The sequence below is a fragment of the Macrosteles quadrilineatus genome, unplaced genomic scaffold (genome assembly GCF_028750875.1).
Source record: "Macrosteles quadrilineatus isolate MER2022 unplaced genomic scaffold, UCM_ALF_1.0 Scaffold_2__2_contigs__length_208266976, whole genome shotgun sequence".
NCBI classification, from domain to species: domain Eukaryota; kingdom Metazoa; phylum Arthropoda; class Insecta; order Hemiptera; family Cicadellidae; genus Macrosteles; species Macrosteles quadrilineatus.
In genome coordinates, this window is record NW_026542595.1 from 60,331,938 (window position 1) to 60,404,026 (window position 72,089).

The following is a 72,089-nucleotide window of genomic DNA, read 5'->3' on the forward strand; positions in this document are numbered from 1 at the left end:
TCTATTTTTCCGTTTTCTGCAATAACTGAGCCTAAATATTTAAATGTTGATACCTGTTTCAAGGGGCTATTTCCTATTGAGATTTGATGGTTGGCCTTTTTCCCACTGATGACCATGGTTTGGGTTTTGTTTGCATTTATTTTCATACCTTTTTTTGACAGCTCATCCGCCCATATTTTCATATTATGCTGCAAACTTTCCTCGTTTTTTCCCAAAACCACTATGTCGTCTGCAAAAGCTAGGCTGCAAATTTTAACAGCCCTTAATTGATAGTTTCCCACCACAAATATGAAGCATTAACCCATTTGCATCGGCTTATTTATTTACAAAAAATACCAGTATCACTGAAACAGTAAAAAAATAAAAAATATTAAACTATTTGTTTCTGATGTTTTATAGTATGTTATAGCTGAAAATAATAATAAAATGTATATTTGTACATATTTTTGTATTTTATATGCATATTTATATGTATTTAGGATAATATTATACTATTTTTTATACTTCTCAAAAAAATAAGTGCATACCTGCCTGTATTTCATAATTATCAAATCATTTAAGGAATGTAATATTTTGCTGAACAAATTTAAATATTGTTTATATATTTACATATATGTATATATATATATATATACACACACACACAATTTTTGTAAAGATCAACTTTTTGTTTGTCAAAGTTTAGATACATAAATCATTGCATAATTTTCAATAAAATACCCACAGAATTGTTAAAAAATATACACACAGTATAAAAGGTAATTGGAAGTACATAGAGACTAAAGCTGTAAGCGAGATGGCGTCAGTATGGCACAGAGTGCGGCACGGCACGGCGCTGTCGTGGTTGCAGCGTCGCGTCACCCATGCCTCACGTTACCATACTATAGCCCTCACTTACTAAATAACACTAATTGCATGGTTTGATTGAAATTTTGTTGTAAATAACAATAAATTTTAGTTCAGTTCCATTCATTTCAGGAAAATAAAAGAGTAAACTAAAATCATATGTTTTATTTTTACATTTTAGGGTAGGTCAATTATTATGAAACAATGAATACAAACTGTTCAAACTATCATTTTCAAAATGTGTGGAATGCTTTGAAATTATAAATGTCCACATCTCAGGGTAAAACACGAAGACACATTGTTCAAACTAGTAGTTTCGAAGGGTGTGATACGCTTTGAAGTGATCAATACACAAAGGTACATGACAAGTGTCACATTCATAAGTGGTTTCACGTCTGTTACCATGAATATAGCACACTTTGCATCGTTTGGCAGTCTTTGAACCTTTTTTCTCAGATGGTTGGAGCTTTTGAGGAAAGTGTCTTCCTTGTAGGCGCTGAGGGGGTGGGTTTGGAGGCGTATGTCTTTCAGGTAACGCAACTGCAAACTCATTTATAATTTCTTCTACTAATGCTTGCCGGAAAGTGGCAAATGATCGATTTGCCTTGTTACCGTTGAGGAGTTTGTGCACTATGAATGAATTCAGCGCACACATATCAATTATGTAAAAAGCGATCTTCTTGTATGATTTTGCATTCCTCCTCAATATGTTATTTTGGCTCAATATTTGATCCCCGCGGTCAACCCCACCCATACTGTTGTTATAAGCCTGAATAGCTAGAGGTTTTATTTTGCTATTTCCGGTTTTCCAACACCTTTTATTAGTTTCGCAGTAGTCCAATTTGTGCATAGTAGTAATTATGTACACGTCCTTCCTGTCAAGCCACCTTATAACCAAAATGTTTTAAAATGATCTGGCACTTGATTCGCCGACTTCCAATTTACATTTTCTCAAGTCTTTAGGCATTTTCGCACAGTAACATTGAACTGTGCCACAGGTGTTTGTACCAAGATTGAAGAGCTTGTGGATTAGTGACGGTGATGTGACCTATCTGACGACAGTCAAGATGAAGTGATAGACAAATCACTGTTAACTAAGCTTCAAAACAGTATAATATGAGGCCTATGAATTAAAGAAACACAGCATTCCTATAGAAAAATATAGAGATCTGAATCACAAATATGAAGCATTAAAGAGAAGAATGAAAAAATAGAAGAACTAAATCTTCGATACACAGCACAAAATCGTTGTACCCTGTCCTATCTGACGACAGTCAAGATGAAGTGATAAACAATTCACTGTTAACTAAGCTTCAAAACAGTATGATGAATTAAAGAAAAACAGCATTCCTATAGACAAATATAGAGATCCGAATCACAAATATGAAGCATTAAAGAGAAGAATAAAAAAATAGAAGAACTAAATCTTCGATTTCAAGAGGAAGATCTGGACAAGCTTGCAGGGTCAGAGAAGTTGTAACACCGCCAACTTCTAAAAAGGGGTTGTTCTTTCCTACTGATGATTCATCGTTCACAGATTTGTCAAAAGTAGGCCTACATATTTTCTTCCCTTTTAATGGGCAATAATGTTAAATTCAATTGGCTCGTAGGCCTATGGGAAAAGATTCTGGCACAAAAAAACTATATTATGATAACGCATAACTATACTCTTTAACTAGTCACAACCAGATGGAGCTTCTTCACAAGTGATGACAATTGTTAGGATATTGGTTTATTACAGTATCACTTTAAAATAAAAAGAAGATGTTTCTAATTTAGATATTAGCCTATAGCCACTACCGGAATTCACTATAATAGGACTGCTACAACAGTGCAAAGAGGGTCGTTTTTGACAAAAGAATCAACCAGTTAGTATATAAGTTTTAAAAATAAATTACTAGAAGCTATGGTTTCATTTACATTTACGATAACTTTTCCATTCCTTATAACCTAATTTGTTAGTTCATAGCCTAGGGGATGCTAATGGGGATGCATAACGCTGCAAGCACCAATCTCGCGTTGGCCATTACAATGTACCGACAAGACCTCTCATCGACGAAAGTTGTAACCCTGCGATCATCTGATGACTCAATGGCCATATATGTCTCCAGAACTAGAACTGAACTGATGGAGGCAATTGAAATGGACAGGAGGTGTCTCAAGATGCTCGGAGTGAACTTAAGCCCAGATAAAAGTTTCTTTTTTCCAGCAAAGTATGGAGAATATACTTCCTGGTATCAGGATGACACCTTCGTCTCGCAATACGGGGTCGAAACAGCATCCTTAAGACCACAGGGAAGTTTGCCCGAAGCCCTGAGGAAAAAGTCTACTTTCTAAGGGTCTGCAATCCCGAGAACCCGTTTGCATCAAGGGCAGAGGAAGAAGTGGCTTATTCAAAGGAGACTGGAGATTTGGTCCTCACTATTCCTGAAAACCCGTGGAATGCTTTTACTTATCTTAAGAGATCCAGTAGAACGATAACAAACATAAAGGAAAGAACCTTTGAAGCTAGAGAAAGAGCAAGCACTGAAGTGCTCAAGATTGTAAAAATGGCGGATGCAACAACACAGCTGAGAGTGCCCTCCTCAAAACACACAATTTCCGTTCATGTCAAGTCTTGTATATCACAGATGGCCGCCGAGTGTCAGCTTGAGGAGAACGAATTGGAGATGTTTAATCAAGCCCTCATGATTTTGGAACAAGGCCATCAGGGTCAGCGATCGTCGGACGAGGACGAAGATCCCGAACTCGGAGAAATGAATTGAGACGACATATAGGCTTGATTGATGGTACCAGTTATAGGTTTTTGGAAAAAATGGGATGCTTTTTCTCCAAAGTGTAAAAATCAGTCTGAAGGCATAAAGTACTGCAATGCTTGATCGGTAGACAGGAGCACGGTAAACATCTGGTAATCAGAGGGGAGTTCTGTCACTAGGTTTATCTATTTTCTTCTACCAACCTTTTGTGTTAGTACCCCAGGCTGTGAATCGCTGCCATCTAACACAAGGTTATGATTAATTTATTTTGACTTATCATTTTATAATCATGCACATTTAGTAACTTGAGTATTGTCATTTACAGGAAAAATTTGATGGAACTCAGCTTTGAAACAATCTTCATGGCAAAGGCCCATTTGAAACCTGGGAGGCTTGGCGACTCTCAGTATGCGAAGAAACTGGCCTCCATTGTGAAGTTTTGGAAACCCGTTCGGTGACGGGGAAGTAATCAAATGCTGTCAAATAAATTCCTGCCAAACCAAAGCTTTCCCCACAGAAATTTGACATTATGAAACGTAAATTATTATTTTATAAGATTTACTTCACTTGTAACCGATTTTGGATCCGACGCATGTGATGAAATTAAATTGATCGAGGAAGAGACTTTGAAGATGAAGAAACTTCTTTCGAGGGTCTAGTAGGAATTCTAAGGTAAGCCATGGTAACAAATGAAAAAGTGAATAGTAACTTGAGCTGACTCGCTAAGACTACTTCAGACTATGGAATGAGTTTGCCTGCGAAGCAAACCTCCTTTTATAGCAAAGCTCAAGTGGTGGGGAAAGCTTGTGGGTGGAGGGAAACGTCGTGTCTGTTGGTGTAAACTAAAAGAACTGTTCTCGGTTCCTAATAATATATTTAAGGAATTTTTCTAAGTACTGTACGTAGGTCAAGGCCATTTAAAAATAATTCCAAAAGGAGAGATGGAGCAAACATTTTGTTGTAGTAGGGGAATTTAGTGTTTGTTTTATTTTTGTGTGTAAGTCTTAATTAGCTAAAGACTAATGTTACAGGCTTAATGACTAATGATCAAAAGGCAGTTCTTCATGCGGTCTGTCCTTATAGTATTGATCAAAAACTCATTAGCCTAAGCCGGAGCAGTTTTTCCAACGGCCTGTACCCATGAAGATGTGTGTGTATGTCAAAGAGAACTCTAAGGTAATTTTAAAATAATACCAATTGTTGTAGTGGGGGGACTGTCGTAGTATTTCTTTTATATTTGTGTTTTTGTGTAAGTATGAATTGGCTTAAGACTAATGTTACAGGCTTATGATCAAAAGGCAGTTCTTCCAACGTTCTGTCGTTATAGTATTGATCAAAGACTCATTAGTCAAAGCCGGAGCAGTTCTTCCAACGGTCTGTCCCCATAAAGATGTGTGTGTGTGTGTGTGTGTGTGTGTGTTTGTGTATGTCAAACAGAACTTTATGTCACTTAAAACTTAGTAACATATAATGATCAACTCAAATTTAAAATAAAACTAGCAGAGCACCCGTCCTTCGTACGGGGTTAGCATATAAGCATAGATAAAACATACTCCTTGAGTTGGATGTTTTATCTATGATATAAGTATAAAATGGTTATTTACAGCTATAGGAGAGGACACGGTTTAAACAAATTTAGTCTTTTAATTTATAAGGTATCCTATAGTGTAGCACACATCTACCATCGCCCTAATGTTCTACCACTGCACCTAAACCACAGAAAAAGTAAAGTTCTCATTGCGTACCACAACTTTTTGGCCAGACAGACGTCGTCCTGTCCTAATGTGGTTTTATGTCAAATGCTCATTCATTTGAGGATAAGCTCGTTCGCATCGCTCAATCACGTCCTGGTTGGAGCTCGTTCGCTGCACTCACTTGCCTTTAGGTTTAGCTTGTTCACTACGCTAACTCGTCTACAGGTTGAAATTTGTTCGCTACACTCACTCACCTTTTGGATGCAAATTAGCTGTTTTCATAAATTAAAAAATAATAGCGCTACACCCTGAAGGTAGACCTATTAACTTTTTAATGCTATTGAACGTCACAGAATCAAATTGTTTAATTGAACTAGCTGTTAAGATTCTTTAATTCCATTTAAATATAAGTACTCATAAGGTTAACACGGGGAACTACAGAGCCACTGGGGAGACGCCCGAAAGGATTTTAGGTAAGAATATGCCTAATGTTAATCGGGAATGTTAGCTATCATCATGCCAAATTTCAGCCCAATCCGTCCAGTTGTTTGTGCGTGATTGAGCCACACACAAATACACGAACTTTCAGATTTACAGGGACTTTATTATTTGGTTACCTGAAATGAAACATCACATAGTTAAGAAATATAACACCCTTACCTAATATACAATTCACTAAATACGCAAAACACCCTCTAAACTACAAGCCAAAAATACTACAACCAACATGCTTCTAATATAAGTACTAGGTGGCAGGGTAACTTACCAACTCTAACTTAATTGAAAGATTGTTGTATGAGGATGTAAAATAAACTTATGTTTTCATCCCCATATTCACCTCAATCTAATGGAGTAGACATTTAAAATTATGTTGTCTAAATTTTTTCTTTGTCAAAGAAGTCGTAATCTGCCACCAGAACAAATGTTACTAGATTGTCTATACGCTTATAGTTCCACTCCATCCTCTGTAACGAGTAAATCTCCTATGGCAATGCTCCTTACTTTTGTACCTAAAACGCCTTTGTCTTCTTTAAAAAGAAATGTAAGTTTCAACTTTGTATCGAATCAGTCGAAACGAAAGAATCTGTCTAAAGGTAAGGACAAGCAAAAGAAAAGAATTCCAAACTACCATCCTTATCAATTTGTATGGGTAAATTTGAATAAAAAAAACAAATGTTGGTGTACAGTTTGTGGTAGGTCAAGTGACCAAGAAAATTAGTCAGACTGTTTATTTGAAAAGAGTGTTATCTGACAAAGGTATTCGCAAAGTCCATGTAAACCAGCTTAGAGAATATTATATTCCAAAACCTCATTCACCTAATCCTGATAAACTCTACACAAAAACACCATCACCTAGACATGTGTCTAGTCCTAGTCCACCCAGAACATTTCCTGTTAACAATTGTACCAATCCACGTCCATCTCCACCCGTTCCCCAACCTTCACCTACAAGCCCCCCTCAGCAGATTAGTAGTAGAGAAAGAGTTATCACGCCGACTAAATGATTTACATTTTCTGAATTTTATTGATTATGTTGAACTGTATTTTTTGTCTTAGAAGTTGTTTACTGTTTTGTTGTGTGTTTTTTAAGAATTGTAAAAAAGGGTTTTATCTAATACATCATGACACTTGAATTTGCTGTAGTTTTAATTATTGTATCAACTTAAACATGGTAAGGTAAAGACGTATCATAGGTAACCCATACCCCACCAGGTAACCGATAGTAGAACTCAGTTAAGTTAGCCATTCCAGTCTAAGCAGTCTCAATGTTAACAATGCATGACTCTGGCGTCACTTAATAAAGTTTGTTGGTGCATTTACAAAATGTGAGTTTAATTACACTGAACCTATATAACAGTCTACCTCCAAGAACACATCATCCCCCTTTAACCTCGCAACGCGTTCGGGGGTAGGACGGGAACACCAAGGCCTACCACAAGTGTGAGGAAAGTGAATCCATCCAATATGTTGATGTGTGTTCCTTGTATCCCTACGTTTGCAAGAGAGGACGCTATCCGCCAGGACATCCGACTGTACATGTAGGGGGACAGAGCCTGCCGAGAGCTAGGACTGGATGTAAATGGTATTTTAAAGTGTAAATTCCTGCCACCACTGAAACTATATCACCCTGTACTACGTGCTAGGATTAGCCATAAGCTGATGTTTGTTCTGAGTAGAACGTGTGGTGGGCAGTTGAACCAAAAAGATTGTCACCATAGTAGTTAAGAAAGAACCCTGACCGGTACCTGGACCATGGATGAGATAAGGAAAGCCGTGGACAAGCGATATGTGATTCCAGACATGTATGAGATGTGGGAATACAAGATGGCTACTTATGAAAAGGAGGGCTCTTTACTGAATTCATAGATAAATTTCTAAAGATTAAACAAGAGGCATCAGGGTACCCTCCGTGGTGTGAGACCCCTGAAGACAAAGAGAAGTACGTCAAGAACTACAAAGACCATTAAGGAGTCTGTCTGGATCCCACCAAGATTAAAAAGAATAGCGGGTTGCGAAGATTTGTCATCATATTCTGGTGACCAATCTTCTAACCTGGAATCAATGATTAACACAATGGATAATCCATTTACTATCGCAGACCTAGAGTTTATGTAGTATGTGCTAGGCGTATTTAACGAACTGTTTGTTTCAAAGTGAGTTCCCTCTTCTCCATAAACTAAAACACGAAGTAGAGAAGCCATTGAAAGATCTGTGCTTAAATTACATGGACATCAGATGCATAAAGGTTACACCTATACTGAAAGCGGAACATGCAAATCCTAGGTATTTTCTTCAGCTTGATAAGATATATTTGGGCATTCAGGCTTCTGAAACCACGGAGTCTCTGAAAACAAATCCAAATGTGCAGGCAAACTCACTAGAAGATGTCGAATAAGACCTGTTACATTTTTATACGGAAGCAGTTAGGCAAACAAACAAAAGTTTTTTTTTCATCCACTCTATGACATCCTGTCGGTTGTCGAACCCAAAGTTGCTCAAGAATTTTCAAACAAATCTTTGGCCCTTGTTATTTCAAGGTTCCCGATTGTTAAAGATTTTGTAAAAACATGCGTTTTTAATCTGTAACGGGTATTCCAAGTTGAGACTAAAATAAAATTTATTAAAAACGATACAAGCTTTCAGCTGTCAAAACATTGCATCTAAAGATTGATATTGAACATAGCCTTCGTAATAAATGGTCGGGGAGGTCAAAATCTGTTTAAATCATATGTTAGACTAAATTAAAATAGGCCTATTGTGGAAAAATAACGTAAAGAATAACTTGAATATCTAAAAAACTACTCGTTCTATCGAGCTCAAAGTGTTACCAAATAAAATCATATGAAATTCCCTAACTTGTGTTAAAAAATCAAAATGATCGGACAAATTTGAGAAATTAAGTAAAAATTTAAATAAACAATATTAATTTACAATGGGCGCGTTCAGGGAACATGTACCGGTGCACCGGTGCAGATTAACCGGTGACTTATTCACCGGTACCGCCCCGGGGCAAGAGTCTTGGTCTCCCAGAACGGTTATTCACCGGTTTACGGTACACATCTGATTATAATTTACACATTCACCTATTATTTACTTTATAATATTTAAACCAAACAAACTTGTCCTCACAGAATAAATTATTTGAAAATTATTCACTTAATACGCAATTTAACCCCCTCATAGAATAAATTATTCACTCATTACGCAACATAACCTATAAAACTGATGAACATTATTCGATGGACCCGCCATCTTGCCGTAGCTGCATGCTGTTGTCCAAGAAACAGACCAATCAGAGGCCGCCGGTGTATTATGCACCGTACAATTTCTCCGGTGCATAAATCTTGCACCGGTGGAGGAAAAAGAGGAAATAGCTGTCTGCTAGGTTAACTCACCGGTCTCCCAGAACGACACATTTTTTGCACCGGGGCACCACCGGTGCACCGGTGCATGTTCCCAGAACGCGCTCAATGTCTGAGCCAACCGCCATGACGTTGCGCGGAGCAAAATTGACCAGGAAAATAGTCCGAGACTAAAATGCAATTAACTCGAAAATTACAAGTTTAATAAAAAAAAGTTCAGATAAAATCAATCAATAATAATAATAATAATCAGATGAAAGTGATTAAATATGTTTCTGAAGACGATTGTATGGATTTCATAAAGAATAAATAAAACTATAAACAAGTGTAGGAATGGTTTTTAATTTGGCGGTGATGGCGCGAAAAAGATGCAAGAAGGGGGAAATAGTTGAAGTTACTAAAGCAAATATCTCGAGAATTACAGGTCCGATAAAAGCCAAATTAAAAAAGAATGACTTTTAGAATTTTCTCTAGCTATGTTGCAAAATTTGTAACAACAACTTAAAGAAAAAGTAACGTGCGTTCTTAGAAAAAACGGTTCGAGTTGCAACGGCAGTCGGACATTGCTGAAGTAACCTTTCATAAGTGAAGACCGGAGCTGGTATCTTGGTCTCTACGAGTAATTGAGGCGGTCAACGTAAAAGGGGCGTATGGGTCCATACGCCCTTTTTACGCAGATCGCTTTATTTGATCCGCCATTTCGTGTAGAATTCAGTGGTGCAAGGTTCATCGCAATATCTTGAAAATTGTAGTTGGTACACCTGTTTTTGTGAGGTGATGTCAGCTGGTTTTCACAGCCAGGTACTCTTGTTTTGTGGTTATGTTATGATTTGATAGTCCTGTGTGATGCTGCTTATTTATATTATTAATAGTTAAAATGAGTGACTCTAATGAAAGTGATGAAAGTGAAATAGTTCAAGTTAAGAAGAAAAGAACAAGAAAAATAATAAACAAACAGAAAAATAAATTTCATGAGGAAGTGAAACGTAAACGTGCTCTTGGCCTAGGCTATACAACTAGTAAAGGTAAAAGTGTTGATTCTAAAGTTCATTCTGTCATTGAAAACTGTTGTAGTAGTAAATGCTATCAAAATGTTTCATTTGAAAACCAGGTTGAAGTATTCGATGCTTTTTATTGCGGTCAATCAAAAAGCCTTCAAGATGCTTATTTGGCTCGGTGTATGGAAAAGTCGGAAGGCCCTAAAAAAAAGACTGTAAACCTAAAAAGACCAAGAGAAAATTTATGGAACTATGTACTTTATGTCGGTGGAAGTAAGCTATCCGTTTGTAGAAAGTTTATACTAAATTTATTTCAAATTTCAGAGAAACGATTGCGTATTGTACAGGGCAAACTTCTGTCCAATGATTCTTTCGAAGAAAAGCGAGGTACTCATGATAATAGACCACGTAATACTCCTGATGATGTTATTTCGCTAATGGGTGATCATCTTAAATCGATTCCACATGATGAAAGTCATTATTGTAAAGCTAAAACAAACTTGTTATACTTTGACAACTGTATGCTCAACATTAAAACATTATATGAAATGTTCAAGGACTACTACAAAAATCAAACTAATAAGGATCTAAAAATGTCGTATAAGACCTACTATGAATATTTTAAAACTAAATTTTCCTATGCTGTGCGAAAACCAAAAACTGATGTTTGCGATTTTTGTGAAGAATGCAAAAACAAGTTAAAAAGTAACCCAAATGATCCTTGCCAACCCATGTATGAACTACATAGAAGGAAGGCATTAAAGAGGAAGGAAATCCGTAATGATTACATTGCTAAAAGCCAGCAAGAAAACTCAACAACACTCACTCTTGAGTTTGATTACTCCCAGAACCATCCAATCCCAAAGTTGAACGTTAACAACCAGTTCTATAAAAGGATGTTCTGGCTTTATTGCTTCAATATTCATGTGTTTAATGATGATTCAAGCTATTGTTACGCATTTACTGAATGTGATGGTGTTAAAAATCCTAATTCAGTTATTTGTTTCTTGTATGACTGTTTAAAAAAGCAAATTGAAAAGTTCCCTGATATTTCTACAGTTGTTTTACTTTCTGATGCCACAGGTGGCCAAAATAGAAATTTTCTAATGTGTAAGTTCACTTCTTGGTTTGCAAGGACATTTAAAAAAAATGTAATACAACTTTTCCCTGTTAGAGGACACAGTTTCTCGCAATGCGATAGAAACTTTGGTTTGATCAGGAACAAAATAAAAAATAATGAAGTGATTGGAAATCCGAAGCCTTATTTAACAGCAATGTCAGAGTGCAGAACAAACCCTTCACCCTTTGAAGTCCTTATGGATCCAGAACTTCTGCAAGACTGGGAACCTTTTTTAAATAATTTATTTCTGAAGAAACCTGTCTCAAGAAATAAAATCAAATTTACTCTCATGAAATATGTCATAATCAAATCATTACAAAATGGTGCTCTGCTGTGTTCAAAAACTTTTTCTGGACAGTTTGAAGTGTTCAGTTATTGGCGGCCTATTCATCAGATTGGAGATTTTCGCACCGTTACGACTCAAAGGTGTCCTTACCCAGAAGTAAACCAACTTAAAGTTAATGATGTTAAATGTTTATTCCGTTTTCTACAGGAAGAGGATGTGGACTTTATTGAAACAATGATTTCTCAAAATGGATAAAGTAAGAAAGCATAATGACAAAGAAACGAACTGAGTTAACGTAGAATTAACTGTTTTCTTTGATTTATTCTTGAAAGATATGAACAATTTTCCAACTTTTAAATTTTTCCCTTTTTTATATGTCAATTTTTATTATTGTAACAAATAAATATGGTTTGATCTCTTTACTATGCCTTTTTTACTAACCTTTTTATATAAAAAAGGTGTTCTGGCTAAAAAGGGCGTATAACATGGCATACATTTTTTATTTATAAAAAAAAAACACATTCGTTTGATTTGTTTTAAACTCATTGACTGTGTTTTAATATAGATCTAGTAACTATATTAAATTTAAGTTACAGGAACAATGATTACTATGACAACAGGAGAAAGCAATGAAAATTCTTTTTGTGTTTTCTCAAAACATCATTTTTGCTTATACGCCCGTTTTACGTAGACCGCCTCAATTGTGAATCTAAGTTAGCATTACACTTCGTACATACAAATACAAGATGCGTTAAAGTATAGTTGTTCAAGTGAAATTAAATCAGGTTGAACTTGTAGGGCTAGCTTAGGCTAATATACCGTGTGCCATATAGACGCCGTAGATCTTCAACACCACAAAAACGGATAAGTGATTTGAGCACCTAGTGATTTAACATCTTCAATATAGCAAATCCTAGAGTCATTATGCATAAGTTAAACATTTTCTATTATTAAATACTGTTACCAGGGCTCAGCTCAGTAATAGATGGTACTGAAAATCAATAATTTAAAACTAACTTACAAGCCTAGGCCAAGGACAAATTAAGTAATATTACTATCTTGATGATGCTAGGGTGTAGGCCTAAGGGTATTTTATAGTGGACATTATCTTTCATGTATGAATGTAAGTAGTTTTCATATAAAATAAAATAATTTTTGTAAACAAGTGTTTTCATTGACTCTGCCTAGGTTCACTAGCTTCACACGAACCCATAAGTCTTTACATCTTTGAAATTAAAGATGGGACTTCCCTGATAAAAAGAAACTCATACAACTACCCTAGCTCAAAAAGGTATTATGTAAATTTTAAAGTAGGCCTAAGTTAAGAAAAAAAATAAAGGTGAAGGTTACAAATTGGCGCCTAACGTGGGGCTAGTGAGATGGACGGTGTGAATGAAAATTAGTTTAAGTAGGATGTTATTAAATTAAGTCAAAGTGAATAGGCTAGGCCTATTAGGCCACAAATTATTTTCAAGAATGTTTCAAGAATGTTGTCAAGAATGATTGACAGGCAATTTAAATGATCTTGAAACCGACAAGGTTGTTGATCAATCTTCAGTAGGCCTAAATGAAATAGATAGGCTAGACCTAGAATCTAATGATGAAGTGAATTTGTTGTCCGAAAATAATATCATGGATAATTCATCAGTGTCGAGTGGAGAGTTTCATGGTTGGGATGATAATAAAAAAGAACAGATAGGGCCTAATTTAAGTTTAAGTAAAGAAATGTCTCAAAACCAGATGGGGTATCTAATGCAAATGCTAAATGAAATAAATAAGAACTTGAAAGCAATGAGTAATGATATCAAAATAAGTAATGATAGTTTTAATGCTAAGCTTCAAATGGTAGCAAAAGAAATAAATGAGAATGTAAACAAAAGGTTTGAGGATTTTGAGGCAAAAATAGATAATAATACCCCCGCCGCAGCAAACCTGCAGACTAAGCGAATTTCCATTTGCCTGATTGGATTTACACTAAAATGTCTCCTTAAAAATATCACATTTATCCCTATTTAAATAGAACCAGTTTAACACATACTTAGGTTTGCTGCAACAGGGAGGGTAAAAGTGTTTTTGTATGTAAAATGTTAATAGTTAGTAATAAATAAAAACATTTTCCAAATTTGGGCAAAATATGTTAATAAACAAGGAAACTACAACAGTTTACTTATTCTCCATAAGAATAACATGGGAATTTTAAATTTACTATTTATTTAATTTATTTATTTGTTGGAATTTTCTCCATAACCATTAGGCGCATAATAACGCTTCAATATACTAAATTATTTGTTTTTTTAAGCTCTACAAAATAGTTTAGAAATAAATTGAAAAATTTCATGTTTTTTGGGTCAAAAATGGGAAAAACTCATTTTTACCCCATAAAACCCCCCATAAACCCCCGTTCCCATGGTCCGATCATGCTGGTTCGCGAACTCGTTCGAATAAACGTAGGTTTACACGTTTGTCCCAAATTTCATCAAAATCGGATCATTTTTGCTCGAGTTATCGCGCTAACGGACACACACACACATATATATATATATATATATATGAATTTGAACGGATGGTGTTTTTGGCCTCTAAAAACGAAAAAAAATCGGTCCCTGGTCCAGGTCTTACCATGAGTACTACGGTAATAGCTTATTCCCTATATGGGAAATTCGCTAAAATCCAAAAAGTGGAACAGAGATGTGATGGTCTAGATTTAAATGTTGAAAGCTTAAACATAAAAGTAAATCAAAACACAGATGCATTAAACAATATTGAAACAAGATTAGATGATAAATGTAAAGACATAAATGACAGATTGACACCAGCTTAGAGAAAACTAATGATAGGGCTGAACGTGTAGATCTGAGAGTAAATGAAGTAAGTAGTTCACTAAATGAAGTAAAAGAGAATACTGTAGCTTTAGAAAGTATGGTAGTAAAAATGAAACAGCAGAGTGAAACTTGTGAGTTAGAATGTAAAAGTAAAGTCATTAATTGTATAACCAAGCAAAACCAGTTTGAGGAGAGATATGCAAATGAGGCTATTGTAATTTTTAATAAATTAGAATCGCTAGCACAAGATAAGCCTATCTTTTAAATGCAAATCGAGAGCTTAACTAAAAAAATTGAAAAAATAGGTCTAGTTATCATGGGAGTAGTAGGTTATGAAGCCAAGTCTCGAAGCACCATAAGTGCTAATGCAGAATTATTTTTGGTAAAGTTTGGTAATGATCAATCTGGGGTTCACCCGATGACATTTTTGAAATGTGCGGATAAGTTTGTTTTGGTATCTGGTTACAACTGGGAAATCCAGTTGCTAAATATTATCAAATATTTAACGGGGGAGCCAGAAAGTTGGGCGAGACAGCAATTAGACAAATTTAAAGACTTTGAAAGTTTCAAAAAGAAGTATTGGAGATCAATAAGACAACGTCAGTTTGAACACGAGCTGATGGGTCATGGTGATTTTAATAATAGTCGGCTAGATTTGGCGACCTATGTGTTGAGATATTATGAGATAAATAAGATGCTTGTTAAACCAATGCCTATTGGAATGTTCCTTGATTATATATGTAAGCATTTACCTTAGAGTTGGAGAGTGTCGATTCAATCAGTGATAACAATAAAAGAGATCACAAATGAGCAGGAGTTGGAAGTTATGTGCAGGAATATGGTAAGAGAAAGAGAAAGCTTGCCAAAAGGGTATACAAATTATAATAATAAGGTGAGGTACTCAGACAATAGAAATAGGGACAATGACAGACATGGACAAAACGTATTGAGGGCAGAGGTAAATAATAGTGGGCGAAACGTAGAAGTTAAAAGTAACGCGGCTGAAATCATTGATAGAGAGCGGGAAAGAGTAGGAGATTAAGGGGGTAATGACGGATATAGTCAAAGATATAGGTCCTATGGCAATAACAGAGGTAGTTACAGAGGTAACAACAAGGAAAATTTTAGAGGTAATGGCTATATAGAACTGGGGGAAGATAGGCAAAATTGACTAGGAATCCCACATATTAACTGCGTACAAGTAGATCTAGTAAGTAAACCGATGTACGATGGCTATGAACTTTTAGGAGATTCTCAATTCGTGAGGTTCTGAAAGCAATGTTTGGGTTTTAAATCTAAGTTACCTAATATGTGGAAAATGGACAGCAGGACTTTGTAGAGAGGGCAGACAATATCAGAATTAAATGAATTGGTTGAACAAAGTATTGCCAAGGTAAATGATAAAGTCTTATTAATGATAGGGAGAAATGATTTTTTGCAGCGTAGGTAACCTGATCAAATAATTAGTGATTATATGACTATGAATAAGTATTGATTGAGACTCTATTTAAGGCAAAAAAAAGGATATCCTGGTTTTGACAGTTTTACCTATACCTAAGTTAGCATTAAATGATATGGATCATTTTAAGAATTTGGAAAGAGTGAATAGCTTTATACATAGCATAGCTTATATTCAAGGAATAAAGGTGATAGATGTTACAACCAAATTTATTAACAGTAATGATAAATCTTTGTGTAGGCTAAGCCTGTATATAAAAAAGGATATATTTCTGGGTCAGAAAAAGGTACAGGATTTGATACACCTAAACAGAGGTGGCTTCCTGGAGCTTAAGAAAATAATAGAGGAGAGTGTATTAAGAGAAGTGGGGGGTGATCAGGTCTTAAATAGTTTAATAGGCTTGAAAAAAGTAAATGACATTTTTTGCCATGATGATCTCAGTAATGAACTTTTAGATGTGAATAATTTCAAAGCCTAATGAGACAGTTAGTAACTTTTTACCGATGATTGAAGTTTACATAGGAGACATAAAAAGTAAATGTATTGTGGATTCTGGATCACAGGCCACAATAATGTCAGAACAGTTCTATGATAAAGTCAAACAAAGTGTTAACTATAGAATACCTGAATTACCAGTTACTAACACTAGCATTGTAGGTGTTACCGGAAATCGTAGTAAACGAATAGATAAACAAGTATAATTTGACATGTGTTGATCAACTGACCATAACTGTTGAATGTTTAGTAGTATCCATATTGATTTTCTGCTAGGTTGTGATTTTCTGACAAAATACCATGCTGTAATTGGTTTTAAAGAAAGAAAACTTAACCTAGTACATCTGAATAAATATTATAGGCTGCCGTTAAATCAAAATGATAACACTAACGTTGTAGGCAGTATAAGGGTCATTCAGGAAAACTACATAGATAATTTGATTTATGAGGGAGATACTGAGCCGTGACTAATTCCACCGGCGAATGTCACGACTCATATTCAACGGTCCAAGTGTTTTTTGTATTGTAGGTTAGTTTTGTGTTTCGATTTGTTACTACCCACGACCCTCAACAAGGCTGTGCCTTGTTCTTCTTACTCCCACCACCAAGTGTCAGAGGCTCCGTGATTGTCATTTTGTCTGCATCGGCATAAATTTTTCATCGAATTACATCTTAATTTTGTGGCATGTTTGCAATGAATTGTTTGCCCTATTTCATCTTGGTGAAGATTTTGTCTGTTATGGAGTAAAATAAGAGCGCCCAGCAAGCCTTTTGGGTAAGTTTTGTTCATTTTTCTGAAACTTAGGTTAGAGCACATGTTGCACTAGGTTTGGAACCTATTTTAGGGTCGTGGAACTTCTTTTGTAGTCTCAGTTCCTCTTTTCTCTGTTGTTTTGTAGAATTCAGGGCTTTCCCCGAGATGCTAGGCCTAGAATTTGACTGAGAAAAGTTTGTTGGAAGGCCGCTATTTGAGAGAGACTGCCAAAGCAGCTTTTTTGTCTTTCTGACTGTTTGTGGTAGGCCTAGGCCTACAATTTTGCTCATTAAATGTAAATGTCTTAGGCTACTACCTTTGGTAGCTTTCGTTTTTGTGTCCCGTAACAACTTTTAGTGTTGTTTTGTCTTGTAAAATGTTCAGTTTGTGTTACCCAGTCAAGTACTGTTAAAGTCTTTTAATTTGCTTTGTTCTTGCCAAACTAGTTAAATTAAGTTGAATTAACTGCTCTTAAAGGTCCCCAGAAAGTTTGAGTCATTTTAATCATGTTATAAGAAAGTTACAGTAGTTTTTAGTTTGGCAATTCTCCATTCAGGTTTGAACTGGGTAACCTGAAAGCCCACTGGCTTTAGCCTTTGAGTTAAGGTTTGGAATGGTCTGGAAAAGTTGCTGGAACATTTCCCCCAGCTTTTAAGACCATTCCGAACAAATTCTGACCACAACTTTTGGAGAAATTAACAAAAATACATGAGTCGTAGCGTTTGGTCTAAATTTTTTATATGGAACGTTTTTTGTTGATTTGAATTTGTTGACAATCTCACTGGAAAAAACCAAGATGGCGGACAACCAACACAGTCTGTGAAAGTGCTCCACCAGTTTAGTGCCGTTTAAGTGGGTTTAATCAACAAAAGGTCCATTAAATGTGCTAGAAAATCTCAAAAACTTATGTAAGTTAAATTTATACGTTTTTGACATATATATCTCAATGAAACTAAGAAAAATCAACACAATAAGCAACTCACCTATTGATGACCTACCAACTTCTAATGGAATTATAAAGGAATTATTTATAAGAATACCAAGCATGTTCAAATCACTCTTTTAAAGGAAAAGAAAATATAAAAAGTCTAGTTTTGGTACTGGAATTCAAGATATACCATCTCATAATTGTAAACTCAATAAACTACCAGTCAGGGAATACTAGGCTTCAACATAATTCCAACTCATCACTATACGTCACAGCCAAACTAGGTGACGCAGACTGAGGCAATAACTGCTGACAACACAATCTGACGACACAGCTGGCAGACGTCAACACTGCTGACTCTGTAACTGACGTCACAGCTAGCAGAGAAACAGTTATAGTACACAGCCTCTACTCTAGCTAATAGAGTAATACATCTAATATTCTTCTTCTACAAACTGACAAAGGAAATAAATTCTCTTTACTTATTTGAACAATTATAACTACCTCACCACACATAGACTTAGTGAATCAGCCAAACACTTAATAAAAAACTGTCCATTTTAAATGTCTCAGGCGTAGTGAACCAGCCAAACACTTAATAAAAAACTGTCCATTTTCAAATTTACAGACATAGTGAAACAGCCAAACACTTAATAAAAACTGCCGTCTAAACAGAATAAACAAAATGTCGAAATATCCTTGTAAAATCTGTGAAATTGGGGTTAGATTCCAAGGAATACAGTGCACCAGTTCCTGTAAAAGCTGGTTCCATGCCAAATGCCTTTAATGGAGTTTTAAAAACTTCAAAAACCTCAAAGAGAATGACATTACAACCTGGTCGTGTGACAGCTGCAAATCAGATGAAAATGTTAATCAAATTGAAAGTTTAAAATCAAAGATCCATGACCTGTCATCAGAGGAGAATTTTGATCCAAATTAATCATTGACTCTGGCTGTTGAATTAGGCAATGCTTTGTTGGCAGAAAATAATCAACTTAAACAGCAGATTTACGAAATTAAACAAGGGAAATCCCACAACGAACTAGAATTCGAAGACAAACTTAATCTGGCTGAGGAGGCTATGAGGGACCTAAAAGAAATAAATAAAAAACTACACTCTGAAGTAACATTCCTTCAGAATAAACTTCAAACTGAACGAAAACTAAAAGAAGACCTCTTTAAGCAAGCAGAGGTCGAAAGTGACAGCTACATGAGACAAATTAAAGATCTGTCATCCCAGAACACCTCATTAAAAAATAAAATAAAAATCTCTAATCAAGAATATAGCAAACCAACACAACAAGAAAATAGCAAACCAACACAACAAGAATATAAAAATGCAGAGAACACACAAGTTAAATTATTAGAAAATAAATTACGGGTACTTCAAAAAGAAAATCTACAGCTAATGGAAGCCATTCAACCATGTCCCTCACCAGATCAGAATCTCACAATGGAAATCAGAAGATTAAACAATCATGTTGAGACAATTGAACGTACATTCACCGAGGAATTACAGTCTTACAGAGAGATAATAAAAGTACTTCAAAATGAAATAGAAAGCTCAAATACAAGAAACACAAAACTGAGTAATGATACCCAACTCACACAGGAAAACCAATTTCAAACCCCAAAAAAGCTCACAAAACCTGGATCTAAAGTTGTTCCTGAATCGGTCACTGTTAAGAACAGTTTTGCACCACTTTAAACTGTTTAAATTAATGTCCAGCAAGAACTAAAACGGTCATATTTGCAAAAAATAAGGTTAATTCTAAATCACAAAGAAATAACAAGACCAAAGATGGAAAGCTTCGGATTAAGGGGAAAGGAGAATCAGCAACGTAAATTGACTTTTTTCTGTGACAGCCATGGAAGAGATTTGGCAAACTTGTTAAAAAAGAAAGTTTCTCCTGACACTCTGGTGCACGGTCACATAATTCCTGGAGGACCTCTTCAAACAGTTATTGCGGCTGTAGAAAACACGCCGATAACTAAAGATTACACGAAGGAGGATTGGATTGTACTTGTGGAGGAGCAAATGATGTGGCAAATATGTCAGATGCACCAGATGAAAACCTTACTAAGAAAATTGCAAACTTGTTGGAAAAGGTTGCAGAAGAACTTTTTCGCACAAATGTCATCTTGGCGACCATCCCTTACAGATATGATTTGATAAATGAATGCAAACAGAATGAGATTATTAGAGAAATAAATTTTCACATAAGGAATATGGCCATGAAGTATGGAAATGTACAAATTTTGGATCTGTACATGTTAGAGAGACAACACCACACAAGAAGAGGCTTCCATATGAGCAGGAGTGGAAAACGTCAGTTCAGCAAACTTGTACACCAAATATTGTCTCCCAATCTCAACACCAGGGAAATAACACATGTATACCTACTTCTATTGTTGTCGACAAACCCAACTTAATTCCTAAAAGAAAAACTTTGAATAGCAAAATACAAATTATAAATGCTGAAATGGACGATGTGATCAAGCACTTTAGAAACGACCCAACAGTTGGATTTGCACACTCCATTTCTGATGACAGACATATGGGTGCTGGAGTGGCTGTTGTCTTCCGCAAGAATTTTGGCCGACCACTTTCGTTGGACCGTTTATCAAAACACTTAGCTTGTCAAAAGATACCTAATGGTTCAAAAGTGTACAGCTTGATAACTAAAGCTAGATACTTTGTTAAACCTTTCCCAGAAGACTATAGTACAGCTTTCAAACATCTCCAAGAGCACTTCAAAACCCAAAGATTGAACACTCTATTTTGCTTGGCGATTGGCTGTGTCAGGGATCTTGTTCATCCTCAAACATTTGCAAGGCACATAGTGAACTTCCAGAAGACGACTGGGGCCACTGTTCACATAGTCTCTTACGAACAGCAAGCAGCGAGAAGACCTCTTTGGAAGGGACTATTACACCAACAGTTCTTGCTTACCTTGAAGACCAAAATTGAAGATGAATATGACACTGAGTGTCCTATCACTACAGGCTTCATCTCTGCTCCATCTGCAACGAACACAGCCCAACCCCAACCCTCGCTAGAGATCAACTCCACCTCAATGCCATCTTCTCCTCAAACAGCCAATGATGAAAATCTACAGCTGACCCAAGCACAGACAACACCTAACAGCCCACTCTTAACTCCTGGTCATCTACAGTACAGTGAAGTGGTGAAAGTGTAGAAAAAAAAGCAGAGTAAGAGTGAAAGTGAACCTCAATCCCCTGACACTCCACCTTCCCTGCCAAGTCCTTTGCAGTCTAATTTTTTAAACTAAATTTCGACAAGGTTGGTAACAATTCTGCTAATTCTTTTTCTCATCATTGTAATAATGATTGTATTTTATATTATATATATAACTATACATAATATATATATTATTATATTATTTTCTTGCATTTAATAATATATATATGTATTATTATATATATTATATATAATTATATATATATATTATATACAATATAATATACAATATTATAAACAATATATAATATATATGTATTATTATATATATATATAACTATATATAACAACTATATATAAATTATAGCTACACAAAACAACGATAAATGTACAAATTTAAGTTACAATCATGCTAACTCGATCCTTAATAGCGACACAAAACAACGATAAATACATAAATTTAAGATACAACCATCCTAACACGATCCGTCTTGGGGGTTATGTTTACACAAACTCAAATAGTAAATAAATTTACCCAGTTCGTTTCATTGAATTGAAAAATAAATAACAGCAATTAAATATACAGCTAATGAAAATGTAAACAATTATGATCTCCATAAGGAAAACATGGGAACTTTAACAGCCACTGGGGCAGAGCCCAAGGGACTTTTTCAAAAATGTAAGGCCAGTTTGCAAATCTACACGACAGGCTCTTTCCATTGAGACGTCAATGGATAAAATCGGTTAAGAAATGGCGGAGGAGTTCAACCTACAAAGTTTCATGTAGCGTATTAAATATATAGATGGGCATTTGTCCAATGCCGCAACGTAAAATGTATTGGTCTAAAAATCCTATGTTTGGAAACCAGGTTATAAAAAAACCATGACCAGAGATCGGTTTGATTGTCTAATGAAATGTCTTCACTTCCACAAAAACGAAGCGCCCGATTCAAGTGAGTCTCGGCTAGCCAAAAAAAAAAAAACTTGGTTACCCTACTGAACATGATGTTCAGGGTACTCATCGTACCAGATGAAAATCTTGTTATTGACGAATCAATGGTTCCGTGGCGAGGAAGGCTCATATTCAGGCAATATTTGCCAGGAAAATTACATAAGTATGGTGTGAAGCTGTACAAACTGTGCTCGACAAACGGTTACACTTTCAAAATTAAAGTATATGCTGGAAAGTCTGATATTCTTGCCAATGAGGGCCATGCTGATAAAGTGGTGAACTGATGGACAATGAATTGAAAGCTGGCCGTACCTTGTATGCCGATAATTTTTACAATTCTGTAAAACTTGCCAGTTTGCTGCTACAGAATAGCGGCACACTCCGTGTGGACCGAAAAGAAAACCCCAAGGTCGTCGTGAATGAGAAGTTATCTAAAGGGGAAATGATTGCCAAAGAAAACACCTCTGGAGTGAAGTGTATGATGTGGATGGACAAGAGAGTTGTCATGATTTTTTCCACGAGACCCAAAGATACAGACAATCTTGTCAAGTCTACTAATGGAAATAAAAAAGGAGAGATTATTATGAAACCAACGTCAGTCTTAGCCTACAATCAAGCAAAAAGGGGGTTGACTTCTCAGACCAGATGGCGTCCTACTACACTCCCTTACGAAAATCCCTTGCTTGGTACAAAAAGGTAGCCTTGGAGATACTACTTGGCACAAGTGTTGTTAATGCTTTTGTGGTATCTAACCAGTTTGGTAGCAAGAAAAAAGACATCCTGTGGTTCAGAGAGAAGATCATTGAGCAACTGCTGACTCCTGAGTCTGCTGAAGAAGAGGGAACGACTTCAGACGTGGGGACACCAGGAGCTGGACGGGCAAACTCTAGCATATCCATGTCAACAAACGTAATTGTGTGTACAAACGTAAGCACGAGTTGACCAAGCTGGAGGGACCTTTCAGATGTGTTTTTTTCTACGAGGACATGGCAAAAGAATACATAAAAATCGGTCCAAAAATGAAGGAGGACTTCTGTTTACAGAAATCTGCTTAGCGTATTATAAATATATAGATAGAAGACAATCCAAACATATTGCTCGGTGTTTGGCCAACCCAGGAGGACAAACAACGATCAAGAATTGTTTCACAATCAGCTCCTACAACCATGTTCACCAGAACGTTTGGAGATTTATCGGCATGAAATTCTATAAAATTGTCTATTTCTTTTTCTCAGTGTTGTATATGTTTTAGAACATAACCATAGATAATCTATTTGTAAAACAGACTACAATACCAATTGAAATTTTTAATTTGTAATTTAGGTTGAGCAAAACTCAACTATAAGAATACAAAATCAATTGTTAATTTTTTCACTTTTTACGACAATAGGTTTTACTTATAAATTAGGATTACAAAAAATGTCAATGAATGTCCTATTTAATATGACAAACTGATTTTCCAATTTTTCAGAGGAACTCCGAAACATTGAGAACTCATATGTCCAGCAATTAGCTAGCTACATTTGACAACGGAGTAGCCAACGACGCAGTTCCAGCACCATCCTACCTGTCTAACAACAGGAGGATCCAAGATGCAACCACGTTGCTACTCGCATGCCGGTATTCTGTTGCCGAGTTCCTCCGTTGAGTCAGCAACGTTGTTCCTATTCTGAGGAACGATCGTGTCCCAGTAGGTGAGGAAAATGATGAACTAGCCGCACTCACAAATGAAGAGCTGCAACAAATTCAAGGGATTCTGGAGATGCCAGTTTTCCTCAATGGTAAGTGCAAAAGAACCCCCTACTCAATGGGGAATATTACTTTTTATTATATTTGTTTTCCATTACGTATTATAGAGGGGGAGACTATGTATAAACCCTGGATTATGTAACATATCATTTTAATGTTCCAGCAGCCAAGAAGCAGTGAAGGTTGAAGTGTGTATATATGTTGTAAATGAGGAAAGTAATGTGTTGTTAAATATTTTTAGGGCGAACCTTATTAAGTAAGTATTAAGTATTAAGTTAATTGACACGCAAATTTCTTATTTAAATTTTTTATAAACAGATGACGAAGACGACATGGATATCTTCTTGGAGGTTCCGATTAGAAGGGGAGGCCGTGGACGTGGACGGTGAAGAGACCGTGGGAGAGGACAAGGTAGAGTAATTTTTTCCTATCTGTAGAATAAGAAGGCCACACAACTACCTTTGGTGCGACGAAGACGACATGGATATCTTCTTGGAGGTTCCGATTAGAAGGGGAGGCCGTGGACGTGGACGGTGAAGAGACCGTGGGAGAGGACAAGGTAGAGTCATTTTTTCCTATCTGTAGAATAAGAAGGCCACACAACTACCTTTGGTGCGACGAAGACGACATGGATATCTTCTTGGAGGTTCCGATTAGAAGGGGAGGCCGTGGACGTGGACGGTGAAGAGACCGTGGGAGAGGACAAGGTAGAGTCATTTTTTCCTATCTGTAGAATAAGAAGGCCACACAACTACCTTTGGTTTTAGGAACATAATTTAATTGGGTATCTTAGTTACTCCAACAGGGCAACAGGGTTAATTCAGTTGTAATTCATCAAAATAATAATGCAATAATTACCGACTTTTCACATTAATTTTTACGTTAACAATTAGTGTAGCATTGCAAGTTTAGTTAAAGAATTGACTATTGGATAAAGAAGAAGACATCACCATAATGTGCACCAGCGGTCACCAATTTAGTCCAAAAAAGAATGTAGTTGTGTGTTCAGTTAAATCAGTTTTATTTGGTAAAAATCATTGTGTATTCGACAGAAAATTATTACGTATGTATCTATTTTGTATTTCAAAGTAAGGTAGTTTTTAAAACTGTTTAAAAACAGATTAAACCTGCACTGCTACACTTATTTTTTTATGTAAACTAAAAATATATGTGGTATTTTACTTGAAAAGCCGTTGATTATTACTATATTATTTTGGTCAATCAAAACTTATTTAAATTTAAATTTTTATGTTCATGCTAATATGTAATTTACTTCATAGCATTAAAGTAAATACTGACAAATGTTATTTTAAATTCCCAACACTGTATATATAATAGGTAAAGTATAAAACAGTTTCCTTCCCCTGAAAAGTTTTATATTTTGTAGTTACAAGGTTTGTAAAGGTATTGACTATAGTGGAGAAAACATCAATATGTTTACTTTGAAATAGCAATTTTAAACATTTATAGTATTAAATTACAGCATTTTACAATATATACAAAATTTTTACCAACCATTTTCATAGTTTTACAAGTCACAGTTTTTCTGCCTTCTTTTATTTTGATTTTGTCTGAGCCTCTGGGTATATATTAAGGAATCCTTATGGGCAATCTTTTTAGTTTTGGAAATATTATCTTAAATAAATCTTAAATATATATTTTCGTTGTTTGAGGTATCTGGTCATCAGACTCTAACAAATCATATTTAACTGTCACGTGTCATTTTATTAATAACACCGAAATAGAAAATGTTGTTCTTGATACCAAAGAAATCCTCGGCAGTCACACAGAAGATGCCATAGCAGCAAGTGTCCTGAGCATTTTGGATGGTTGCAATATTTCAGATAAGGTAAAAGCCATTATCACTGACAATGGGTCAAACATTAAAGAAGCTGTTACAAACATCTAAAAAAAACCCATATACCTTGTGTCGAACACACATTAAATCTGTGTGTTACAGATGCGATTGAATCAAATATGGTTTCAAGGAGTCGCTGAGGACGTGCACATAAATTGTAACTTGCTTCTAAAGTAGCAATTTGGCAGTAGAAAAATTGAAAGAAGTACAAACCCAAATGACCTTAACTACTCTTAAAGTCTAAAAAGAAGTTACCACTAGATGGAATTATAGCTACATGATGATCAAAAGGTTATTGAAATAATTTAGGTTATATGAAAGGTTATAGAAATCAGTGAACTTTTATCTGTAGCTATGTCGTACTTGCTAATGCTTCAGAACCACTTGATGCATCTGAATGGTTACACCTCAAAGAATGTGTTAACGTTCTAGAAGAAAATCTTCATACAATGACTGAATAAATGTCCGGAGAGAAATACCCTACTTTGTCAATGGTGTGCGAGTTCTACGCCTCTCTTAAAATAAGGTCTCTTAAAAGTTACACTCACTTAGTTGTTGTTGTCTCAGCCAGAAAGATGAAAGAGCCCACTTGCCTTTTGTGTAAATCACAAGTAAATACTTGCAGAAATCAACAAACTATAAACAAAATATTTGTGTTTACCGGCAACATCGGTTCCTTCTGAAAGACTTTTTTCTATTGTTGGCTTAGTCAAAAACGACCGTAGAAACTAGACTAGATCTTAAAAACCTCAACAATATTTTGTTCTTGCACTCCAACATGAAATAAGATTTGGACATCTAATAAGTGCTTAAGTATTATCTCTTAAGTGTTGTATTGTCTCTCTTAGGTATTGTTGTAGGTCTCTTTAGCAACCCTCTTTGACCGACGAAAATATTAGATTTTTTGTGTCAAATTTATATTTAATTGTCTCTCTTTATTTAATGTTGTATTACGGCCTCTTTCACTTATTATTATTTGCTGAAGTTTGTATTGCTTGTTGTTATCTTATAAGTATTGTTTTGTGTATCTGTCACTTATAATTTCATCTTTGACGAATATATTTAACTTTTGTTTTCAAGTTGATGATAAATTACTTGTGAGATTTAAAACTGAAAACGTGGGGCGCATGCAAAAGCTAATTTACAATTATTATCTTCACCTATTGGATTACCACAGGAGGAAAGTTGAAATAAATTAAAAGATTGTTTGTAGTTTCCTAGGGTGTTGCATCTTCCCGATTGGACACAGCCTTTTGTTCTCTCCTGCGATGCCAGCGAATTCGCGGTCGGATGCGTTCTTGAACAAAACAGAAATGGGAAAGCTGTCCCCATAGCATTTGCGAGTCGTACATTCTCAAGCAATCAACTCAAATATAGTATGTACTTAAAGGAGTTTGGTGCTGTTCTTTTTGGTTTAGAGATAATATTGTTAATTTCTTCAGAAATCTCTTCTCTAGTTAATAGATTGTCTTCCTTCTCATCAATACTAGGGGTGACTTCTTCCTTTTGTAATGTATTGCATCTTATGCTTTGAATGAAATTATTGATGAATTTGATGTTTTCTTTTCCTATAGTAGCATAGTTTTGATTTAAATTTATAACCATGTTCAGTTCTTTCATCGTATCGTTTCCAATGACTATTTCCTTAATCAAGTGTGGTATAATCAAACATTGAATTTGTGTACTTATTGTACCTATTTTTGCATTTATTAAGATAATACTCTTAATCCGTTGGGACTTCTGATTCACTGCTGTAGTTATTATAGTATTTGTTAATGGAAATTCTTCATATTTTCCTAAATTGTGTTTATTTTTTAAAAACCATTCCCTTTGCATACAAGTAACTGTGCTTCCAGTGTCTAATATACACACTGTACTAACCATTTCAAAATGAATGTTAATTTATGGCACATGCTATATGTTTTGAGTTTCTTCAACATGATTGGTGTTGTCATTTAGTAAAAATTCTTTGTCGACATAAATATTATTTATAGGCCTAATATTTTATAATTCATTTTGCACTGGAAATGTATTAAGTGGCCTGGGAAAATACTAAATTTTGGTGGTGTCAAAATTTCTCTTAGGCCTGAAGTATTTCCAGTTTAAATCTTTTTGTTTAGATTCTTCCTGGTTCCTATCTCCTGGTTTTTGATTGTGATCATTGCTGTTTCTATTTTCATAATGATTTTGGAAATGTTCCCTCCTATTTTCATTTCTCTTTTCAAAATATTGTCTGTCCCCTGATGGCCTGTAATTAAATGAACCTCTTTGATCCATGTTTCTTCCTGATGGCCTGTGACTGTATGAACTTCTTCGTTCTACATTCCTTTCTGCCTTGTTCCGTATAGATTCGTTTATTTCTATTGTATCTTCTCTACTTAATAGTTCCTCCATTTGATGTATTGAAACTATGTTTTGCACTCTAGAGGCCTGTTGAATTGTTTCATCAAAATGTCGACGAACTATTTCCCTCTCTGTGAGTTTTGGTGTCATATTTTGCAACAGTATTACTCTGTCGATGAAATACTCTGTTCTTGTCAGTCCCCTCATTGGTATGTATTTTTCTAAGTCTAATTTAGTTTTAATCCCATCTTGAATCTCCTCATTCCAATATTTGTTCATAAAATATTTTTCAAAGTCTTCAATATCGTGTACTGGAGTCCTAATTAGATCCCACCATTGTGCTGCAGTTCCTTCTAAGCATATATCTAATATTTCTTCTAAATTCAGTGATTGTTCATCCTGTGAAAGCCTTCGTTCATTTTCCCTGTTATAATAAGTTTTCAGCCTAGAAAGAAATTGATTTGGGTTGTTTAATTTTCCATTGAATTTTGGCAAGTCTTTAGTTATGGTGCTAGGACATGTAATATGCAGGCCTACTGGTTTCCCACTATTCCCAGCTTTTAACTTTGCCTCAAATTCCTTATTGATTTTTTCCTGATTCTCTTGAATCATTGCGATTCTTTCCTCAATATGGTTGTGTATTTCTTCCCTTAATTCTGTTATTTTTGTATGAAATTTGGATTCGATTTGTCTTATTTCGATGGTCAGATCGTTCCGAACCTTTTCTATTTCTTGTTTAGTTTGTTGACAATACTTGCTCTTTAAACTCTTCAAGTGTCTGTAATATAGGCCTAATTATTGTTTGGTCCATGTTTGTGTGCTGTGTTTTACTGGGACTTGTTACATTACTATGATTTAGATTGTCGCCAGACGCTAAATTTTGATTGTAAATACTGTATAGGTCATCTCCGGTATTGTCATTATTAGGGCTTAATAATCCTTCCATATTGATTTCATCTAATTGCCGGCTCATATTTAAGTGTGCTTCTTGTGCTCTAAGTGTAGGTGTTATATATTTTCTCAAATTATATCTATGCATTAAAATAAACTACAGCCGTGATAAAATCAAGCCACCTAGTTGGGTGCCAATTTGTAACGTCACATTGACTAAATCTGAATTTCATTTAACTGTATCTATTTTATTTTGTATTTTTTATCAAAGATTCTCAGGGATGGGTTCTTTGCCACGTGACTGATTTTATCCTAACTATAGAATGTGTGAAATGAGAGATATAATGTTAAGTTATACAGAGCCACTACTTGTGGGTGTTATTTGGTCGCAGCACTCTTTAAAAAGGTGTCAGGCAACTACCGAATGTGCGTGCTTGTTTAGTGTTAAGCCGCAGCACCAGCGGTCAGCCGGGGCCTGACAAATGCTTTGTATGTAGTTAAATTGTTTAGTGTCACTACTTGTAAGTGTTAATTCGGTCGCAGCACTCTTAAAAAGGTGCCAGACAACTACACTACCGAATGTGCGTGAGTGTTAAGCCGCAGCACCAGCGGTCTGCCGGGGCCTGACAAATGCTTTATGTGTATTTTAATTTATATCCTACTTACTCGTATAATTACCTTGTTAATATTTCAAATGAGTACACAATTAGGACTGACCTTTTTCTTTTATTTTCCTTTCACAAATACAAATTGAATTACAATTATTGTTTTTGTTTGCGCCTGACAAATTGTATAAACCCCCAGCGCCTGTCTGAGTGACTAGCTGACTGTCAACTCACTCACTAGTGAAGACTGGTCCGTGGACTGCTGTATTTATACCCGATTTGTTTGCTCGGAGACCATGGAATGTTATAGGACTTTAAACCCAGATGTTTCCACCAAAAATTAACTTCCTTTTCCGGCAACCTGACGTCATCGCTGCCCACTTGATCGTCGTTGATCCATCAGCTGCTGTCAGCTGGAGCTCGAGTTGTCAGAGAAGCTATTGTAGACTATTAAATAAACATTAATAAAATGTAATAAATAAATATGTCATAATTATTTAGTTTGTTGTGTTATATTTACATGTTTATCCCTCTATATGTGAAATAAAATAGTAATGTACATTTATAACTGTTATTGTGTTGCTGAAATATTTCAATGGATAACCTAACCTAAATACGGTAAGTGGGTAGAAATGTTCTTAGTTAGTATGATTTACAAAATAAATTATAAGAAACATTATTATATCAACTAATTAAAGTACATCAAGCAATATTTAAATTATGAAAGTGCGAAATAAGCATACTTTTTTATAATTTATATAACTTAAACCTAACCTAGCCTAGGCATAATATAGCCTAAAATGGTTAAATTAAATTGAAACATTACAGTACATTATACAAAATCAACAAGAGAATCAAAGCATAGTATCGGTAAAAGGATAGGATTGCATAAAGGGTTACGAGGAAAGGCTACCATTAGTCAATAAATATTCAATTTTAAACAAAATACCAAATAATCGACTCGGAAGTCGATTGGCCCCATTTGCCATTGAGCATTAAGGTGTGAGTCATTCACAACTGCGTAATTAATCCGTTTAGCATCATACATTTAGCTGGCCAGTTGTCAAAACTTGGAAACACCTTTGGGAATCCAGGTAACCAAAAATAATATAATAAATTATCAAACCTAGGTTCCCGAGTCTTTGCACTTTCGACGTGAGAAATTAATTTAAGTATACCTACACAATCAATTCTCTCTTCCTGCAAAATCTGATTATCCGCTGTGAGTATATACATAGTTTGTCTTATAATAAAAGTGTATTATGGTCCATTAATTTAATTAAAATTCAATATTGTTACATATTCATTCTATTGATTTTCCTGTGTTTAGCATATTTATTATTAGTTTAGATCAGTTAAAAGTAATCTGCTTAACCGAACAAATACACAAAGTATATAAAACCTTGGTATCTTTTCTTTCAAATAATTGGTAAAGAGACTGCTACAACTGAATTCTCAATAAGTTTTTATGATATTAATATTTACAATTTTTAACTCTTACAGAATCATCACGTCAATTACGATATTTTACCAAAGTCAATATTTCATTTTCAGATTATAAGTGGAAAATATATATTAGCTCTTAAGAAGAATTATCTATAAAACTTGGAAGGTGATCAAAGGAGGACAGCTATCAGATCTCTCACGGTCTATCAATCGGACTTCTGAGGTATTTAATTACAAGAGCCCACACTTAACACTGCGCACTGCTCTGTGATTATATCCAGTTAAAAGTAAATTAAATTCATTTCAAACCCCGCCTGGGGACAACTTTTTGACAAATTCATACCCTTATGAAATATCAAATTATATTACATAAAGGTGTGAATTAGATTTTATTTGAAGATATGAAATATTAATTAAGTAGAAGTCTTTATTTTCTTTACAAAAGATTGTGAAAGCAATCTTTTTATTTTTCTATACAAATTTTTGGATTTTCTTATCATTGAACTCAATACCCGATTTCCTAAAACTTAATTTTCACAAATTTGCAAACTACAGATACTACTACCTGCTGAGGGAAAGTTTCAAGAAGGTTTTCAAGATTTGGTTTTGGGTGGAGCTAGACTGTATGAAAACGATCTGCCATGCTACGATGCACTGAAATGAGATTTGGAAACACGTCAAGTGGGCTTCAAGATTTCCCCAAGTGTCCAGCTCATGCTATGAAGGGACACAACATCGCTGCCAAATATAAGTGTTTTGTTTCAAATCATATGTACAATTCCTGCCTCCACTTAAACGGCTGAGATGTCATTTTCAGCTCCACAGAGACTGAAAACGTATCTAAGGACGACAGTTACGGAGGGACGACAGTTACGGAGGAAAGACTAAATGAACTTGCCAATTTACACATAAACCAAGTTGTATCCTCAAAAATCTCAGCAGATGACGTTTTAACTATGTTTGCTAAAAAACATAAAATAAAGTTCTTTTGCTTTAAACTACACATTTTGTAGTTAAGTGATGTCAACTTCAGTTTTTTTACTTCAAATTAATATACAATACAACAGATATGTACAGGATATATGCCAGCACCGATATTAATTTATTGCATCCCATTCCTAATTTGTTCAAGTTTCATTATTTCTTATTAGAGTTTACAAACAATTATTTTTAAATGCTGGTTTCTCTAAAATCAAACATTTTCAGGCGTATGTTTAAACATTAATGATGTTGCCAAAATATGAGGAAATAAATAAGAAATTGAGCATCTATATGGAAGATTTATATTAAAAAATTGGCTGAAAATTGCGTTTTTGAACACTAGAAAGTAAAATTTTCTACGGGGGAAGGCCCCTGGACCCCCCTTTCCACAGGGCCTAGCCTAATAGGCCTAGCTAGATCCAGTGAGTTGTTCTTGAACCTTTCCTCCACGGTTTTTCTTGTTGTTAGGTAGAGCTGTGTCCCGGCACATGGGATCACGCTCCCAATTGCGTTCGCTTGGGTACAGGTGCGAGGGCGTGGTTTACTCTCAACCCTGTGGTTCAGTATTGTCAACCCCCTATTAACTGTTTGTTTGTGAGATTAGAAACTGTTTATTGATTGTTGTGGAAATTGATGTTGAACAGAGGTCGAGGAAAAAGAGGAAGCGAAGTGATTATATGAGTGAGAGTGACATTGACTGTGTGATAGACGATAAAGATGTAAGTGTTGCGAGTTTATTTAGTAGTGATGGCGAACCTGAATATCAACCTAGCTCTGACCACAAGGATTCAACTAGTAATAGTGAGCAATCTGACCCTACAGATCACTGTTTTGTCATAGGCCTAAACCAAAATAACCTCGAACATATTGAAGATATATTCTCGAACAAATAGAAGATTTGGCAAATGAGGACCAAATAGACCTATTGATTGAAGATGAGGTTCAAGTTCCATTTGAAGACATACCAGTAACTGAAGAATCCATGGATGTAGGAAGTATTGAAAATGATCCCTATGTATTATTTGTTACTAGGGGCCATAGCCCTAATTTAGACTAAAAAAAACTATATAAAAAGACAAATACTTTAAATATGTTTTTTAAATTATAAATGTTATGTTACTTTAGTTAAATTAACAGTGTTTCTTGTTTTATATCTTGGTGTTCCTTCCGTTGGAGTCGTATATTAGTTGCTTCTGATGTGTCAATGAAATACAATTGCCCATATGAAGCCAACTCCCCATTTAGCTGTAGTAAGTCAGAAATATATCAATATATATACAAAGCTTTGCAAACAGTTTCTGATGAAGAAAGCTACGTAGAAGCTGATGATTTTGCGGCTGGTGTTTGACTTTTTTTTATGTTTCATATGTATATTTTCGGAAAAACATGTTCGGAAAAGAAAAAATCTTGCATGTTTGGTGACTGCAGAAAATGCAAAGTCAAAGAAATTGATTTTTTTATACTGACTTTAAAGTCAAGTTCTGGAAATGGATGAGTGTTAAGGAGGTGAAGGTAATAAAAAAGAAGAAATTAGTGACAAAACCCCCAAAGTTAAAATGGTGAAAAATGTTTCTCAAATCATCCGAATTTTTTAAGAAAGACCTAGTCGAATTCAAGAAACACAAGTATTTTGCCCTCCACCAATCGTTCAAGCTGAAGAAACTGCTGAGAAATCTGAGACGTAATCAGCTAGTTTTCACAATTGACTTTGCCAAAAATTGCGTCGCCAAATGTGCCAAAGAGTACAATATGCCAAAGATCTGTACATTTTGGGGCCTAAAAACACCAAATTTCAATGCACACTGGGGTACGGTGCGCTAATTATGACGATCAGCCACAAAAATCTTGCTTTTGTACAGTCAGCAATAATTTGGACCTCCAATCTCACGCTGTTTGGGCCCACCTTCAGCCAATTTTAGAGAGGTCCGCAAGACAGTTCCCTCATGTCGACACGATTCAATTTTTTCTGACTCTCCATCAAGCCAGTACAGGAATCGAATGGACATTAATTTCTTCAAGTCCATTGTTCCTTCTATTTTCCCCAAATTGAAAACTACGTCTTGGATTTAGTTTAAATGAAATTGGACTTTTCTCCAAATTTACTTTGAAAATTCAAAGTGTTCCTTTGTACGCTCAATATACAAGAAAAGAAGGTGAAGACTCTTGCAGTACGTTTGTTTCTGACAAGGTTGACCACGCTCATGGGTAATGAAGCCACATGAAAGACAGTTTAAACTCAACCAAAAATTACTTTGAAGGGTGACAGGCTGTACCACAAATTTCTAGGACCAGATTTAATTAGTTAACGCATAGTTTAAATTATGTTAAAATTATGTAAATAGACTTTTTTATAGACAGAAACTTGTATTACGATAATATTTACAACAATGTAAATGTGTGTTAGGCCAAGTTACAAAGGACTCTTTTTTTTATCAAAATGGAAACTTTAATTTCGTTATACATTGGGTACAAGTTTCCATAAGTTTTTCAAGTTAAGAATTTACTCAATTCTTTTTTTGCTTTTATGTCAATCCTGAACAATTTTTGTTGCAATGGGCATTATATTCACATCCAAACAGACATTAAAGTTAAAAACATCTTAACATTGATACCGCATTACACAACAGGCTATACTTTGAAGATGAAGATACGTGGGGAATAGATTGGACTGGAGTAGATGACGGAGGCTCGACCTTAGCTAGCTACTTCCATTGTAATGGACCTTACGGCTGATTATTTGGACAAAGGTGACACATTGTACATAGACAACTTTTACACTTGCATAGATTTGTCCAATATACTCTTACCAAGCAACACCCATGTAGTTGCAACTGTGACTGCTAATCAGGCTTGGTTTACCCACAAAAATACCAATCCTCCAAATATGAAGCTGGAACCAGTACAGATTCACTGTTTGGAGTATCCCAATGGAACCGTCTACACCAGATGGGTAGATAAGCGGGAAGTTCGCCTGATGTAAACGAAAAACCCTACAGGTTTTGAAAACACAAGGAACACACCCGACATGGCAACTCCATACTGAAGCCCATCATTGTAGTGCAATATAACAAGGCAAAAATAGTAATTGATTAGTCCAGATTCACTGTTTGGAGTATCCCAATGGAACCGTCTACACCAGATGGGTAGATGAGCGGGAAGTTCGCCTGATGTAAACGAAAAACCCTACAGGTTTTGAAAACACAAGGAACACACCCGACATGGCAACTCCATACTGAAGCCCATCATTGTAGTGCAATATAACAAGGCAAAAATAGTAATTGATTTTACTGACCAAATGTCAATGTCATCATATAACACAGCCGTGCGTTGGTATCAGAGAATTGCAGAAGAACATCTCCTGGGTACTGCTGTGGTAAATGCCTGGCTTGCTTATAAGGAGAATGCAAGTGGTATTAACGGTAAAAAAAAAAAAAAAAAAAAAAAACTATACTCTATCACTTCATTTAGGGAAATATTAGTGTATGCTCTCCTGCATATTACGACGTTACCAAAGTTAACCGCCGTAATTATAATATAATAGGCCTACTAATTATATATTATACTCTATTAACCAAACTTAGATTACTATCAAGCTTTCTAATAGGCTCGAAAAATAACCAATAAAAGACTTAATTTTCTAAATAGCCTAGGTTGTTATACAGTTGCCTACGATAAACACCGATCTCTTTGATGCTTTGCAATTCCAAGGTAATAATAATTAAATTATAATGAAAACGTCCTTAATAACAGATTTAAAATCAATTTTATTAGTGAATAAGTTTGAGATAGCCTACAATAGGTACACTCGCCGTTTCGATATCATAACGTCTGCCGATACAACTTTTACTTTCACCAAAGGCCGTAATTAAATTATCAATTACTAGACTTCGAATAATCATTCTTTTATTTAAATTATCCTATAGCTGTGATTTGTTTTAATTACAGTAAGATTACTTAAATTCATATTGAGAATAACTGTATATGGATGTCTATTATTTACAATCATCACTAACTTAACCTCTAGGACATGACATTTGACAGACATCGGCACCCGGCCCGGTTTGCGAATTGAGTGAGAGGAAGTAAAACAATCACATTACGTCATATAGTTTTTTCTGCGCGGTACGTACTCCGGTATCATGGCAGGGCGGTATTTTTGAAAAAGGAGACTTCTCTCTTGTTAACTCGGCTTTTTTAGCTGGAAGAGTAGAGTCCTCAATGCTACATTCGGCAAACACTAAACTCGGCTTTGTGCTGGAGTTGGTAAGGGCTGAAAGTTGGCAAATTAAACTACATATTAGGGTTCTTACTAGCAAAACTTAATTTCTTTCAGAGGGATTACATTATTGCGAGTTAGGGAATTGTTGAGTCATTCATATTTTGTGATAAAATTTAAAGTAGATTTTTTTTCAATTTTAAGTTAAATATTTATGAATTGTTAATATTTGTGAATTGTTAGTGAGAAGGATCACTGTGATAATTACTGAATGGGGCTGAATGTTATATTTAATAAAATAGTTGAATAAATATTGAATTGTTGCATCATAAACTCTTGACTTATTATTGTAGGGACACACCCTCATCTCTCTAGATATAAATAAAGGGAATACAATATCATAATAAGCTTTTGTTAAGAAACAACCCCACTCATTAAATCGGCTGGCAAAGAACCTCTCCCTAAAGATAGCTCATTGCTCTACAAAAAATAGCTAGGGTAACAAAAATAACAAACATTTTGAGTTGGAGTGTTGTATCTATCCGGTACCTGAAATAGAATGTAGACAAGTAACATTTTGTAATTTTCTGAAATATACAGGATGTTACGTAAGTAAGTTACTAAAATTTCGTAGTTTGGTTCTTTGGGTCTAAATAAGCAATAACTAACTTTGATATGGACAAAAGTTCAATCTTGCTTCTTTAACCGTCTGTCGGTCTGTCAAGATTCCGTACAATCTTTACAAACTTTTGTCTTCTTTCGTACGAAATATTTACAGACCGACAGAAGGGAAACCAAGCGAGATAGGATTTTTTTCAATATGCAATTTTTTGCTTATTTTGACCCATATAACTATATTATTTTTTTTTATTATTTGGTCAATTTTGTTTTTTTAGGACAACGTTACGGAGATGGCATTGCAAAATGAGGACTACTACGCTTCATCTGAGGACACCACAGAATTCTGTCAGTCGAAACGCCAGCAAACTCTGAGGTCAGGACTAACACTCCAAGCCCTCCAGAAAGAAAGAATAACTCAACGCCTCCAGCATCAGGTAATAAAGCAGCAACACGATCTCCTGGAAAAATGCTATCCTTATCTCGTCACTTGAAGCAGATGAAAACTACTTCTGGTAGTAAGAAACCTCAAACACGTTTTGAAAAGTCAGTGGAAAAGTTGCAAGATATAGCTAAAATAGCTATTGACAATGAAGACCAATTTGACAAATATGGGAAGTATATTGCTAGCCAACAGAACGCTTACTCTGTTTGGATGCTGACCAAGAACAGTTTCCCATGCAGCGTTCGCAGTCACCACACAGCGGCAGCTCTCGTTCGACCCCTCTGTTGTCATCATACAGCGGAAAATCCACTTACATTGTAAGTGACTTGAACGGTTTAAATATAAAAGGTCCATGTCACACAGAAAGTCTAAAGAAATATATAAAAAAAAACTGGAAAAGATACAAAGGAGGATGAGGGTAGTAAACAAAAAAATAAAACACACAAAAATTAAAAATAAAACAATCAAAACAAAATCATTTAAATTAACATATAATCCTAACAGAAAACAATAACAATAAAAGCCAAAATTTTAAAAAATACATATAAAATAATGAATAAAAAAAAAACTTTATTAAATGTATTATCATAAACACAACACTAATCTTCTTTTGAATTTGCAAAACAGATGATGGCAGCAGCAAAGTTTTACATTCCGAAGAAAGGATGAAAGCGTCACCACGAAGCCTTCCGAAAGTGGCTGGCCAAGCTCCCACTAGACGACCCAAGACAAGTGCAGCTTGCTTCAAGCATCAAGCCTAGAACAAAACTGGCGAATCTCCTGGAGGCCCAGAAGCAGCGAGAGATGCTCGGTAGACGGTGCGAGCAGCTATCTGAGGAGGCGGACATCACTAAGTACGCCGATGTCCAAGCCAAGAAGAGGCTTTTAGAAATGGAGAAAGTGCTGGGCTACCCTATCGTCGCCCGGAAGTATGTCCTGCATCCTTGCGACATACCAGCAAAAGGACCCCCAACCGAAGACTTTAGCGACCGGGAGGTGATGCGCATTCTGCACGAAATGAAGGTCCAGTACAAAGGATAGATCCGGTGACCAGCATCTTCAGCCCGCCTGGAGCACATCCTGAGGAGGACGTCCTGGAGATGGAATTAGAAGAGGATTTCACCCTGGAGTTCTAGAGGACAACCACTCTTCAAGACTCCAACCTAAAGACTGTTATGTATTATTAGTTATAAGATTTCATGTTCCTATTAGTTCTTTTTATTTTTGCTCAATTTCAAGACTGATTAATCGAAATTCTTAAAAGTTTTCTGTGATATTAGAATTTTGTGAAACTCGCAATAACAATTAGCTTCGTCACAAAATTGAGGGGACAATTACGACGTTACCAAAGTTAACCGCCGTAATAATAATATAATAGGCCTACTCAATTAACCAAACTTAGATTACTATCAAGCTTTCTAATAGGTTCGAACAATAACCAATGAAAGACTTAATTTCAAATAGCCTAGGTTGTTGTACAGTTGCAATAAACACCGATCCTCTTGATGCTTTGCAATTTCAAGGTAATAATAATTAAAATTCTAATAAATACCTCTCTAATTAATAGCAGATTTAAGTTAAATTTCATAAATGAATAAGTTGAGATAACCTACAATACGTACACTTACCGTTTCGATATCATAACGTCTGCCGATACAACTTTAACTTTCATCAAAGGCCATAATTAAATTATCCTATAGCTGTGATTTGTTTTAATTACTGCACGATTGCTTAAATTCATATTAAGAATAACTTTACGCGGATGTCTATTTACAATCATCACTAACTTAACCTACATGACATAACAATTGACAGACATCGGCACACGGCCCGGTTTGAGAATTGAGCGAGAAGAAGTAAAACCATCAAATTAGGTCATAGTTTCTTTCTGCATGGTACGTACTCCAGGGTCATGGCAGGGCGATATTTTTGGGAAAAAGCAACTTCTCTCTGGGAAGAGTAGAGTACTCAAAGCTACATTTGGCATACACTACACTCGGCTTTTTGCTGGAGTTGGTAAGAGCTGAAAGTTGGCAAACTAAGCTACGGATTAGGGTTTTCTTATTAGCAAAATTTAATTTCTTTCTCAGAGATTACATATTGCGAGTTAGGGAATTGTTGAGTCATTAATATTTTGTGATATAATTTAAAGTACAGTAGATTTTTTTAGTTTCAAGTTAAAAATTTGTGAATTGTTAGTAAGAAAGATCACTGTGATAATTACTGAATAATACTGAAATAAGACTGAATGTTATATTTGTTGTTAATAAAGTTGTTGAATAAATATTTAATTGTTAAAGCATAAACTCTTGACTTATTATTGTAGGGACGCGCCCTCATTCTCTCTAGATATAAAATAAAGGGAATACAATATATATATAATAATCTTTGATAAGAAATATAAAAAAAAACACCACTCATTAAATCGGCTGGCAAAGAACCTCTCCCTGAAGATAACTCATTGCTCTGCAAAATAGCAAGGGTCACAACAAAATAACCAAAAGTTTGAGTGGGAGTGTTGTAAAACCTGAGGCGGATTAACAAAAGTAGCGGCCGATTAACCAACGTAGTATACTGAGTAACCAACGTAGTAACCCGATTAAACTAACTAAAACACATACTAAAATATAATTCTTCGATAATGGAATCTATTTCATTATCCACGCCTGAGTTACCGGCTTGGCGACTTAGCCAAAGATGTCTTAACCTATCTACAAGCTCATTAGGATCATCCCAATAAATATAGTCTGCTTTATTATCAGTCACTTGCCTCAAACCTTCACCAAAAGACTTGTTATATGCAAACAGAGGTTTAATTATATTAAGATATTTAGTATGTCTATTACTTGAAATTGGTCCACCATCTTTGTAACTTCTTAAATGTCCATTTGTAGATTCCAAAATCGTTTTATAATTTTGCACACCAGCCGGAGTATAAACCTTAAGGTTCTTTTAAGGTTAACAATTGCCACAAACCTTTTGTTCCCTTGTAGGTTTTATTTGCAACTATAATATCATCATTGGCAATTTCAACTTCCTTATTTCCAATAACAAATTTATTTGCTTTTCGTCTAATACCATATGTAGTGTCTGTCATACTACTTTTACTTAGGTAATTTCCCAAATAGTCTGATGCTAAAAGACCAAAATCTAATTTCTGTGGGGTGTATTGTTGTAATCTTGGTATTCTAGATGGAGTCATTGGGAGAATCTCCATTCGAGGTCTCTCCATGTTGGTAGCAATAGTTGTGATTTTTTTTTTTTAATTCTTGTAATGGCTCCATTAAAGTTTGGAATGTTTGGAACCTCTCTTCAGCCTCTAGAAACTTTAAAGTTCTATATTTTTCTCGTATGATTTGCATTGTCAACCAATTCTTGTTGAATGTTTTTAATCTTTTATTTACATTTTATTTATCTCATTTGTCAAAGGATTGTACTCAAACACTTTATCGTGTATTATCAAACAATATGCAGATGTATTTGATGGCATTTTCTGCAGTTTCAATCTCTAATTTAATATCAACAATTCCTTCCTTCACTGTATTGTTCTGTCTAGAACAATCTATTACAATTAGTATATATTTCTTCATAAACTCAGCCCTACTAATCATAGGATCTGGGATAGTAAGTCTCTCTAAACCTCATAAACATCTCATAAGCTTTAGAGACAGTTCCATTTTCAAAGTCGAGATTTAAATCACTATAAGGATAATATTCAGAGTTTAGAAATACTTTGATATTTTTTAACTTAAAATGACCAAATTCATCAGTTCTTTTTCGTGCACTATTGTCCCTAGCTGTTTGGAAACCAAATATAACTAGGCTTCTCCAAACTTTAAGATGTCTTTTCTTTGATTTTAACTGACCATGTATGTCTTGTAGTATTGGGATATTTTTTCATTTCGTTTTGTGCCGAAAGAGCCAAAGCCCCTCGACTTCAACCCAATTCCTATAATTAAACATACCCGGGCCCCATGGTGTAGGCCGGAGCATACGCACCAACCTTAGGCACACCATGGGCGGATGACTTAAGGTCATCAGGCTCACCGGCTGCCGAAGCAACTCCGTAGGAAAAAGGGTTGCCCCTCAATCCTAACCAGGGATCCCGGTTACTTGGTCTTACGTCCCTCCAACTGGTCCCCCCGACAGACCATGATGGAGTCCCTGGACGCAACATAGTGCAAGCGACACTCGGGACCTATCTAATCCCTGACAGGCCAAAACCCGCCATCAAAGCCAGGAGGAAGGGGACCGTCAGTATGCAGACGGGGGAACCCCAACCCCCTATTTACACCACTACCCGATCGAGGTCACCCCATTCGCTGGGAAACCAGGGATAACCAGGGCGATAGATCCCTAGATACCCCCAGCGGGCTTGATCCCAGCACCCGATCTACTTCATTTGCCCATCTAACCCAACATCACTGCCGGGCCATCAGGGTTTCCCAAAAGGAGGCAGGTATAGAAGTGGGACCCACCCGGATGAACCTATCCACCAAAGGTGGCGACACCCTTAACTCAATTGAGGTTCCAGGGAGAACCCCCCACACTCTAGATAACAATACCTTCCGGGCTCAGAGACAGGGATTGGCTAATGGAGTGCGCCCAGCCGTTACCCTCACACTGCGTAAAGTAACGTTCCCCTAGAGTGTCCCCGTGAGCTTACGGGTACTTGCCCGATTTCACCTCCAGGAAAGGCTACTTCCAAAGTCGAGGATTTGCCACACTTAATGTTGATTGCACACAGCAAACGGGCCGAAACCCATAGAGCCATAGCCAGAAGCAGGTGAGAGATTGATGGCGCACTTCCACCTCTCGCAGAGCTGAACATCCCACCAAACTGGATGGATGAATGTCACTGGGTACTCTCCCCTAAGGGGCTGGCTTGTCCAGTCGTCCATAGCTATGGCCTACTTGCAGCGCCGATTCCAACACCGAGCAGTTACCTCCTCTTCGGGGGCTTTGCTTGCCCGGTTTTCATCTCCCAGGAAGAGGCTACTTCCAGAGCCGAGGATATGCAGTATTGGGATATGATGGAAATTCGTGCAGCTCTAAACTTCTAAATGCAATTTGCAAATTTTTTTTTGCAATAACATCTTCTGTAATTGTAACTTCTCCCTTATCTGATGGTATCACATTTGGCATCACCCATTGAATTGAATTAAGTGTAATTTTGGGAATTGTATCAGCAGTGCCACTGGTTGGAGCACTAGTGGTTGTTAATATACAATCCAAATCATTTTTTGTGGATCTTTTCAACACCAATTCTTGTTTGACATTTACTAAAACCTTATTAAAATCCTCAAACACAACCATCAACAGCTCTGATGGTACAAAAGTACTAAACTTGCCGCCTTTATGGAAATCTTTTAAATTTGTGTCAGAATCAAATGCTACATTTGACAATTTAGTAGTGTTATTGTAAGAGCTCAATATTTTCATTAGACTAGAAATTCCTGGGTTTCTTACAATGTCAATTCCTTTACCTGCAACTTCGTATCTAATTTCATCAAATAAGAACGCAAATGCATTTTTTATAAAATGACCTTTATCATGATTTTCAATTTCTCCCTTAATATACAAATAACTCATACATGGGAGAGTTAGCAAATCTTGATTATTAATACATATTCGTATTTCATCAGAATTATTTATTGCCAAAGTGTTGTGAGGAACATAGGAGTGATTTGTAATTTTAACCACACTATCGTCGAATTGGGATTCCTCTGTAACGTTTAGAAAATCTTCCATTTTTATTAATAGAAAATTTTAACTTTAGTCCTATTGATTTTAGGAAATAGCAGCCCATTCTTACAAATTCTCAAATCTTTTTTATATGACAAGTAATTGTAGTTTCTTCTCCGTTAAAGTCAATTGCCTTGTCGTGCTGATCGGCAAATGTAATACTGACAACATCTAAACTTCTCTTATTTACAGGAGAGTATATAATTTTTGTTGGAACTTCAATAATTTTGTAGCCAGGAGGAGCTTCTGGATAAAAACTATGTATGGTGTGTGATTTGTTAACATTTAAATACGACCCATTTACAATATTACATTTTACTCTAATAACATTTACATTATTAATGTTTATTTTATTTGTAGATTCGAATGGAACACCAGGAGTAGAAACACCTTTAAATACCAATTGAACAGAACCTAAACATGGTTTTGTAAAATCAAACACATGGTTAGAATGTAATGTCGCTTTCATAGCTGTATTATTAGCTGTAAGCAAAACGTCTGGGATTTGCTTTTGAATTTCCTTTGCAAGCTCCACCAACTGAAATGTACCTTCAGAAATTTCTATTGTAATTGGAGCTTTGTGGTCATAAAAGGAAAACATCCTCACCTTCTCCAATGGTTAGTTTGTTGTCTTTAGGTTGATTTAATTTTGGAATAAGCCCTTTGAATATAAGCTTGACTTTAGTCTTAATTATTGCTTCACCATTTTTATGCATTATAACTTTAATTTTGCTATCTAATAACTGGTTTATGGGTGATTCTCCGTGAAAGGGCAGATTTCAGTCCCTAGCAATTTTTATTAATTTGGCTCATCCAATTATTTTTTAAATTTTTTTAATAGTTTCTTAAAGTATACTAAAAACTAATTACAATCATAATTTGTCATTTAAAAATTTCTTAATGCCATGGTAACCGTCTGTAACATGAAAACCTCAACTCCGTGACATGTCCCATCCTCAGTATTTCAAACATCTGCCATTAATTTAAAATTAACTAATACATGATTTATAATATCAATTAAATCAACAAATAATATAACATATTAGCTTTATTACTTAGTATATATCAAGCTAGGAAAAAAAATAAAAAAAGCAGTTAAAAGCTTTTTAAGATTGTCCCGAAGCATGATCTCAACTCCGTTACCATTGATAAAAGTACTAAAAATCTCCTACAGGCAGCAGCACTGTTCTTCTTCTTCACTCACCAGTGTGTAGGCAGCCATTTTGGTTGTTGTGTGAGAAGAACATGTTGTACTGATAATTTTACAGTGTTGTTTAGTTGAATTTGGTAATCAAAGTTTGGATGGCAATATTGACACATCAACTCCGTTACCTAATTTATGAGGTAAGTAACTATAATAATTTATAAATTAGTTTTACAAGTGAATAATAGTTTGAACTCAAACCTTCTCTGGTGTGGAATAGTCAGCTAACCTAAGAATCCTCCATTTTCTGCATCATTCAAGACAAATCCCTCAACTCCGTTACCCTCAACTCCGTTACTCACCCGGGTAACGGAGTTGAGAAATTGTAACGGAGTTGAGAATGTTAAATGGAAGCACAGTAAATAAACCAATATTGATAAAAGTTTTCTTTCAAAATTTTAATCTTTATTGATTATTGTGAATTCTAAATTATCCATGCTGTAAGTTGTTTTAGTAAAACTTAATAGTAGTATTTATAATGATTTAGGTGTAGGTCTTGTTAGTTAAAAACTGAATGAATTTCACTTACAAATTATTGGAATATTTTATAGGCATATTGTTTGACAGTAGTTTTTTAAGCAAGTAGGCCTAATTTACTTTCTGAATTACTGGCTACAGAGAGAATCCAAAAAGTTGTGTCCCATGTTATCATTATAGGGGAATCAAAGAAACTTTATATCTCGCTTATTTACTAACATAATTTGATAAGATTTGGTATGCACATTCACTAGGTATGGGTTTACTTTTATATTTACTTACAACACCTCCATAGCAGCAAACCTACATACCCAGCCCCATATATGGTATTTATAGGAAAAATATAGAATCACCTTGAATTCCATTGAAAATTCGATGATAATGAGGTCCGTTGCGACAGGGGTATTTTAATTAAGCACTAAGTCATTACATGTTTTCCAGGTAGGCCTATTGTAATGGCAAAAAATAACAATAATGGAAATGCCAAGCGGCCTAGGAAAGATGACACGAACAAAAAGAAGAGGGAAAGCATGCAAAGACTACGACAATGTATAAAAAATGACCCCGCTTTGTATGAAGAAGCTAAAAGGAAGGAAAGGGAACGCTACCATGCTAGAAAAAAAGCTGGACAGATAAAATCCATTAAGGAAATGAATAACCGTGACCAGAGGAAGAAAAGAAAAATGTGGAGAACAAGCAGTAAAAAGACCTATGACCAGAAGAAAAAAAATTCAGAATTAACAAAACTTTTAGACGAAAACTCTCCTCCTCCTTCTCCATTGGAAAACCTTCCTGAAGTAAATAATGATAGGGAAAGAATGAACAGACACAGGAGGAGAAGGAATACAAGAAAATTGAAAACCAAAATTAAGGAACTGGAAGAAAGTTTAAAAAAGGCCAAACAAACTGCTGAAAAGTACAAGAAAAGGGCACATCGGCTTCAAAAAATTAAAAAAGATACTCCAATAAAGAACGTGGAAGAGCTTACCAAGGGTCTAACTGTTTCACCAGGAATTAAAAAAAAGTTATTGTTTGGAGAGGTATTAACAAAGCAAATCAGAGAAAATTTTAAAGACAAGGATAAATACAGAAAGGTTGTCACAAGTGTAGCTGGTAAAGTGGTAAAAAGATACCGATTCATGACTGAACTGAGTAAAACATTATCATTTAAAATGGTAAGACATGCAATGGTACCGTCTACCAGAAATGAAAGCTTAAACAAAATAAAGCGTTCTCAAGTCATTTCAAACTGTGTTAAGACTTTTTTGGAAAAAGATGAGCATAGTAGAATGTGCCCTGGGGCTAAAGACACCATCACACGAAAGAAAGATAAGCGGCAAAAGAGGTATCTCAATGATACAATGTTGAATCTGTATAAAATATTTTCAACTGAACATTCACATCTTAAACTAAGTTATGCTTCATTTTGTAAACTGCGGCCCTTTTGGATTGTTATGCCAAAAGTTACTGATCGGGATACCTGTCTATGCACTGTCCATGAAAACATGAACTTGTTAGTGAGTAAATTGTTTCACAACAAAATAATAAAAGAGAATTCTGCTAAAGAAGTTTGTAAGACTCTATGCTGCAAAAATGAACACTTAAAAGAGGAATGTTTGACGAGAACATGTAAGCAATGCAAAACAAACAAAATTGAAATGTTAGATTGTGATTTAAAACAAGAAATTCATTTTGAACAATGGTTTTCAAAAAAAACTAAAATCATAGTGAAAGGAAAGGACAAATTATGCAGAAAAACTGTTAAAGAAGTCATAAAATCAACCAAAGAAGAAGCATTTTCAAGACTGGAAAAATCAATTTTTAAGTACATGGTACATGTTAACAACATTAAACACCAGCATGTTATGATAACAAATTTGAAAGAACAACTTACGTTCAACCAAGTCCTAATACACATGGATTTTTCCGAGAACTACGGGTGCAAATACGGTAAAGAGATTCAATCCGCCCATTTTGGGGGGTCAAAACCTCAAATTTCTCTTCACACCCTGGTTCTATATTACAGGTGCAAAGAAACAAATCTTGTAAAGTCCAAGTGCTTTTGTACAGTTTCTGCCTGTCTTAGACATGACTCCTCTGCTATTTGCGCTCATTTGAAACCGATTTCACAAATTACAAAAGAAACTGTGCCTGATCTGAAAGAAGTAAATTTTTTAAGTGATAGTGTAACAAATCAATATCGAAATAAAAAAATGTTCTTTTTGATAAAAACCAAACTTTCTCAAATGTTTGGAGCCAACACTATACATTGGCATTACTCAGAGGCAGGTCACGGTAAAGGAGCCCCTGATGGAATTGGAGGCTGCATCAAACGATCTGCCGACTCACTTGTCGCTCAGGGGAAGGACATATCAAATTTTGATAGTTTTGTCCTTGAGGTTAAGGAAGTTTGTCCTGGAATCCAGATCATTCCAATTGATGAAGATTCCATCACCCTTTATGAAAAGATTCCAACACTAGATGCTTTTAAAGGAACATTGAAAGTTCACCATATAATATGGTCTGAGCCTCATGAATACTTACAGGCAAGGTCTTTGACATGTTTGAAATGCAGACCAGACATTACCTGTACACATTACGATCTTGGCAAGATCTATCTACCTTCAACAGAATGTATCCTTTCACTCTTTAGTTTAAGGTTATTTATTAAAATTAATTTTCTGGAAGATTCTATTTTTACATTGATTAGGCAAACAATGTACATATAACACATACTGTACGCAACATAAACACAAACTGTTACAAACCCATAACAATAATTATTTTCATAAATTACCTATTTTTTTTATTGTGTTACAGATCTTCTTTAAAATTTTGTTTTTCTTAACTAGCTCTTTTCAGCATGTGGAACAACTTCAAGAAAACAGGTGTACAAAACTGTTTACACAGACAGTGAAGATGAGGATGATAATATGTATTAATAATAATTATTGATTATAAACATAATTTAATTTATGTATTTAAAATTTCAAGTACTTGTTACACATAATTATGTAATTTTATGAAACTGACACAAAATGTGAAATTTAATCAATAAGTATGGTATTTGTTCCATTTCTTGCCATTTTCCTCTATGGTATTTGTTAAATGTGTAACTTTGCTACTTTTTTCTATAATCTGTTTCAAACCCTATTTTCCTTAACCAATTTTCAGCAGATAACAACAAAGAACTTCAGACAGTTGACAGCTTGGATGCACAACTTGAGGATTCAAGTGACGCCTGGGACTTACCAAAAAGTATCCTTCTAAACAAGTTTTTTTTCCAGTCATATTTATTGATTGTCTATCCTTGATTTTAGGTACCTACCAATTATCATTGTGCCAATTATCATTGTATCTTAAATCTACACATTAATGAATTTGCAATATTTTGAGTATATTCCTTGACTATTTACTAGGTGGTACTACTCAACGTAAACGAATCAAATACAAAGATGTTTACTCCGACAGTGAGGACGATGCTGATTTCAATGTCGGACGTAATGACTATGTACTAGTGAAGCTGAGTGGCAAGAAAAGTGTTAAGCATTATGTTGCTGTAGTAACAGCAAAGTTAAGTGATGAGTTAGAAGTGAAATTCATGAAAAACAATGGATTCAACATTTTTGTTTTCCCACCTGTTGAAGATTGTTCTTTCATTAATATTGAAGATGTTGTCGGTGTTCTGGGACAGCCTCGTGTGGACAACAGGGAAAGATATTCATTTGAAAATATTGGCAAATATAGTTCAATTAAAATATACTAGAAACAGAAAGTTAAAAATGAAAAAAAATGTTACACGTGTACTCGCAATACTTGTTTTTTAAGATTTGAGAAAATTACAAATTGTTGTTTATTGTTTTTAACACATAAGGTACAATGAATAATATCATTTGTAATCTTTAATTCATTGTCAAGAAAAAATAAAGTTTGTTAATCTTTTGCAGTTGTTATTAAATTGTCATATTAATTTCCATTAGCGTCACTTCTGTGGACAACCTTTTTCTAAGGTTTAACCTATATAATTGTTACAAACCTTGGGCAAATATCTTGTTTAGTTATATAATATTATAAACAAAATTGAAAGTAAGTTTTATCAATGTTTATTGTGCTTAAAACTCATAATATAGCGTTTCATCACTTCTGTGGTCATGACCATCACTTCCGTGGACAAGGTTTAGAAAAAAATTACTTTCTTGCGCTAAATAATTTTTTCTAAGCTCAGCTACTATGATATTTTGTTTTCTAGTGATATAACGAAGATATTCAGGTAAGTTTTGACAAAATTTCTTTCTTAAAAAAAAATTAATCAAAGTGTACCATTTTTGTAGAACGACCCAAACAATAAAATCTCACCTCCGTTACTATAACCTCACCTCCGTGAAAAGGCCGATCAATTTTTTTTTATTTCGCTAAAAACTGTTCATGATCTTTGTTGACCATACCTATGACAGTTATGTTCTTTAACTTAACAGTACAAAAATATATAAAACATATATTTTTAAGAAAAAATTTTATTTTTTTTTATTTTGTTGAAATGTGCCCGATATTTGAGAATGACCCTTAAATCATCAACAAAGATCTCTTCTATTAGTAATGTTATCTTCTCTACTTTGTAATATGTTTAAGTATTTTCAGGTTTATTAACATTAAATATGGAATTATAACTTTGAAAATCTACCAATCCAATTACATAATAATCATTTAATTCTATTGGAGGAAAAAACACCGGCTTTAGCTCTGGCTCTGTACCCGAAAATGTTATTGTAAATGAATCCAATTTCATTAACAAAATTTTTTTATGAATAATAAACATAAAATTCCACAAATGGAACTATTTAAATCTTTAATTTGATCGGTTGTATAGTAGATGTTATGTCCCTAAAAATATTTGATAACTTCTTTTGGAGGTTGAATTCCAAATGGGTCAAAATAAATTACAATATCTTTATTTTTACGATATGCTGTCCAGTGTGTGCCAGATGAACTGTCTAAATTAACTATTCCGCACTCTGTTACTTTTGGTGTCAGATTTCTTAGCTCGTTTTTAAGGTACACCCTCCTGAAGTGAGGCACATCTTTTACGGCCCTTAAAAGCTGGTAGTTGTCAATCTTTTTTATTAAATTTTAAACCCATTCCCATTTTTGCTTTTGCCTTCATCAAATTTGTCACAGCACAAGCTGCTGCTTTTTCAGCAAGATTTGCAACCTTGGCAGTAACTCTAGTCCAAGCTAAGTCTGCTAATCTCATGTCTGCTTTGTTCCGAGATGCAGTTTAGAGATTATTCATGTAGAATATGTCATGCTCTTTACAATAAGAGTCTAGCTTATTTTTTGGAGGTACATTTTTGGCTAGATTTTCACGTATATTCGTTCCAGGTCCACAGTACCGATATTGTGGCACGTGGAGACTGATTGGAAGGTTATTTATAAGAGTATTTAATAACCCTCGACCTCTATAAGGCTTTAAGAATAAACCTTTTTACATGTTTTCATATAATTTTTACCATTTTTATTATATATAAAATGTCTTTTATTTAACAGAAAAACAGATTTTAAATAGTACATATTAAGGACAATATACCGAAGAAGTTTAATCTATTTCCTACCAATATTCGATGTGTTATTTGTGGTCCAAGCGGAAGTGGGAAGACGGTTGTAATTTATAATTCAATTGTAAGAAAGGAAGGATTTTAATTTACAAACTTATATTTAATATCTAAATCTTTAGAACAAGAAAAATATAAAAAGATAATTGAAATATTTAGTTTGTGTGACGAAGTGAAATTACACACGTTCACTGACTGTGAAATCCCACCAAATGATGTAAAATCACAGCCAGTTGTATTTGATGACATAAATAGTCCAAATATTACACAACTTTTCTCAATGGGTCGACATAAAAATATTAACTGTTTTTACTTGTGCCAATCTTACAGCAAAGTACACAAACATTTACGTGATAATGTAAATTTCCTAATATTATTCAAACAAGATGATTAATGACTTTTCATTTGACTAATTTAAAAATCTCTGTCACCAATGTTGGGATAAAACTAAATATGGCTTTTTCGTAATAGACAAAGAAAGGTCAAAGAGTAATGGCAGATATAGATTTATGTTTGACCAATTCTATCAAGAGGGAAGTAAAGCTAAATAAATGAGAGACGGAACATATGTTTTATTTTGCAGCATTGACTTCATCTATAAATACAGTTAATTGATCCTGGCAGTCCTGGCTGTGTTTGATCAATTTTATAATGACACAGAGCAAGAGTATTGATGCCATCTTCTAGAATAAACCTCTCGTCATCATCAAAAGATAGTTCTTATTCATGGTTAAGGTTTGAAGGTGATGGTTTGTAGATTTAATTCTTGTGACATTCTCATGGTAATCTTGCCCTGTTCTAAGACAGTTCAAATAATGTTGATTTCTAAGGAGATGTTTAACTGTGGCACTTTCAGCTCCCTTAGCTTTCTTCACCTCTAAAGCTTGCTTGTCTTCTTCATATGACCATTTTAGATAAATATAAGAATACTAGTGGTCGTCCAGTGGTCGAAAACTCGACCAAAAATATGTAATGTACCCGCATTGAATATTGGATACTGAAGTTAATATTCCATCTATATGGACCAGTTGTCGCCATATTTTTAATTAAAAGCATGTACTGTAGTTGTGTGAACCAGTCACAGTATGCGTGTCTAAAATTATATTTTATATCTTATTTTTTGTTACTGACAAAGTTGATGGGTCATAACAGTTGTTATAGCTCATAATAAGTCATTCTATAAGTTTGAATTTGTCATTTAGATCAGCGCTATCTGTTGGTGGCTCACATCAACTACGATGAATTTAAATAAAAAACTGGCGACATTTATAACATGGGGATGGCTTGTCGTAGTTGTAAGTAAAATGAACAGGCTTATCTATTTTCACCCCACGCTGCAAACAAAACATGTGATTGCAATTTCTTCCGTTTGTTTTGATTTTCTGTTCATATTTCGTTGTTATTTCGTCACCAGCATAGCAACCCATAAAGCCCATGTTAATTTTTTTAAATTTCAAATTCATTTTTTGTGCTCATATTTTAGCCTATTTGAGTTTTTAAAGAGACTAGTGCACCTGTTGCTCGAATTCGAGCAATTGCAAAGTATTACAGACGTTCAAAACTATAACAGTCGCAATTTCCGATGACTTAAAAGAGTCAACTCAAATATTCGAGTTATCGAAACTGGAAACCAACTCACTCTGAATACGAAAGCTCATGCATGTGTTTACTATTAACAGCTGTAATTACCACAAATAATGTCTGTTAAAGTAAACAATAGTTATTTGTGTAACTAGTGGTGAAAGTGGCACTTTGCTGCACACGAGAGCAATGTTTACGCACGAGCCGCAGGCGAGTGCGGAATGATCTCGAGTGCAGCAAAGGCCTTTTTCACTCGTGTTACACATTATATTTTTCCTACAGTCACTATAAAGTATATAAATAATTAGTCTTTCAAACACTATACAACACGTTTTTAGGTTCAGCTGGCAACACAAATAGGTGCACTAGAGAAAGTAGTACGCGCGGTTCGTATCACTCCGCTATTTTTTCTCGGCAAGAAATGTGCTCCGCGTTTTAAGAATATAACATAGTTCCGTATGTTTTTGTAATTTGAAGTGGTTTCCGCGCCTAAAAAAAACGCTTTAAATGTATTTTCTTGTTTATTAAGATCAATCAATCAATCAAATCAATCAAAACATTCTTTATTCATTATAGTTTCACATTACATGAACTTGAATAGAGTCATAAGCTAAATTCAAAAGATCGTAGGAATGTTTTAAAAACGTTTAAAAGAAAAGTCCAGAAAGTTCAGAGATACCGAAACTATAAACACAAAATGACAGGTTAAATCGTAGTTATAATAGTCAATCAGCTGCTCATAGTATTATTATCTTTAAGTGTTGCCAACCTATTTCCAAGCGTACACGGATTACGTGCATAATAGAACCACGCTGTTTTGTGTTGTTTCGTTGGAATCCTGATGTGCGGCAAAGTATAAACCGTACGGCAAAGTATAAACCGTACGGCAAAGTATAAATATGCAGCAATTAGCAGCTTTCTGTACTATAAACAGTACAAGGAAGCCAACTTTGTCGGGTGACTGTAGGAAAAATATTTTCTTCAAAAGAAATACATTGGGATTTTGATGGCCTGTGGGGATAAGGCCGAGGACTTTTATTACAGGAATTGGTGAAAGGGGGCGTCTATACAAAAAATACTTAATTTTAACACATTGTTTGTAAAAATCCGTCAATTCTTAACTGAGGAGTAGTGTTTCGTAGAAATCGCCTTCACGTATAGTATTCTATATAAGGATTCTGCACATCTACAGGAAAATATATTTCTATCAGTATGAGTAGATTTTCCCTGCGATGCACACGAGCTGAGCAAAAAGGTTGTAAAGAAACATGCTTGCCTATTAATATATAGATAGATAAACTAAAATGGTCTTAAACCACAATATTCATACATAATATGACCATCTAATTCGTCTTTAAACTTTCCAGTAATTTTTTTAATTTTTATCACAGTATAAGAAATGGTCTTTACTAAATCCAGACATATCGAAATGGTGCAAGCTACATTCTATTTCATTGTAAAAGACCTCTGTAACTATAGAATACATTAATGAATCTGTATCTGTCATTAGAAATCTTTGGTTCTTAAATGTTGACTTATAATTATAGTAAAAATCATACATTATTACTTTACTTATATTCAAAATGGTCATGCCTAAAAATATTGGTGTATTAAACTTTACAACTAATTTATTTGAAATGTATGGCATGCAAATTGTAGTCAAACTTTTTGCTACAGTCAAACCTTGGATTAGTGACATATTTTCTTAATAGTGACTCATCCTAGAGATATATACCACGAATCTTGCGTTGATTCATAATGGTTTGACCAAATAGACTGTTATTTAACAATTTGTAAAAGTCTTTTTCAAAATCATTTTTAGCCCATTTTCGTTTTTCAATATTAAAATTAATATAGGGCGCAAGCCATTGAGACTGTATAAATTTTAAAATTCTATTGTATTTTGTAACAACCAACCCCAATTCCTCATATTTTTGTAATGCTTTATAATGTAAAATATATTTAGTTTTGTCATTTAAATTAGGTATTATTTTGCCATTCATTTTCTCTGGTGCTAATGGATAGTCATTATGTAAAACATGTAAACTTTTATCATATTTTAAATCAACTTCTAAAATGCATCCAAACTCATCATTTTGATTATTTTTGTAGTATATCTCATTAGTCCAACGAAATTCATCCACAGGCAGTGGCTCGAACATTGCTGTGGGGTATAGTGAGTCACAGTCTAAATATATTAAATACGAGTACACACTCTCTTGATTGGGGTCATAGTGTTCGCCTATATATTTATTATTGGCTTTAGCGTAAAATGTGGAAATCATACTGACTCCTCCTCTGATTGCACTTTCTATGAACGAATGCACGTCAATATCTTGAAATAATTGTAATTTTACCTAACCCCCCATGTTAAACTTCCCTATCCCATGCGTGATGTATACAACTTCTTTACTTCTCGAGTGATGTAAAGTTGATAAAAACTCACTCGGTGAGGTAATGAAACCCATTTAAATAACATTGAGTGCTTAACTTAAAAAAAAAATACCTCTATGGAGCCAACGACGTTCAACGCTAGAAATCAGCTGTGCGCTTGAATTTTATTGTTATGTTTTGAAGAATTTTCCTAACCTAGCTTTTGTTTGTTAATGAACGTTACTGTTAGAAGATGAGTGAAATGGACATGAAAAATATTGTTCGTAACCTCCTGTATATTTTCGGGTCAGGTAAAATCTTGTACGTTACACGTTACGCAAGAGCGTGTTTACATCACTTTAGTAAATTATGCAACTCGCTTCCGCTCGTTGCACAAAACTCACCTGCGTGATGTAAAAGCGCTCTTACTACACTTGTAAGGTAAATAGCTATTATACCAGTCATTCTTAGACAGGCTTCCCATATTAGTCCAGGAAGTGAATACATATGTACGGGGTTACAGTTCTCGCAGCTAGTCTGGGCGCGCGGACCCTTGTGTACTAACCGTCCCCCACGCCAAAGCCATGAAGACAGCAGTGAGGCGCTGAACAACCCCAGTGTGCCGTGTGGGCCGAATGTTTTTAGAAATGTGCAATAAACACTCCCCTCTACACCCCCTGCCCTAGCGCGGCCGCGCGCCCAGACTAGCTGCGAGAACTGTAAGTTTGTAGTCTTTTAAACACGGGTCAATAAATGTCTCGAATACGTCTCGATATAAATCATGATATTCTTGTAAATTATTTATATTAAAATGGGTCCAGACATGTTTAGCATGCACATATTCATTGGGAGGGATATGTTTTATTAGTTAGAGTACTATAAAATGCTTCTATTAGAGGAAGAGACTCTGCAAACTTTCTGGTCCCGTCATATATTCATAGGGAAATACACCTTTGCGTTGTAGTAGTGGATTGTCTACGAATCGAAATGCATTTAAATTGGAAGCTAATTTGTATAATGGAAGAGAAAGAAAGTTATAGGAATCTAAAAATATTAAATCATTGACAGAGAATGAATGTACTTTTCCATATCTTTGGTTATGCAATTTAATTTACGATTAAACTTTCCCGAGTGTTGCATTATTAAATGTCCATCATCATTTTTTAAGTTATGGAAGAATACTGGGATTTTCTTTGTTACTTCATAGTTTAAATTACAATCATCGGGGGCAGCTCCACGGAATCGGCCAGATGAATGACAATGATCTTGTACCCTATCAAAATATAGGAGCTTTTTCAAAATGAAGGTGCCTGGTGGTGAGTATGTCTTACTGGATGTATTACTTCTCCTGAGACAATTGTGCAGATATGTACAAGTGAGAACTATCTGTTTCGCCTTTTCCGTCTCAAGCAACACGGGCCTTCTCAGAACCCAGAACACCACTGACAGGATACCAAAAGCATTTTCGACCACTCTCCTACCACAAGAAATACGGTAGTTAAAAATCCTTTCAGCGCTGCCATGGATGTATGTTCGGGGGCTTCATGATCCAAGTTTTTAATGGGAAAGTGTCGTCAGCTAAAAGCACATGTGGAAATGGATATGTACTTCTGGGCAGATATTTCGCCTTCTTAGTATTAAGCGTGCAGTTCGTCATCATTTTTGTGAAATCGGTGTGCTCAAATACTTCTCCATCTGATAACCGACCGTGGCATCATAATATATAGGAAACAATAAGCAGTGTCAACAATCGCAAAAAGAACAATACTAAAATTGCCTTTATAATTGTAAAATTCACTTGCACTATGCACAGGCGCTTACAATGTCGCACGTTTGCCATCCATGCTTCCCAGACAGTGAGGGAAATCCCACTTGGTGTTGTATTGCTCAGCCACTGCCAGCCTTTCTTTTTCTAAAGGTGGGACCTGGAACACGCAATAATTCATCAGAAAAATAAATCTAAGGCCATGTTATACGAGCGCTAATGCCGTTGCGCAGATGTCACCAATAAATAAATAATTAACGGTATCAGCATTCTGAAACATACTTTCTCCCATAAGTTTGTCAAACAAAGGTTGTTACTTTTCTCTTTATCATGTGTAAGCGGTGAGAGTAAATATACGGAAATGGGATTAGTACAATTTTGTTCAGAATTTAAAGGACTAGGCCTACATACTAAATTTTTATCAAAATCGTTCAGGCCATTTTTGTGAAAATCCGATTTTTCCGTTATTTTATGGGGTTTTTATGGGAAAAGAACATATTTTACAATAACTTTTGAACCATCATTTTTACGGAAATGGGATTTGTACAATTTTGTTCAGAATATAAAGGACTATAACATACACAATTTTTATCAAAATCGTTCAAAGCCGTTTTTGGGAAAATTCCCATTAAAAATAAAAATCTTTTTAAATGAATACATCAAAACTTTAAGGACCATAACATACTATGTTAAAATAAAACCGGACTTTTTCTAAAATCCTATTTTTTGTGATTTTATGGGGTTTTTATGAGAAAATAACATAATTTAATAACTGTTTGCGATAGGCAGATATATGATAAAACTTCCTCAGATTTAAGACAAACCTTAGGGAAGAACTCTGCAGTCAAGAGTAAGACATTCACCAAAATATGGAAGTGCATATTGAATTAAAGGAAAGACTGTTGATTTAATCAATTCTAGCTTAGCTGTTTCAGAAAGAATCCCTCTCAATCGGTGTAAAATTCTCAACCTATTTGAAACTCTCTGACACGTGTAACTAACATGTGAGCGAAAACTCAGTTGAGAATCAATTCTGATGCCTAACACCTTAACAGAATCAGAAACCAAAAGAATTTGACCGTCCAGCTCTACCTTTAATACTCTTTAACAGTATAATTTGCCATAAGAGTTCCATTGCAACGTTAGAACAGCTCTATTTCGACGACATTTGCTTTCTTATAACATATGACCCTTTTAATAAAAATTCAATTTCTATTGTTACATTTTTATTTTTAGGATGGAATCAATGACGAAGAGTTATCAGTCGTGGACTTGGATGCAACAAGTTCAGAAACAGCTACAACAGCTCAAGAGAGCTCGCTCAAGCGATCAGAAAAACAAGACAGCTGCGCTGGACCAGGAAAAGAAGAGAGCTGCCCCGGACCAATGGAACAACAACCTAAAAAAAATACTTTCAGCCACCGGTTAGACAATCAAGAAAAAAACCATCTACGAAAGACATGGCTGAAGAGGCGTACGTAGTAATGAAGAAACTGACGAAGGAGAAGGAGGAAGAGGATCGTCCTAAGGATGAATATGATGTTTTTGGGACACATGTTGCTTTCCAAATTCGCAACTTACCTTCCAAATTTTACCAAGCTGCAGCGAAACACCGTACAAATCAAGTTCTGTATGATTTGGAGTAAAAAGTTTTTAAAGCCACCATTGCGTTTTAATGAATTTATTTTGCGTTTTAATGATGGATTGTCAGATTGTTAGCGTGATCGTCATCATTAACGTCCCGTAGTAAATCTGTTGCACTGTACTTCTTTCTCGAAGCAAGCGATGGTCGAACCCAAAACCTTCGCTTCCGCCTCTAACTACCTAAAATCACTGTGATAGCTGCCACGAGAAATAGGTCTCTTCAGCGCAGCATTTCGATACGGAATGTGAATGAGGTTGTGCTACATCATTGCTACATGTCACATATAGCACGGGCACCGGAATCAAAAAAATTTCTTTAACTTTTTTATATAACAAAAGTTATACAGCAATGTTATATAGCAAAAGTTATACAGGGTGCAATTTTCTGAAGAGCACTGTTCAGCGACAGGTTGTCTGAGAGTGGTGGGAGTATGCTCTTTGGAAAGCCTACACAATGCCATTTTTTGTAATAATAGAGCAGTGGTCGCCTGAGCTAGTGCGGTTGTTATTGAGTAGTTTTTATAAAATAGTGAATTCATTCATTGCTACTCAGCGGCAGTTTCATGCATTCTTTCAATTAAGGCGACATGAAGAAGTTCCGTTGCGTAGCACAATAATGTGGTGGGGTACTTACTTTGGGACAACGGCTTCTGCGTTGAAAAGGAAGCTAACAAGCCGTCCAAAGTCAGATCGAACACCAGACAATTAACATTCGATAGAGTTCGTGCTGCTGTGGAAAACAGTCCTCGTAGGCCAGCCCGAAAACAAGCGGCTGCCTTGGACATGTCTGACTGCTCAGTTATACGAATTTTGAGGTTAATTTTCATCCCTATGGATTAAAATAATAATCTGTATAACTTGGTAATCATCCATACAGATAATCACGACAGAACCTCTCTATGTCGACCTAATTGAATAAAAGCAAGGAATTGTGACGGCCTGGCATACTTGCCTCATTTTGTTGTAATTTGCTAACTTTGAGCTTAAGCTGATTGGCCTTACTCCCTAAACCTGGCCGTTGGCTATCACCGAATATTTGCTAGGTTGATGTGTCAACCGTATTTAGCAATATTGAATTTTATTTAACTTCACAAAAGTCTCCAAGTGAACCTTAAAACTCATATTCCAATTCATTTCATTACCTTGTAACCCTACAATAATCCTAACCAGACGTCGTGGCTTGGCCGGATGTGCCTTGGAATGTGCTAACTTTGCATGCACGTGTGTCGCGATAAGCAATGTTACACTTCTAGACTCAGTTCCCCGCTACAATTAGTTTCATTAACGACCATTGTAATCGTTTGGCTGCAGCACCTGTCAAGCAACTGTCCACGCGTTGAATTATGGGCTGAGCGCTCAGCGTGCGCTGATTGGCTGACGATGGTCATGTGACCACGCTGACGCTTCCGCTTGGGCGATGCTGAAGCCTCAGATCGCGCCGGAATGTAGCGAACGACGGTAAGGTCCGCCGCACGCGGTCTCGCGCCCTTTCTTTCTCTTACTCTTTCTATGAGTCCGTGTACGTTCTAAATTCAGTGTTAAAATCATTTAATATTCTGTTAGTCGCGAGTACATAGTGTTAGTTGTTTCTTTTCTTGTATCATTGTAAGCGATTGTAATTATGTAAAGTTTAACCGTTTGATAATTAATAAATTTAGTTGATCCCTATTCGCTTGTTTTAATATTCGTTCTTCCTGCTCCCAACCGCTACGAAGACTAGAAGAGAGGCTGCTGTGACAGAACTGCCGCTGAGTTGCTATGACTAAATCAGTACTTTTTAAAAACGACTCGATAACAACCGCACATAGCTATACGACCACTGCTTTATGACTACAAAAAATGGCATTGTATAGGCTTTCCAACGAGCCTCTTTCCACCACCCTCAGACAACCTGTCGCTGAACAGTGTGCTGCATAAAATTGATCGTTTTTTTGCCGCACCCTGCATTATAACAATGTTATAAAGCAAAAGTTATATAGCACGTTGTGCTACATAGTGTTGTAACGTTATTTCCAAGATCAATTATCTTTCATTCAGTGCAATTGGCCTTAAGAGGAGACCCAAAATAAAGATTCATCATTGTTACAAAAGTCATGGTTTATTTAAAATAAAACAGTTTCTTCTTAACACTTTCAAAACCAAAACCAAAATCAAACTGAAATTTATTTACTTCCATTAGTTTTCTTTAAATATAAAAAATCAACAAATTTAAAACATTCGGCTAATATTTTTTATGGGACATTTTAAAACCATTTATCACTGGTACACACTTGAGCCCTGTGAACAAACAAACCCGTTCCTAGCTTATCTGTCTACAATACAAATACATACCTATTTCTTTTATGTTTCAACCTTCTTTAAATTGAAAAGCTAAACAATTAAATTAAAATTCTTCAAAATTAAATTAGGTTACATTAAATTCTTCCTGAATGAAATAAAATTTACAGTTGCTAAACTTTTCTAGAAACTTTAAAAACTTTACTTTAATTAGAATTTATTATTTTTAGATCCAAATTTAACTCTATTGAGGCCCGGTTTCCCCAAAATGGTGTAAACTACGTTTATAATAAACTAGTTTATTTTTAAACTCCGTTTAAAATGTGTGTTCGGTTTCTCCAACATTTTACTGGCTTCGTTTAAGATAAACGGCAATTCAAGCGGTTGGCAATCCTGAATGTGTGTTTGTAAGGAATCTTCGGTGGGCTTTGGGCTAGTGTTTCCTACAACCACCACAACGCTACGCTACAACTCAGTAGAGCAGACAGCAAAATGCGAATGCAGCTAGAATAACGTCACTGTTTAGGGTTATGTTATCAAGTTATTATAAGTTGTTGCCAAATTCAGATTCATTCCATTTATTGAAATGGTAAATTCTGTCCCTTATTTAAGTAGGCTCTCTTGTTATAGGTACTAAAGTGTATCTTCTACTTCTTCTAAAATGTCTATTACTATTAACTCTTGCGCTTGAGTTAAGGGGCAAGTACTGCAATCATAGTAGCCTAACTTGAAATAAAATCAAATGTAAAAAAAGAACTTAATAAAAACAATAAATTACAATATACATAAAACTTAACTTATAAGCTAGCCCTAAACCAAGCATATTTTCGTCCAAATGAATTTGTAGTTGCTTCAATTATTATTGTTTTAACCCCTACGTTTTGTTTTGATTTGAGGTTATGTTGCTGTTGTAATTTACTAATTTGAACTCAGTTTATTTTATCCCCGGTAGTTAAACCAAGTCGAGAGGTGGTTTAGTTTGAACTTAGATTAATACCTAGTTTAAATTTGGGAAAACACAAATCAAAGTTAAACTAAGTTTAAATCGCCGTTTAACTTAAAACTAAGTTTAAATGAGTTGGGGAAACCGGGCCTTAATAAATTCTAAAAGAATAAAAAGGTGCATTTTATATTTACATCTTTTACTAATTGAAAGAAAAGTTAAATATCTAATAAGAAAACATCTATGGTCTTTCTTGTTATTGCAATAATTAGCAGAGAGAGGGCTAAAAGTGAATGAAATAAAATAACATCAAAAATAAAATAAACTTACTACTCATTGAGTAGGCTGCAGAAAATTCACCCCAGGTCTGGACACTGTACATCTACACTCTTGAACAACCCCACATGGAAGCAGCTCCCTTATATAAGATATCTCAGTTCTGGAACCTTCTACCCCTACTCGGGCCAGCACTTGCACTGGACCAGGTGATAAGGAAGCTTCCAGAGCTTTCTTATCAAGAAGTCTTGCTACTGCAGGCTACTCTTGACTATTGTGAATGTAAAACTTTAATTTCAAATCATTACAACAAAAAATAAAATAAAAATTATTTTCTCAAATTTCTATAGGAAACTAAACCATGTTACAGTGTAAACCCGGCTTAACAGTAAGGAATCCAGATACACAATGACTTGGGGAGATGAATAATATTTGCCAGTTCTGCTATGCAGCTTACTTTGGAAGTGAAAAATACATGAGGAATATACATGTCGTGTTGTCACGTTGGCAAAGTAAACTTGCCTGATAACAGATCAAATAAATACATGCAAGAAATATTTACTGGGAACACTGACAGATCGAGACATTTCAAAGGCTTTACTAGAAACTATAATAATCCCTTGGCTATGATAATCTCTAGTAGTATGATTAAACCAAACCTTGCCAGACCTTATGCTTTCATTGTTAATGGCCAAGTTCACAGCAATAAATCAAACATTAGACGACTGTAGAGGAGAGATGCCTTGATCGTACCACCTCCTTCATTGTCCCACCACTTAATCCCGACCTTGCAGAGATGCAGAGCGCTTCAAGCAGTGACAGTTGGTACTTCTGACTGTCTAGAGTGAGCTTCTAAAAGTGCATGTGTGAAGGAAACGTTGTCAGTGTTTTGTTCAAGTTTTTATTTTGTTGGTATTTTCCTTGTGACATTTTAGCATCTTCTCTACGCTCATAAAATCTTTGAAGGTAAGTGTATAGCCATTTATTGTGTTTATTCGGATACTACACTTATTTTAGTGGTGAAAAGTTTGCCTGTTTCAACCATTTAGATGTTTATAGGTTAGGAGTCTAGGAATTTAGTCTAGAATGTAGAGATGCTTACTCAATTTGATCCATGGTTTAAGGTCAGATATTTATTAGACAGCCTTAACAGGGTATTTAAAAAGCATTTTGTTCCCTTCCAAAATGTTTGTCTAGATGAAAGCCTCATCGGGATGAAGAACAGGTGTGCGTATATTCAGTACCTCCCCAAAAAGAAACATAAACAATTTGGAATTAAAAAATTCGAAACCTGTGACTCTAAAACAAACTATGTAGGCCTAATACACATAGAACTTTATAGTAATAAGGATTTTTTGGTTGATGTACCTGGCCCCTTTGTACAAAAGTGCGTACTCCAACTCATGGAGAACAGCGGGTTGCTCGGCCATGGCCACCACTTGTTCACCGACCAGTTCTACACAAAAGTGCCACTTGCACTTAAACTTATGGAAAGGCAGACCTATCATACAGGTACAATAAATAAAAAATCCCAGTATCTGGCTACAACATTGAAGAAAACACAGCTGGGGGCAGGTGAAACAATCTATTTCCGCCACAAAGACGTCCTCTTGGTTTCCTACAAACAAAACGCAACAAGAAAACCTGTGTTCGCGCTGACAACTGCCTCACATGCAGAAAATAAGCTAGTTAAAAGCAAGAAAGGAGTAGAAGCAGTAAAACCAGTTCTAATTGATAAATATAACCAGTGGATGGGTGGGGTGAAGAGAATTTTCTAAAATCTGTTGGACATTTCTCTCTTCAATGCTTATGTGTTATACTCCCTGAACACTGACAATGCAATGAGCAGGAGGAACTTCTATATTGATATCGTGGAAACCCTCTGTAATTCCAGAGATCCAGCTCCAGTCCATCAGGCGACACCTCCCACATTATGCAACATTTGCTAAGACAAAAGCAAGAGTATGTGCTGTGTGCTCAAGGAAAGCAACTTACTGGTGCCCAGGTTGTAACTGTGGAGTACACAAAGAATGCTTTCACAAGTTACAACACTTTTGGAGGCCCTTGAAGGCACACAAGAAGCTGAAAGTGGCGCAGTGATGTAAACCTCTCTGAAACGACCGTGTACATATATTTTGTTTTTTACTATTTTTATTTCAATCACTGATGCAAACACAACAAAGTTATATATTTTCTTTTTCAGTATTAAATTCTCTTCAAGATGTGTGTGTTATAATTAAAATAAAGTGTCATTTAAAATTGTGTGTTTATGAACAAAAAAAAACTTTTTGGATATTTTCTGGGTTTGAACCATCTGAAGACCTGTCTGTTTGAGGTAAGGACCATAAAGTTCACATTATATGATAGCCAATTTTATTCCCTTTAAGAAAATATATACTTTTATATGTCCAAGTCATCATATACATTTTTTATATAATTTTATAAAATTGTCTGCAAAAGTGCCGTATGCATATGACAAAATAGTGACTTTTTACGGGTACATTCTTTTAGTTTTTTCCACATATCCTTACAATTTTCAATACAAACCCCATAAAAGTACATATTTTCTTTTTCCTAATTAAATTTTGAACAAAATGTATATTTTGGATGTTTGATTACTGATGACTAAATGTATTGTACGAATCTCGTTACCTATTTTTTTTTTTTTTTTTTTATAAATTTTCTGGATTTCAACCCAAACCAAACTATTATACCAGACATTTAGGCCAACAAATTTTATATCAAAAGTAAGCCCATTTTATCTACTTTAAGAAAATATATACTTTTATACCACCAAGTCATCGTTGTAATTTTACCATTTTATATAAAACACTGCCAAATTGCAAAAAATCGCTTGACATTTCAGGGTTTTCTAATGGACACTTAGAGGGTTATACCACTGTTGCAGACAACATCTGACTTATACCACTTTGCCATTAGGAGACCTTGCCGTCAGACCGTCACCGCCTTTTTTTCATCTGTCTAGAAACGGGACAGCGGAATTTGAAATCGGAACGACGCTTCCCTCACTACTGCTCTGTGCCGAACGCTTCCGAATCTTACCGAGCAGTGTCGAACTTAAATTAGTAAATTAGTTAGTGGCGGCTGATTCATATCCTCTGTGGCTAACAACCATAGTTGTAACTCGAAGCTTGCTTCACCCGAAGGTTTAACTTCTGACAGTCAATCATGGAAAGGTCTTTTAGAAGAAAATTTCCACCGTCCAACCTCTTGGGGAAGGAGAAGGCTAATAATATAAACTCTCTACTGAAGACTGGTAAGCTCAAGAACTTCACAAATGAACTAGACAAACAAAATATCATTATAGCAGGACTTCAAGAAATGAGGAATACGACAGAAGATCCATTTGAATCTCAAGGATATAGGATTTACAATGGAAAACCAGGAAATAAAGTAATGAAACAGTGCCCCCAATTTGGAACAGGATTCATAGTAAGTTTGAAAGTAATAGTTCAATAGTTGATTTTAATGCTGTTTCACCACGGATTGCAACCTTAATTTTAAAAACAACAAATAAAATTTACACTATTATTAATGCTCATGCCCTTACAAATGAGAAAAACTTTCATACAAAAACTATGGAAGAAGTAGAAGATTTCTGGGATCTTTTGGATTAGACAATAAACCAAATTAACAAGAAACACGTTAAGATATTAATTGGAGATTTCAACGCACAGTTGGGAAAAGAAAAGAAATACAGGGATGTAATTGGAAAACATGCTCCTCAGAAACAAACCAATAGAAATGGACAGAGACTAGTTGAAATCTGCAGAACGCATGGACTTATCAATAAATCCACATTTTAAAAGAAAACCAAGTGAACTAAAAACATGGAAACATCCTGATTGGACCAAAGGAGAATGGCAGCTGGACCATGTATGCATGGACAAATCCTTTCATAAAGAAATTCAAAATGTTAAGGTGTTAAGAGGAGTTTATACAGGCTCAGATCATTATCTAGTGAAAATTAAAATTAAATTCACCCCATTAAGAAACAGGAGACAAAATGTAAATGAGAATAAAAGAAAATATGACCCACGTAAATTAAAAAAAAAGAACAATATAAGAAGATGACACAAGAAATAAAGTTAACTGATAATTTAGAAGAATTAAAACCAATCTTAAAACAACATGCTGAAGAAGTAGCCCCACTGAATCGACGTAAGAAACATGCTTGGTGGACCACAGAATGTGAAGAGGCTCTTGAAGAAAGACATAAAGCCTGGGTAAGATTTCAAAATCAAAAGTCAGAAGAAAATGCCACGAATCTCAAAAACATCAGGAAGAAATGCTCCAAAATTATCCGGAATGCAAAGCGACAATATCAGAAGAATCTTTTGAAATCAATAGAAGAAAACTATTTCAAAAGAAATTCTAGAGATTATTTCAAATCATTCAATAAACAGTCAAGTTGTTACACCCCTCCTACATTGCTATTGAAAAACAAAGATGGAAAAATTGCCCATAATAACAAGGAGAATGCAGAAATTATGGCAGGAGCGTTTAATAAACTATTAAACTGCGACGAACCTAAAAATCTTTTAACAATAAATACGAACACTCCCATAAAAACAAATCCAGAAAATTTAAACCCACCTACAATACAAGAAGTAGAATTAACACTAAAAGATATGAAAAATTATAAAGCATCTGATGAAGATCAAATTTATGCAGAAATGTGGAAGTATACGGGCAAATCAACAAAAACATCTCTACATATGATATTACAAAAAATCTGGATAACCGAGAAATTCCCAGAGCATTGGACCACAGCCGTAACCAATCCACTTCACAAGAATGGAGATAAGAGCAACCCGGATAACTATAGAGGAATTTCACTTTTGGATTGCACAACAACTTGATAATGAACTAGGAGAATGCCAAGGAGGCTTCAGACCTTGGAGGAGCTGTACAGAACAAATAATTACGCTGAAATTGATTATGGATTACTACAGAAAACGAAACAAACTTCTTTCAATAACATTTGTAGATTTTAAGAAAGCTTACGATTCCATCCATAGACCATCATTGTTAAAGATTCTCAGACATTTTGGACTCCACCCAAAATTAATAAAACTTATAGAACTTACCTTGACAAATACCTTCAATAAAATTAAATTTAGAGGAGAAATATCAGAACCTTTCCTGGTCAAAACTGGTTTGAGACAGGGAGATGGCCTTTCACCACTTCTTTTTAACTGTGCACTTGAATACATTATGAGGGAATGGCTTAAAACAAACCCAAAAAATATTACTGTTGGAACAAAAAAAGATGACATAAAGTTAAACTGTTTAGGATTTGCTGACGATCTGGCTCTTCTAGCTAATAACATCCAAGAAACCAAGCAACAAATAAAATCACTTCAGGAAATAGCCCAGAGCATAGGTCTAAAAATTTCTTTTGAGAAAACTGAAATAATGTTAACAAAACTACCATTGGCTAACAAAATCAAAATTGGAGAACATTGCATCAAAATTGTAGAAAATTTCAAATACTTAGGTGAAGTTATAACATACAATCTTAAAGAAAATCCATCATGGCAAAATAGAATTAATAAATTGATCAGAATGCAACATATTACTAAAAACACATACAACAAAAAATGCCTATCAATAGCAACAAAATTGAAACACTACAAAGCAGTTATACTTCCACAAATAACATATGCAAGTGAAACTATGTTTAAAACAACTAACACTGTAGCAAAGATAATAGCTATTTACCTTACAAGTGTAGTAAGAGCGTTTTTACATCACGCAGGTGAAGGTTGTGCAACGAGCGGAAGCGAGTTGCATAATTTACCTAAGTGATGTAAACACGCTCTTGCGTAACGTGTAACGTACAAGATTTTACCTGACCCGACAATATACAGGAGGTTACGAACAATATTAATCATTATCCATTTCACTCATCTTCTAACAGTAACGTTCATTTACAAACAAAAGCTAGGTTAGGAAAATTCTTCAAAACATAACAATAAAATTCAAGAGCACAGCTGATTTCTAGCATTGAACGTCGTTGGCTCCATAGAGGTGTATTTTTTAAGTTAATCACTCAATGTTATTTAAAAGGGTTTTTCTTTACATCACCGAGTGAGTTTTTGATACTTTACATCACTCAAGAAGTAAGGAGGTTGTATACATCACGCTTGGGATAGGGAAGTTTAACATGGCGGGTTAGGTAAAATACTAAAAATAGAAAGAAGAATCATCAAAACATGTATAAACAAAAAATATCAAAAAGATGGAGTTTGGAGATTGGCCTCAAATAAAACTGTATATAAGGAAATAGAGTCATTAACAAGTATAATTAAAAAGAAAAGAATTTCATTCATTGGACATCTTTTAAGGACACCGGAAAATAGAATAAGCAAGAAAATAATTGACAAGTTGTGGAATAGCAATTGTGACTTTAGGTGGATTACAGAGATTAAGGAGGACATGAGAATGTTGAAAATATCATTAGAAGATTTGGAAAATAAGCAGAGGCGCTTGCAGTACTCAAAGACAAAAATATCATCCTGCCAATAGGAGCAAACAATCAGAGACAAGGAAGAGTGGTTTCGGAAGAAGAAAGAAAACAACGGTCAGAAAGAATGAAGAAGTATTGGGCGGACAAGAAGAAGAGACAGAATTTAAAAAGAATCTAACCATTATATTGACTTAAGTGGTCCAATGCTGGCCATAAAATAATAATAATATTTTTTTTAATTATATTATATTTTAATAGTATTATACTATTATAATATTTTTAACAATAATATAAGGCCCACATTAGGCTTATAATATAATATTATCAACTACTGGATAATTACAACTTTTTTGTTTTCTTCCAGATAAAAATGGTTCGCAAGAGGACCCGCAAAACAGATATTGGTCAAAGTGACCATAATCTAATGAGAGAAGCAGTGAAAGCAGTTCTAGTACATCACAAAGGGGAGAGAACCGTAGCTAGAGAATTTGGAGTTAAAAGGACCACTTTGCAACGCTACATAAAAAAATCTAAAGATATTGACTGGAACACCGACCCTGAAGGTAAAACAGTTTCTTTTAAACCTAATTATGCTTCCCGCAAAATCTTCTCAGATGATGAAGAAAACCAGTTGTCGCAGTATTTGACCCAGGCGTCAAAACTTCATCATGGGCTACCCCCTAAAGAATGCCGGAAATTAGCCTATGAGTATGCAGTCTCTTTGCAAAAGAATGTGCCTGATTCATGGGAAGAAAATAAATGTGCTGGACAGGATTGGCTGGAGGGGTTCATGAAACGAATAAAAAATATTTCACTGCGGAAACCAGAAGCGAAATCTTTGGCACGTTCAATGGGTTTTAATAAGCCTGTTGTTACCAAGTTTTATAATAAGCTTGTAGACCTTCTAGAAACTCACAAATTTGGTCCGGAAAATATTTATAACCTTGATGAGTCGGGAGTGATGACTGTTCAAACCCCACGAAAGGTTATTGCTGCTAAAGGCGTCAAACAGGTTGGCCAGGTCACATCAGGGGAGAGGGGTGAGCTTGTCACCCTTTGCTGCTGGGAACTCTATACCACCCTTTTTCATATTTCCACGGGTGAAATTTGTTGAAATGATGTTGTTTGGCGCTCCTATTGGCTCAAATGGAGCAGCTACTTCGAGTGGTTGGATGAATTCAGGTGTATTCCTGAAAGTGTTAGAGCATTTCATTCAGCACTCAAAATCATCCATGGAGAACAAAACACTCCTTCTAATGGACAACCATGAATCCCATATAAGCATTGAAGCTATAAATCTTGCAAAAGCAAATGGAGCAGTTTTGTATACTATACCTCCTCACTGCAGCCATAAACTTCAACCTTTGGATAAGACAGTGTTTGGCCCACTGAAAAAGTATTTTAACGAGGCATGTCGATCTTGGTTGGTTAACCACCTAGGGAAATGGATTAGTATCTACCAAATTGCCTAACTTGTGGGATTTGCATACCCAAATGCATTTTCTATAAATAATATAACCTCAGGATTTAAAAGTACTGGCATCTACCCTTTCAATAACAATGTATATTGTGATGCTGATTTCACTGCTGCTAGTGTAACAGATGTAGACCTGCAGCAACCTGAGGACACTAGTGAAAAAGAGATGCCACAACCATCCTGCTCATCTACAAGTCATGAAACTGGTGAGGTAACCAAAAAACCTTTAACACATGAAGCTGTCAGGCCATTCCCTAAAGTATCCCAATTACAACCTCTGCCAAAAAAAGAGGTAGAAAAGTCAGGGTTTCTGAGGTATTAACTGACACACCAGTTAAAACGAGAATTGAAGAAGCAGCTGCGCAAAGATTAACATCAAAAAACAAAAAGCAAAGGATAGAGCCTTCAAATAAAACTAAAACCCAAGACAAAAAGTTGACAAAAAAATCAAAAGAAAAGGCCTCAAGATGACTATGGGAAAAAAGTTCATCTGAGGAAGAAGATGAGTGGCACGAATCAGACAGAGACAGTGAATTGCAATTGGAAGAACTAACAGATGAAGACGAGTTAGATGTTCGTAGCATTTCTGAGGGAGATTTTGTACTAGTTAAATTTTGTGGAAAGAACGTAAACACTGCCAAATATTATATTGCAGAAGTTGTAAGAAAAACCATTGGTGGGTTTGAAGTAAAGTATTTGAAGAGAAACATACCCGGATATAATTTTGTATTCGCAAAAGAAGAAGTCTACCTAGCTCTTGAACAGGACATAGAACGGAAACTTCCAAAACCAATACCACATGGAGGCACAGAAAGGACCTTAACTCAATTGAGCTTTTCTATTGATCTTCAATGTTACGGAAATTGTTTGTTCTGAACTTTTGAAACAATCGTCTTTTCAAAGCCATTGCTCTGAGCAAGGTCTGAAACTCTTTGCCCAGCATTCTGTCCACAGACGTGACTAGTGGGGTAAAAGATGCATTTCTGGTTTCTGTTATTGTTAAATATTTCCTCTTTTTCTCTCTTTCTGCATTCTCCAACACTTTTTCGTATGGGAGGTTCAAGTACGACGGAGCATCAGTGTCAACAACACGTACATCGAATAATGCTTCCGTCTGAACCTCCCATACACCCCTACAAGCCAAGTTAAAACCGCAGTTGCTTTCCTCCATTTTTTACATCAAGAAACCCATAACATTAAAGCAATTGACCACAAGTTTATGGTGAGTGGCCATTCTTACCACAAAAAAATCCAAAATTCGTGCCATTCGAATGATGCGGATTTTGGTGTTATTGAGGCATTTAACAAAACACGAACTATCTATGATGCAAATGATTGGTATGATGGCATTATTCAAGCTAAGAAAAAACAGCCATTTCACCTCAAGAAAGTATCGCAAGAAGAATTCATTTCAGTTGAGAGTTTAGTAAAAAACAGCCATTTCACCTCAAGAAAGTATCGCAAGAAGAATTCATTTCAGTTGAGAGTTTAGTAAAAGACATCACTAACAGGAAAAAGAATAGCCAAAAGCAACCTGTCAATTGGCTTAAAATGCAGTGGTTGCGTTGCGTAAAAGGATCGCTTTTCAAAATAATGTATAAGGAGAGTCTAAATGAAGAAATGACCTTCGATGAAATACTAATTAACAAAAAACCAAGGAAAGGCAGACCAGTCAAAGATTTCAGGAACATCAAGCTTCAAAGGCTGTACACTACTCCTCGGCCAACCACAGCTGAAAAGAAGAAAGACATGGAATCCCTGCTCCCCTACATTCCTCCCATAAAACATGGATTTTTCCAAAACTTACTGGATTCGCCAACTGCGGAGGCAGAGTGTCCTTATTCTGACTCTGAAGATGATGACAGTGCTGGGGATGGTGGTATTAACTTGGAAAATGTGGAGACGACTCTGAATAGACTTGTTTTATGTATCCAGTTTGTTTTATTTTGTAAACATTAACAAACTTACTTTTTGTATGACTTGTACCAAAATATCATTCATTTACCCGATATTTACTATAAAACATTTTATTGGCAAAGTGGTATAAGTCTTTTAGGCCCTTCAAAAACTTACCTTAGTTGTAAAAAATCACTAAAAATGTTTACTATCAGTTAGAATACTATTTCAAAACTAGGTTATGATCAATACAATTAATTAATTTTAATTTTGTGATTTATGGTACAAAGTTTAATAAACCTCCTTATATATCAAAACTATAAGAACGTGACTTATACCACTATGTCTTTCAAGGGCTCATATAATGTTGACGAAACGGGACGCAGTACAGTGTTAATAAATGCCAAAAAGTACTTGGTAGGAAAGGAAAGAAACAAATTGGTTCCGTCTCAAGCGGTGAGCGTGGCGTCAACACAACTTTGGTGGCTTGCATGAGTGCTTCAGGATATTACGTGCCACCCATGCTCATATTCAAAAGAATGTGAATGAACGATGAGCTAAAAGTAGGTGACCCCCCTGGAAGTTTGGTCAAAATTTCTGAATCACGATATATAACAAGCGCCCTAGTCTTGAGCAACCGCCGGCAGTTAGCGGTTCGTATATGCATTGTGTTATATGGGATCGTTCATTCAACACGGGAGCCTGCTGTCGCTCTCGCATTGCTACCAACCCAAGTCACCAGTGTCACTCACTACACGTGGTCTAGTTATTCGGCTGTGCGCACTGTCTTCTACATCTATAGTCTATAGTATGTATAGTTGTTTGGTCGTGTACATAGCTGAACCTCTCACCGTTATAAATGACTTCATGTCATGTTACTGACATAAATACTGAAATATTTTGTCTGAAACTGTCTACAGTAAATAAAATTTAGATTGAACACTACTCTGGCACTATTTGAAACTTTTACAGAGAATTTATTTTGATAGAGTGTGTTATTAG

General features: G+C 35.3%; 1 protein-coding gene across 1 annotated transcript; it reads left to right on the plus strand.

Annotated features, from left to right (window-relative positions):
* Positions 1-44,319: 44,319 nt before the first annotated feature.
* On the plus strand, positions 44,320-48,561 carry LOC128984273 (uncharacterized). Its single transcript, XM_054403577.1, has 6 exons — positions 44,320-44,416; positions 45,195-46,270; positions 46,613-46,703; positions 47,037-47,387; positions 47,928-48,011; positions 48,173-48,561. The coding sequence occupies exons 2-6, from the start codon at positions 45,209-45,211 to the stop codon at positions 48,517-48,519; spliced, it is 1,935 nt and encodes a 644-aa protein (XP_054259552.1). The 5' UTR covers positions 44,320-44,416; positions 45,195-45,208; the 3' UTR covers positions 48,520-48,561.
* Positions 48,562-72,089: the final 23,528 nt, after the last annotated feature.

What these genes read in the sequence shown, in the direction of transcription:
- LOC128984273 (XM_054403577.1), top strand. Translation starts at nt 45,209, where the DNA reads ATGGCAAAAAATAACAATAATGGAAATGCCAAGCGGCCTAGGAAAGAT. An exon ending in GAACTACGGGTGCAAATACG is followed by an intron (nt 46,704 to 47,036) that starts GTAAAGAGATTC and finishes GGCATTACTCAG; the next exon opens with AGGCAGGTCACGGTAAAGGA. An exon ending in CGCCTGGGACTTACCAAAAA is followed by an intron (nt 48,012 to 48,172) that starts GTATCCTTCTAA and finishes ACTATTTACTAG; the next exon opens with GTGGTACTACTCAACGTAAA.